The following is a 72,089-nucleotide window of genomic DNA, read 5'->3' as shown; positions in this document are numbered from 1 at the left end:
CTTATATCTTTAAAAATGTCAATAGTTAAGAAATGACATTGTATCTTGTAAACCATTGACATTTTTAAAGATATAAGCTCACCATGACATTACACTCATCGAGACCTTTCATTTGAGTACCCACATGAATTTTTTATATATTTATATATGTCTAATATAATCTAATATATAAAATTCTCGTGTCACAATGTTCGTTCCCATACTCCTCCGGCTACTATCTATTTTTCGGTACTATCGGCTACTATCTATTTTTCTAACCTCTAAGTGATAAGGGGTGTTCACCCTAAAAATTTTTTTTTTATTTTTTTGATAAAATTTTTTTTTTTTTTTATTTTTTTATTATGTGGCATCAAAAAATACATACAACTCTAAATTTGCACTTTTTTATCACCAACCCTTGCTTTTTAATAGTCATTTTCATAATTTTATCATTTTCTATCCCGCTCGATAACATCAATTATTATCACTTGGTAAGTTATCCCCTCCATGTGTCTACCGGTGTCACTTCTCACCCTGTAAACAGCACGGAGTAGGGATGTTACCTCTACAGTTTTCGGCTATTATTAGTGTTTATGCTTAAAGCGTAGTAGTTAAACATTTTTACTATCTCAGTGTAACTCTCATATCAAATATATTATCGAGTAACTTTATTATTTATTTATTAATAACTAATATTATTGAATATAATTAATTATTAATAACTAATAAAATTATTAATTTTGAGTGTTAATCGCACGATCAGTTAATTAAGTGACTTACATAACCTCTAAAATACTCAACACGTGTCACGAGTTCCCGCAAACAACGGCTATTGAGTTGTAAGTATAAATTATTTTTTACGTTTATTATAAAATCAAAAATTATTCTTTCTTATTTATAACGAAAATATTGTTGGGAATGGTGAAAAACGAATTCGGTGAAAGTTAGATTTTTATTACAATTGGGAAATTTTTTTTTGTGTTTACTTATAAGAGCTCTAACTTCGACAGAATTTTTTTTTTTTCACTATTTCTAACAATATGTATTTTCGATATAATTAAGAAACATAAAATTTTTCGCTTTCGTGAAACTATCTAATTTTTACATGTATATTTAATGTAATCAAAGATAAAATAAATGATTAATATAATAATTAAATAATTCAATCAGTTCTATTCATGTGTGTTTTGTATTGTACAGTGAACAATGCCAACAAAACGCAAAGGGGCCAATTTGAGCCGTGATACAAATAAATCTAGAAGCATTCGAAATAGAAGAGCCCAAAGAATCGAAGAACAAGTTCAGGAAGAAAATACTGGAGCGCGTGTGAGAATGGCGCAATTGCGTCAAGAACAATCAGACAATACACGAGCTGAACGCAATGAAGTCATGACATTAGAACAACGACAATCACACCGTTTTACTGTCAATAGACGCAGAGCGAATGACCAACAACGCCAACAGGCACATCGAGCATTTGTAGCTACATCATTTCTGCGTCTAGCATTCCAGTATGAGCTCGATATTGAATATTATGCTCATTCAAAAGTAGTAATTGGTGCTATGGACAAAGAATGCCCGTATTGTCATGCTTTGAAATTCAAAAATGAACCAGCCGGGATGTGTTGCGCGTCAGGGAAGGTACAACTACCTGTAATTGAAACACCACCGGAACCATTGAACGGTTTGCTTATCGGCACAGATCCAGATTCTAACGTGTTCCTGAAGTCCATTCGAACATTCAACTCATGCTTTCAAATGACATCGTTCGGAGCAACAGAAATAGTTCAAAATACTAAAGCAAATGGTCAACAATACAATTCTACATTTAAAATCAGAGGCCAAGTTTATCATAAAATGTCTGTTTGTGGCTTAGATTTGAGCACACCATGTTTTTCACACGGACAATTATACGTTGCATGCTCTCGAGTGGGTAAACCATCAAGTTTGTTTGTATTAGCTAAAGACGGGCTAACAAAAAATATTGTTCGCGCTGCAGCATTAAGAGATTAATATTATGTAATTAATCTATATATATATAATAAAAATGGTCTTCGTTTGAGGCTCAATCACGCCTAAACCACTGATCGTATCGACATGAAACTACGACCATTCGATGCGAAATTTTTTCTAGATGGTTTATAGCTATTTATTTTTCGAATTTCAACGTTCCTTCATTTTGTTATTGCTGTTTTACTTTTATGAACATTTATCCCGCTAATAAAAACAAAAGACAAGCATTTTCTCTTGATTCTTTTGTTTTCATGGATTTCAACGGAGTTAATTAAACGGATTATGTTTTTTACATTCAGATAATAATCTACTCACACACTCCCACGCACTCACCCGTTCACTCCCACTTAAACCCAATAGAATAACTGATGAAAAAGAAATTTTCTTATGAATTTTTTTAATTAATTTTATTTTAATTTAATTGAGAACGGCTAGGCCGATTGGGCTATTTTTTTGTTGTCTTCAGAATTGTCAGGAGAAAGTTTTGTATGTAAGAAAATTTTAAAAAAGTCCACTAAAGAGTTAAAAATTTCGATGATAATCGAAGGATTCCCATCTATATAGTCACTCATCACGAAATCTCGGGAACCATATGACTTAGAAACGTGAAACTTGGTATGAATATTACTTTTGCTACATAGAGGTCAGCTAAGAACGGATTTTAAGAAATTCATCCCTCAAAGGGGATTGCGGGGGCGTTAACAATGATTAATTTCCGTTTTTATATAGCTTCTACATGCTTCAAATTTGGTAGGAATCTTCTGTAAGAGATGTATAAATAGTCTATGAACGAATTTTACGATAGCTCACCCCACAGGGAGTTGCGGGGGTGGGTATTAACAATTAAAATTTTTTATTTTCCAGCTATAGCTCTTACAGGCTCCAAATTTTGTAGGAATTTTCTATAAGTGATGAAAAAATGATTTATGAACTAATTTTACGATATCCCGCCCAAAGAAGATTTCGGGGGCATTAACAATAAAAATTTTCAATTTTAAAGCTATAGCTTCTATAGACTCCAAATTTTGTGAGAGTCTTCTATATGTAATATAAAAATGATCTAAGAGCGGATTTTCCAACCTGTAACTTCTACAGACTCCAAATTTGGTGGGGATCTTCGTGTGTGAGGGAATATTCGTGTATTTCCTTACAACAATCGTCTATTTGGCAGCAGAGAAAAAGTCATTGAGAGGTTTTCAAAACTTAACTTTACATGTAACTATCCAATCAACGGACTAAGAATTTTACATTCATTTTACTTTTGCAGATCACATGAATTCTTTTATTTCGGGATCGCGGAAATGTAACAGATTAAAATGAATGCATTTTCCAAGCACTTGAGATGTAGAAAGGAAATTTGGTTACTTATTTCAATAGAATTCATAAAAAACTTGAACAATTAATTTTCTATAAAAAAATTGATGTCACGGAGAAAATTTTAGTTAACAGAAAATTCGTCGCACTTGAACTTAGACAGATTTCAACTTCACATATGAGACTTGCAATGACTTTAAGTAAAACTTTCAATACTCATTTAAAATTTTTTTCTTCGTGTCAATTATTATTAATTTTTGGAAGAAAGCCACGGAAATGTTATAATGATTGCACATTGAAAGTTACAATGAATATTAGTTAGAAAAATCAAATGGATGAAAGATACAAGCAAATTCGATGGAATTTGGAATTCGTGAAAGTCTAAACAATATCGATGCTTACAGTTCTATCCGCGGAGCATATTTATGTTCATACAAAAATAAAAAAAAAAGGAGAATAATGAAAATATGGAAAAAAAAAAATAAATAAAAATGAAACATAAAATTTAATTTATTTCCTTTTTCAATTCGCCCAGCAAAGCGGGCGGGAAACGGCTAGTTAATTATATAAATAATTATTACTTTTAATAAATTAAAACAATTAATGATTGGTGTTCTGTTATTTTTAAACAACATTCCCTTATCGTTCACAACGCTCCAGGCCTTTTTCACTTATATTCCACATCCTTATACACTTCCAATAAGTTAGTAATTTTTTTTCTACACTAGAAATTCTCTAGAAATTATTCACATAGCAAAACAACGTTTGCCGGGTCAGCTAGTATTATATATATATGGGTCATTCCACCAAATAAGAACATTTTTACGGGGCGACCCTCGCGGATTATGTTTAAAATTTATGGAGGTGTTCTCTATCATAAGACAAAAATTCCCTGAGAGTTTTAGCTCTTAATACGCAGCGGTCTTGAAGTTATGATTTTTTGAAATTTTGGAAAAAATTTTTTTTCAACTTTTTCGTCAATTTTTCTGATATGAAAAACATTTTTAAACAAAATCGACAAACATTGTATTTTGTCGCAAAAATTCTCAGCTTTTGAATGAAAATATTTATTTTTTCATAAACTCATCAGAAGACCCTTAAAAATCGAATTAAAGTGGAATTCTTCAAATTTGAATTTTTTTTCTGAAAGCTGAGAGTTTTTTACACAAAATATAGCGTTTTGCCGATGTGCATATTTTTTGTTTCGTCACAATTAAATTAAATGTTAGATTCACTATGCAGTAATATAATTCAGAATAGTAATATAATTTTCTCTTTAATACTAAAATTATAGTACTCAGAAATTTTGAACCACCTGCTTAAAAGATGAGTCTATACTTCGTCACTTATCATGCAGATGGCGCTCACAACTCCCTCTATTTACTTTCATTTTGTGATTCTTTCTTGAGCGATTTCTTTTCGGATCGTTTGTTCTTTACAAAAATATAATTGCTCAAGTTTTTAAGTAATAATTATTGCGTTACTTTGATATTTCATCGCCATGAGTAAACGTATACGGTCAGTAAATTGTTGTAATCCATTCAATGAGTCACGTAAGTAACTAATACAGTGCACTTGACCTCTTATGTATAACCTCTACGTAGAACCAATTAAATTAATGGCCTTGTGTTTAATATTGACTTTTGACATCTAATTAAACGAAACTTTTAGATAAAAAAGGAGTTAAAGATTTAAGAAAATTTCCCGACGAAGATCGTTGGAAATTTCCTGACTTAGATGACACTTCAATGTTATGTGTGCGTTGTCGATTCCGTGTCAAAGAATATATTCCGCCGGCATCAGAGGAAGAGGAAATTATTTCAAGTCAAATTAGTGTTGAAAGTCTGAGTATATTAGCTGAAATTTGTACTCAAGGAAGCAGTTTAGGAAGCGATTTTTGAAAATTTCTCTTATTGAAAAAGACAGGTAAAAATTTTCTATTGATTAAGTTTTTCATTTACTGAGTGAAAACTTACTTAATTATTTTTCTATGCGTTTAATTTAAGGTTATATTCTGAAAAAAATTATGGAGTAAAAAAACTTGATGAGAGCTATGTTGCCCTAGAGAATAAGTTCCAATCAAAATTTGGAATAGTACCTGAATCTACCTACAGAAAGATTAATCAAGATCATTGTTCCATGATAGCTAAAGTGAAGAAATTATATAACGCTGAAAGTGACAAGTAAATTTTTTTAACAATCGATCATTTTAAAATATCTTCATTTTTTCATATTAATACGATCGATCGTTTGCTTTACAGATCAATAAAAAAGAAGCTGCTTTCAATTTTACCCGACAGTTGGGAAGTCAGTCGTATAGCATCTGAATTTAACTGTTCTCGAAAAATGGTACTGAATCTTAAAAATGATATCAGTGAATCTGAGAATGTTGATTTAGACTCTGGTGAAATGACTACTAATACTTTGAATCCCACAAAAGTTCCATGAAGCTGAAGCTAGCGCCTAAAATTAGGGGCTTCAGATAAGCGGCGCCAGGGACGAAGTTGAGTTGGGCCCTGAGGGGGTCAAAAATTTATCTTCTAGCTTGAAAAATTTTTCAACATTAGAATTTTTTTTTTTTTTTATAAAGTATTTGTTGTAATACTGATATATTGAAAAAAATAGGCAAACTGTTCGCAGATAAATTGCAAACACGTGAATAGCAAATTCCGACTGAGAATTTAACCGCATTTCATTTTGTTTAGCAAAATAATTGTTAGGTAAAATTTTTCTAAAGCATCAGGTTGATACTATCGGGCGTGAAGAATGAAAAATTTGAAACATTCGCAAATTCAAAGCAAATCCTGAGAGTGCGAATGCTGATTAAGACTTAGACCGTGTATAATTTCAGTCTGCAAAATACTTTTGCAGTAAAATTTTTTTGAGGCCTTCTTTTTAATATTGTTAAGCGAAAAAATTGAAAACCTAAGCCGTTCGCGAATTTATTGCGAATCCTGGGCCTTCGAGTGCCAATAAAAATTTAAACTGCGTATAATTTCGGTCTGCAAAATGATTTTGCAGTGAAATTGTTTTTGAGGCCTTCTTTTTAATATTGTTAAGCGAAAAAATTGAAAACCTAAGCCGTTCGCGAATTTCTTGCGAATCCTGAGACTTCAAGTGCTACCAATAACTATAAATGCGTATAATTTCAGTCTGCAAAATGATTTTGCAGTGAAATTTTTTTTGAGGCCTTTTTTTTAATATTGTTAAGCGAAAAAATTGAAAACCTAAGCCGTTCGCGAATTTCTTGCGAATCTTAAGACTCCAAGTGCTACCAATAACTATAAACGCGTATAATTTCGGTCTGCAAAATTATTTTGCCGTGAAATTTTTTTGAGGGCTATTGTTTCATCTTATCGGCACCGAAAAATTCAAATCCACGTGTTTCGCCAACTTATAGCAAATTTATGATCTATCTTTTCTTCCTCTCGGCTATACGCATATTCATGAATCGAAACTTTTGTTTTGCAAAATTTTTCGATAACGTAGTTTATTCACAGGTTTTCATTATCATTCCTTTTTTTATTTTGCACTAATAAAATTTTAGGTTGATGAAATTGATTTCTCCTTTCTTGATAAATTATCTGATTGTCTAAACCTACCTTTCTTATGCATCCTTAAATCATGTCTTATTTTCTACGTTAATATCTTTAGTTGAAAAATTTCCGGACTCAAAATTTTTTCTTATACAATCTTAGACGTTTTTTAGACGACAGTAACCATATGCGTCTTCTTGAAAATTTCACGCCAATGTAGGTAGTTATAAAGGGGATTTAAAGAAGTCAATTTTTATCTTAACTTAAATTTTTTTGTAAATTTTTTCAATAATCAACAGTCACGCTAAGATACATATTTCCTTTTTATATTCTGTTTTACTACTATACGTTAAATTTGAATTTCTTTCTTAGTTATTACCAACTTTATACTTATCCTGTAATAATATTATTATCAAATAAAATTTTTAAAAAATAAAAGCGAATCTACATCAAAAGCACTTTTCCTAAATATGCAATCGTTGTATCCCAACCCTGTGGCCGTGTGATGAATATCTGTACTGCTTCGTCATTTCTATATTTGTTTTGTTGTACAATTTTCAGTTTCTCTTGATCTTTTTCTACTACTTCTTCCTCATCAAAAAACGATTTCAGATCATCACAATCAGTATTATGGTTTTCTATTAATGTCCGTTTAATTGCGTGTCGAGCAGCCGTCATATCTCCATTACTAAACATGATTGGAGCCGTATGGCATATTACATATGCCCATAAACAAACATGAACCCCGCAATTATAACCATCATTTTGTTGGATTATATCTGGGGGAGCGTACACTTTCCAAGTCATGGAAGATTTATTTTTACTATCTAAACCATAAATGTCTGCGAATTCTAAGATTTTTTCGATGACATGGTGTTTTTTGAATCTTGAAAGACGTAAACAATTTTTATTTCCCCGCCATTGTGAATTAGAATTAATAAATACAACAACTTTTTTAACATGGTCTATAAAAAATAAAACCCAGTGGTTGTTATCCATTAACACGGGAAGCAACCAAAATTTAAAAATGTCTACTTTATTTTTGATTAATCCATTGTGTAACCCGTTAGTCAATGAATTTTCATTTATTAATTGATAAGTTATTATTGAATCTATTGGTATAATGCTATGACCATTTTTCCTGGCTTCCTTACTTACAATAGAAATGAACGCCATTATTACGTAATCTGTCAGCCAAAAGTCGTCAGTTCTACTGCAGTCAGGAGGCGGAATTTTCAAACTACTCAATTCTTTTTCAGAAACGGAATATTTATGTACATGTAATTCTTTCCTTGATTCTACGTTGTCACCAACATCCAATTTCAAAAAATTTTGTTTGGTTTCGTTGGCATGTTGTATTTCCTCGGCCTTATATCTTTATAAATGTCAATAGTTAAGAAAGTAAAGTACACTTTAACGAAAATCATTATACAATTAAGCAAAATTTTATTTATTATAGTTCGCAATTCTTGGCAGTAACATAGGGACTGCAGGTTGCTAGTTTTGATAATTTGTGCATTGAATTTCTTCAACAGAATGCATAACTTGAACAGGTCAATGAGTTTATTTCATCTACTAGCTTTAAGAATATCATTTAATTCAATGCAGAAGAAAAATTACATGTAGTCAAGCTGATTCGGTGCATTTCAAAATACGATACCATCAGCTGGAGCAAAGAGTATGCTCTCTTTAATTGCAATTGTTAAAGGGAAAAATTTAATTTAAATAATTAGATAATTATGATTAATAATTAGTTTAAAGCTTCATTGTATTCAAAATTTTTTTTTGAAAATTTTAGATTTTTTGAAAATTATGTTTTTTAAAAATTTTTTGTAAGATTAAAATTTTTTTTTTGAAATTTGAATTTTATTGAAAATTTTGATTTCTTTGGCAATTTCAAATTTTTTTTGAAAAATTTGGCGTTGAAACTTTTGTTAGACAAACAAAAATTTAAATATACATTCAATTCAAATTTAATCCCGATTTTTTGTGTTCTACACTGCGCTACAACTGCTTTTAGTTCATTCAGAAATGCATTCACGCTAACGTAAATTTTTAATTTTTTTAATATTTTTTACTAGCTTAGATAGTAGCTATTATTATTACTCATGGTAACTGTAACCATCAGGTTATATTAGGAATTACGATTTTGATAATAGTAGTAACTAGTTAAAATAATAATAGCTATATTATTACTGATTACCATCATAATAGTAGTAGTTACCATCAGGATAGTAACTACTACAATTCAGATGGTTTACATAGTTATTTAAATAATATTTACTACTATCGAATTCAGTTAATAGATTTTATCATAACTAGATAGTAAACTCTACTATAAAATTTTCTCCGTGTACGTATGTTTGCGTGAGAACTGGCAACTGTATTCACGATATTTCATATAAATATATATTTTTAACTTCCCGCTAAGAAAATTGAAAATTTTTAATACCGGGAAGTTATTGATTTCGGTCCGATTTTTAAAAGTCGAGTTTTCACCGGATGTCCACGTTTTAAGGTCTCAGGAAGTCCCAATCCTTTATTAAAAAGTTGATGTAACGTTTTCATTGTTGTCACTTTTCATTGCTATGGCAACCATTTTGGCAACGATTAACATGGCAACGGTTAGATAATAATAAATAAAAATTGTAAAAATAGTGATTAATTAAATTTTCGATGATAAAAATTTTGACAGAAGCGTACTCAAATGATAGGTCTCGATAAGCGTAAAATCAGGATGAGCTTATATCTTAAAAAATTTCAATAATTAGAAATTGACGTTGTATTTTGTCGACTGATGATATTTTTAACGATATAAACTTTTTAACTTTTTAAAAAAGGATTTTATATGTATGATATTACTCATATTAATGAAATATATAAAATATATAAAAAATTCATGTGAGTATTCAAATGAAAGATCTCGATAAGTGTAATACCAGAATGAGCTTTTATCGTTAAAAATATCATTAGTGGACAAAATACAACGTTATTTCTTAATTATTGACATTTTTCGAAATATTAATTCATCCTGATGTTACTCTCATTGAGATCTTTCATTTAGGTACGCAAACGATTCTTTTCATACGTTTCATATGTATGATATTTTTCATATTTGTGAAATATATAAAATATAAAAAAAAATTCGTGTGGGTATGCAAATGAAAGGTCTCGATGAGTGTAACATCGGGATGATCTTATATCTTAAAATATGTCAATAGTTCACAAGATACACGGTCATTACTTAATTAATGACGTTTGTGAAGATATAAGCTCATCCTAATGTTACACTCATCAAGAGCTTTCATTTGAGTACCTACATCAATTTTTCATATATTTATGTATATTTTATAAATGTATATATGAAAAATATATCAAAAATGCATGTGGGTACTCAAATGAAAGGTCTCGATAAGTGTAACACCAGGATGAGCTTATATCGTTAACAATATCATTAGTGGGCAAAATACAACGTCATTTCTTGATTATTGACATTTTTTTAAATATAAACTCATCCTGATGTTACTTTGATTGATACCTTTCGTTTGAGTACGCACACGATTTTTTTCATACATTTTATATATATGATATTTTTCATACTTGTAAAATATATAAAAAATTCGTGTGGGTATTCAAATGAAAGATCTCGATAAGTGTGACACCAGGACGAGCTTACATCATTAAAAATATCACCGGTAGACAAAATACAACGTCATTTCTTAGTTATAAATATTTTTTAAGATGTAAGCTCATCCTAATATTACTCTTATTGTGAATTTTCATTTAAGTACGCACACGAATTTTTTATATATTTCACAAATATGAAAAATATGGTATATATAAAATGTATGAAAAAAATCGTGTGACGACTCAAATGAAAGGTCTCGATAAGTGTAACACCAGGAGACCTTTCATTTGAGTACGCTTCTGTCAAAATGTTTATCATCGAAAATTTCATTAATCAATATTTTTATAAATTTTAATTAATAATATCTAACCGTTCCCATGATGGTAATCGTTACCAAAGTGGTTGCAATAGTAACAAAAAGTGACTACAATGAAAACGTTACATCAATTTATTAATAAAGGATTGTCTGCCACATGGAAACCATGTTCCTGTCACATGAAAATCATGTTGACACGTTATTTATACTTTAGTTATAGGCCCCAAAAACTATTTCTTCGGTAAATGTAAATCGGTAGAGGTTACCGATTTTTTTTTCGGTAGCAGCTACCGATTTTCAATCGGTAACCTCTACCGATTACCAATCGGTAGCCTCTACCGATTATTTTTTTCAGTGTACAAAAACAGAAATTTCCTGATATTTTAAAAAATTAGACAAAATTATATGAAATTTTATAAAACCTCATAAAATTTTGAACCTTGATATTATAAAATTGCATAAATTTCAATAACATTATGTAACTCTTTACACAATTGGAGAAGTCAAATCTTGGATTGGTGACAAGAATTTTGTAAATATTCATAGAATTACATGAAATTTGATAATTTTCCAGAAAATGAGTACTTGAGTTTTGCAAAATTGTATAAATTTTTATAACATTTTATGAAATGTAAAGAATCAAATCTCCGATACTTGACAATTATTGTATGAATTTTTATAAAATTTTGTAAAATGTAAGGAATCAAATCTTTGATTCGTGACAGGAGTTTTATAAGGTTTCGTGAAATTTGATGAATTTTCATAAAATTTTATAACATTTTTTAAAATTTGAGAAATCAAAATTTTGATCCACGACCAGAGATTTTATGAATTCTCATAAAATTACATAAAATTTTATAAAAATTTACAAAATATATAAATAAAATATCTATATTCTTCTTCAGAAGTTGCTATACGGAGAAAAAAGTATTGCTATTATAGCGATCCAGTGGATCGTGAACGAAGTATCGTGATTAGCTCAAAACAGTATTGTCATATTCACCATACGAATACAGTTATGCTCAAAACAGTGAATACTGAATACCACGTTCAACTGTATACCCGAGAAAAAATGATCAGATCTGATCAGATATGAACAGGCATGAGTCTTCAGGTCTGATCAGATATGAAAAATGACCGGGTCTGATCAGACCTGGCCAGGCATGTTCATGTCTGATCAGACCTGTTCATGTCTGACTCGATCAAGTCGATAAAAAAAAAAAAAAATTGGTGCCGACGGGGATTCGAACCATGTACGTTGCGCTCCAGACTGATACTTTACCTGTTGAACTAATGACTCATCTTATCTCTAATGTACCTTTCAAACTACTTTAAGTAATTTAAATTTTATACATGACTTATCCTTATAGTTAACGGAGTTCTATACTTAATTTATTAATTATTAATAATTAATTATACACAGTAAAAAATTTCGCGTCATTGCGTCAAAAAATTTCGTGATAAAAATTTTTATGTTGAATATTTAACACTTTTTTGTGTTAATTTAACAAAATAAATGTTAAATTTACACATAAAAGTGTTAAATATTTAACACAAAATTTTTTGACGCAATGACGCAAAATTTTTTACTGTGTATATTAGAGTGATTTATTTGGGACGGCTATGTATTTTTTTCGATCCATTAACATATGGTTCTCTGTAAAGTAAAAAAAAAAATTTCTTCAAGGTTTATTCCGCAATTATAATTTTATTGTTTTCTTTTAAAATTGAAGTTTTTTTTAATTAAAGCTTTTGACACTACTGCAATGGACCAAGGCGGTAGCTTAAAATAATAACAGACATCTTGAAAGGACTTATCGCCTATCGATATCAACTGATATATTTTGGTATTTTCACGCTATCAAACTCAAACTTTTAATAAATAATCTTATTTTTCGCGTATTCAATAGAACACAGTAAAAAATTTTATGTCACTGTGTCAAAATTCATCGTTAAAAATCATCGTTTTGGCATGGAAAATTAAAAAGTTCATGCTTATATAAGCCGAAATTTTAGATGAAAGTTGTACATTTAAAATTTATAAGGGGATAGAAACTGATACGTCATACGGAACAAATTAATTTTAAAAATAGAACTGCAGTCTATAGTTCGATAAAATTTTTCTTCCAGACTTAAAATATCATTTAAGAGGGCAAATCATGCATGAACAGTTCTTGTCAGCTGATATATGGAGTTTTAATCCTTATCTATTTCAGGCTAGATCAGAAATGATTAGACATGGACAGGTCTGATCAGGTCTGAGCGTATTTAACGCTTTAGACGCCCTGTGGAAACAATCTGTTAGAAAATGTTAAATTCCAATAAAAATCCGGATAGGTTTATCTGGAACCAAAAATGCCATTGCAGAAATCCTATCATAATTTATCTGTTAATTTCGAAATTTGAAATTTATTCGGATTATCCATATCATAATCAATGGGATTGTATCATGTTTATTTATTGATTGGATTTTATCTGGATAACCTAATGAAATTTTCAATATTTTAAATAGAGACATATCAAAACAGAAATCCTATAAGTAAGTACAGTTACGCGAAGTTATTTTTTTTCATCTGCAAATGCTTTTGAGCTGTACGAATTATATATATATATATATATATATATATATATATATATATATATATATATATATATATATATATATATATCCGGTTTTCCCGCTAATGATTATATCAGTATGAAAAAGAATGTTTTGCTTAATTTTTCCCCATAAAACTAATAGTAATTCCTTATCTAATTTTTTTTATCCCTATTGATAACAATAATGTATTTCCATCACAAAAATGTAATAATTTTATTAATTTTCATAAGCCCATACCGTTTCAAAAACACATTAAATTCCAATAGTTGAATCTGACATTTCTTCAAAATAATTGTAATTTTAACTATAAGCAATGGCAAGTTTTTTTTTATTGCCCAGAATGAGGAAATTATTGAAAAGTTTATAAGCTGTTATAAGGATTTGCTGCGTGGTTATTATTAACTTTTATCAGATTTCACCGCAATATTTTTTTAACTTTTTTTTTTATATTATAACTACTAATAAATCTTAACTCAATGTTTATTGAGTCAGAAGTTGTTATTCGGATTATCCATGTCATAATCAATAAGATTGTATCATGATTTTTAATTGATTGGATTTTATCTGGATAACCAAATAAAATTTTCATTCGCTTATCCAAATGTTCAAATATCAAACCAGAAATCTTATCAGTATGTACCGATACTTATAAGTATGTACCGATAGGCGGAGTTTTTCATCTGCAAATGCATTAAAACTGTACAAATTATATATATATATATATATATATATATATATATATATATATATATATATATATATATATATATATATATATCCGATTTTCCTACTAATGATTATATTATATCAGTATTAAAAAGAATGTTTTACTAAAATTTCTTCTACGAAACTAATAGTAATTCCTTATATTTTTTTCATCTCTTTATTGATAACAATAATATATTTCCATTACAAAACTTGTCATCAGTTAAAACAGTTACAAAAATGTAATCATTTAATCATTTTCATAAGGCCATACCTTTTTAAAAACACTTTTAATTCCAATAATTGCGGTTTTTTTTTTATTATTCAGAATAAAGAAATTATTATAAATAAAAGCTTATAAGCTTTTCTAAGACTGTATGGTCATTATTAATTTTTAATCAGATGGGAACGCAATACTTTAAAATTTTTTTTTTTTTTTTTATTATAAATCTTAAATTAAGTCAACGTTTGTTGAATCAAAAGTTGTGGTTGAAAAGACCGTATGGGTATTTACAGTTCTACCTATAAAATCCCATAAATTATAATAGAAAATTATTCAGCTTTGAATTTATTATGGCAGTGCAACATTCCATTGTTTATTTCTATAAAGTATGAGAATTATATGATTAGTGATTCTTTTTCAATGGTATTAACTTTTCAATTGAAGTTAACCCTTCGTTGGTCGCGCTATGAGCGAATCGCCGCCTAAAAACTATTCCACCTATAGAGACTCGCTATAGTGCGAGCGGGAAACTAAAAAACACGCGACCAACGAAGGGTTAAGGCGCCGGTGGAAGGGGTAAGGTATTTCTGAGAACAACACAAATCATAAGAGCTCCACGACACGTTGCCTGCAGTCACGTTGCATCAGTTGTTTCTTGACCGGTAATCCGTCAACATGTTCTATTAGTGTGCTTATTATTGCGTGTTTTATTAACCAGTGTATTATTTCAAGTTTTTCTACATTTTGATAAGCATAAAAATTTTACAAAGATTTTTTCTAAAATATAGAAAACTAAATTCTACCGAAGAAATTTAAATAACAGTAAAAAACTGTTGTAAAAAGTAAGTATTAATTGTATTTAACAGGCGAGACCATCTTTTTCTCGCTTTGCTCTCACGGAGTTCAACGAAACTATCTCTGTCGCACTCCCAACAGCAGATCAATTGCAGTTTCGATTGGTTTCACGAAACGAATGAAATTTTTGAAAAAAACGCTTTGTGGTGAAATAGTTTATTAAATTATCTATTATCTCTAAAAACGTTTTTTCAAAATTTCCATTCGTTTCGCTAAACCGATTGAAACTGCAATCACTGGTCTCGCCTGTTAAGAAAATCCTAATTTCATTTAATTTGTTTTCTATTATAATTTTTGAAACATGCAATTAGATATTGATCATTTGTTTTTATGAATAATCTTAAAAAAACTATTGTACTATTTTTTGATATTGAGTAATAATGGTGAAAAAATGAAGAAACATCGCGATAGAAAAACATAAAATTTATCTTAACGAGCTTACTCTTAAAAACCAATACGATACATTAAAAAATTGTGTTTTATATATCTGACAGTTCCAGCATAACATTTTTTTATAATTAAAAAATCTTCAATTATTGTTCAAGTTTGTCAGTGTATAGGCTGTTAAAATTCATTTTAGACATTGTAGAAAAATTTTTCAATCCAGATTGTGTAGTAAAAAATTTAAACATTTTGAACATCCATTAATAACTGAATAAATTTTTATGTATATTATTTGCTTACAGTTAAACTAATAATTTTATTGTTGATTAGTATTGAAGTTTAAAAGAAAATTTTTATTTGTGATTTTGTACTTATTCGAACTACTTTTGTGATCGATTGGATCGTATCGGAATTTTCAGTTTGACTAGTAGAATCTAGTAGTTCCTATTAGATAATTATTGGCTGTATGTATAAGTTTTTTTTTTCATGATTTTAGATGATGTTTAAATTAGTAATTACTGATAAAAGTTCAAATATTCAATAAAAATGAGCTATAAAATTATTAAAAATTTGATTTTATTTGTCGATACAAAAATACTAAACATATATATATATATATATATATATATATATATATATATATATTAGGGTGTGCCAAAAAAAGACGATATTTTTTTTTTTCACTCTTAGCCCAAAATATGATAGGATATGTCTAAACAAAAATTCTGTCAAAAGGCCAGCTCTTAATTTCAATTTTAAGAGCTCCTTCATCGAACTTTAAGTTTTCCCATATAAATAACATGGAAAGTACGGTTTTAAACAGTATTTTACCCTGCAAGCTGTGAAGAAAATTTTTTTTGATAAAATGAATGATTGGACCTTTTTAAGCATTAAATTTCTGAGAAAAAATTTCATTGAGTCATAAATCAATCGTCATTATTTAAGTTTTTACGGATCTTTGAAATTTGAATTTTTTGAAAATTTTACGTTTTTTGCATTTAACAGCCAAACTATTGGAGATAGAAAAAAAAAATTAAATAGCAATTTTGTAGTTCGTTTGATGCTCTATAACAAAGTTCTTAACAATTTTTTTGCATAATCAATAACAAAAAAGCTACAGACCTACAAAGTTTTGTTTTTATTATTTTTCACTTTTTTCAATTGAACTATCGATGATATAGAACAAAAAATTTAGTATAAATTTTTTAGTATATCAAATTTGCAACAAAATTGTATAGGTGAGATTTTTCGTATTATTGATGGTTAAAAGTTACAGGCTCAACAAATTCTATTTTTATGATTTTTCATCTATATCATGTAGTATATCAATAATATATATAAAAAATTAATAAGAAATATAAAGTACATTCAATTTTTTACAAATTTATGCTTGGTAAACTTTATATACTGTCTGCAGTTCCTAGATCAAAAATTGTTTACTAAAATCCAGTAAGAATCAGAAGAACTACAATAAGAATTTGTGAAATAGAACCCTCCTTCAAGTTGTTTACTATGACTAGATTATTATAATTATGGTTTATGATGAAATATACACGATTAGATTAAATAATGATGATAATAAATTTATAATTACTTTGCAAATAAAACAGATAAAAAAGTTTTTTATAGTTTTGATTATATATTTAGACTCTAAAGAAATATGTTTCCTTTTCAATATCAATTAATCGCAATTTAACCTCTCCGTTTAAAAACTCAACATTTCAAAATACTATTTTTTGTCTCTCGTTCAAGCAGTTATTGATGAAAGTACCGCCTTTCAAATATCACTAAAAAATTAAAAAAATTCATTTGCTCCTTTAGACTTTTGACTAGTAGTCGAATTTAACTAATACTGAACACTGACATGAGATTTAATACTAGATCATAGTGGTTTTTTCAGATAACAAATGACTATTCGTTGTAATGTATAATTTGATCGTAATTTTTGAAATAATTTTCTAAAACTTAATGAACATTTTTATATTCCAGAAAAAGCATGACAGAGATGATTATAAAGAGCTTTTGGAATTAGTGTTAATATTCTTAGGTGGTACTCCGAAAAACGGGATCAAATTTAGAGCTCCAGGACCAAATCATCATGCAAGATGGATGGCTAAGGCTCTATATGTTTTAAAAATCTTCATTTTTAAAAAACAGTTTAAAGTCAATGCAACTGAAGTAAATGGACTGAGATATGTCTGCTTATTTCTAGTTAATTTCTACACGGTTTCATGGTTTAATGCACCTTCTGCGATAAAGTCATCCTATCAAGATTTGAATCTGATCAAAAATCTTTATGAATTCCGTTCTGTCCATAAAAAAATGTCTGAAGCAGCAACGGTGACATTTTCAAGACACTTATGGTACTTGTCAGAAGAGTTGGTCGGGTTAGCTTTGTTTGATGACAGAGTTTCCTTACATGCTAAGAGACAAACCGTAACTGCAATAAAAACGCGAGAAAGTAATGCTTCGAATTCAAAAAAATTTATCCTCAAAGACGTAAGCTTATTATTATCGAAAAACATCGAAGATTTTGCTAGTAAGCAATCTCTATTTTTGTTTGAGCAGTATCAATTACCGTATCAATTTATGGACAAGGATCCAGAGCTCTGGGCATTTGATCAAGATTATCTACATTGCAAATCTGTGTTTTCAGACTTAAAAGTTGTCAACGATCTCGCTGAAAGAGGTGTTGCATTAATCCAGGACTACAACAACTGCTTAACGAGAAATGAAGAACAAAAACAATATTTATTGCAAGTTGTCGAAGAACACAGAAAAAAATTTCCTTACGTTACCAAAAATAAAATTGTAGCTACTTATTCAAAGAAATAAAAAAAAAATTTAACTACACGATTGAAACTATGATAATCGTTTTTGTCTGTTATTTTTATTAAGTGATTATAAATTTATTATCATCATTATTTAATCTAATCGTGTAAATTTTATCATGAACCAAAATTATAATAATCTAGTCATAGTAATCAACTTGAAGGAGGGTTCTATTTCACAAATTCTTATTGTAGTTTTTCTGATTCTTACTGGAATTTAGTAAACAATTTTTGATCTAGGAATCTCAATCTTGCTGATTAAAAAATTAACCATTTGTCTCGATAATCACTCAATTTGTATTCATTGAATATTTCTTTAACGCAAAACATTACTGAAGTAACAATAATATTGTAACGATATTGAACTGCAGACAGTATATAAAGTTTACCAAGCATAAATTTGTAAAAAATTGAATGTACTTTATATTTCTTATTAATTTTTTATATATATTATTGATATACTACATGATATAGATGAAAAATCATAAAAATAGAATTTGTTGAGCCTGTAACTTTTAACCATCAATAATACGAAAAATCTCACCTATACAATTTTGTTGCAAATTTGATATACTAAAAAATTTATACTAAATTTTTTGTTCTATATCATCGATAGTTCAATTGAAAAAGTGAAAAATAATAAAAACAAAACTTTGTAGGTCTGTAGCTTTTTTGTTATTGATTATACAAAAAAATTGTTAAGAACTTTGTTATAGAGCATCAAACGAACTACAAAATTGCTATTTAATTTTTTTTTCTATCTCCAATAGTTTGGCTGTTAAATGCAAAAAACGTAAAATTTTCAAAAAATTCAAATTTCAAAGATCCGTAAAAACTTAAATAATGACGATTGATTTATGACTCAATGAAATTTTTTCTCAGAAATTTAATGCTTAAAAAGGTCCAATCATTCATTTTATCAAAAAAAATTTTCTTCACAGCTTGCAGGGTAAAATACTGTTTAAGACCGTACTTTCCATGTTATTTATGTGGGAAAACTTAAAGTTCGATGAAGGAGCTCTTAAAATTGGAATTAAGAGATGGCCTTTTGACAGAATTTTTGTTTAGACATATCCTATCATATTTTGGGCTAAGAGTGAAAAAAAAAAAAAAAATATCGTCTTTTGGCACACCCTAATATATATATATATATATATATATATATATGTATATATTTTTTTCATAGGAAAAATATGAAATTAATTCGTTATATTCACATTAAAATTTTAGATATTTTCAAATTTTTTCCAATAATCAAGGTTTACTATTATATTCTAGTTGATAAAGGACGAGAGACGAGATGTTTGCCTACATAAAATTGATAGCTGAAAATAAATTTGATACGATTCCGTTCACCTTGATACACAACTATGACAAAATTCCGTTGCCACCGAATAAAAACAAGCAATATTTTGTTCATTATAAGAATGAGGAACCAAAATTAGCTGTGCTCATTTATGTTGAAGGTATTTATTCTTTTCTTAATTTATTGTGTACTATTCAAAGTCTCATTTAAGTATATTTATCATCTGCAGGCTTGTAAAACGTCATAATATTTATGTGTCAAATATTTCTTAAATGGATAAAACTTATTTCTATAATATTTATTACCCACGATAATTTCAATGTTTTTAATATACATTACACGTAATCAATTATCATTCTGAAATCTCGTTTTAATAAAAAACGATTTTCAAATAGATTTTGCAACTGATGAATCTATATCCTTTAAAGATATTTTTTATTTTCTGTTACTCATTACGGCATCTAATAATATCATTGATATAAGAATATTACTCGATAATTTTAAATGATTTAATTATGTACTATTTTCCGATTTTTGATATTATAATTTTGCTAATTTAATGTATGTCCATTATCGAATCAATTGACTGATGTATTCATGGTATTCATGCTCTTCTAGAAACAATTACGGAGTTAGAGAAGCTAATTGCAAGCAGAAGGACTATAGTTCCAACTCTTCGAAATCTGGAAACAGCTTCAGAGATGAGCGATAATAATGAAAGTAACTCAAAACCAAAAGTTACTTTAAACTTTAAAATAAATCCAGCTGTCAACCAGCAATTAGAGCAGTTAAGGACTAAGTTAGCGGTAAGTTTTTTAAAAGAATCATTATTTTGAAATTAATACTACAATTTTCATAAGCATACTGTGAAAATAATTAAATGAATCAAAAAATTGGGATTGTTTACCTTTAAAAAAATTAAAATATCAATTTTATTAATTTCATTTGCGTAATTATATATTTAAAATTAAAGAAAAAATGATAAAAATCAAAAGGTTTATTATGAGTTTACACAACTTGGTCAAATTAATCAGTCATGTGTGGTTTTATTTTTCCGTAGAAATTAGAGTAATGAAAAGTATGTTGAAGAATATTTATTATTTTGTTACTGCTAATGTAAAATCTGTCTAAATGCACTTACCAAATCTCGAAAGTTACGTGTAGTTTGTTTTATAAATTACAGTAGAGAATCCTTTAAAAAATTTTAAATATTCAAACATCAAGAATTAGTTTGATTATTATTCTTTGACATAACTATGAATCGAAGTTGATCGATACAATTTTTCAAATATAATGCTAATTAATAATCTAAATTTTTGTAGATTCACTGTGGGCAAAATGTTTGGATTACAGTCCAAAATTATAACAATGCGAAAGCTGCAGCTGGAACTGATGCTATATTTGTTAAAAATATAGCTGTTGATATATTTACTCGAGAAGTATTGAAAAGTAGCAGCGTAACCGGAAAAATGAGCAATAGAACTAAAGCTCCTGCAAAACCGAAACTAGATCCGCTTAAAATGCTTGCTGTGCGAGGTGAGTAAATTTTATATAAACATTAAAAGCGAATTTCCTCCAAGTTTATAAAATGTTCTTACAGATATTTACAGATATTATTTGAAAGAACATAGACAATTATCGGAAGATGAAATAAATGCTAGGATTGACGATTATACAGATTATATACGGGTTAAAATTTCTGATTTAGAGAGACCAAAAAAATCAACACGCAGTGGTAAGAATTAATAAATTTTTTTTCATGATATTGATATATTAGTGTAGTAGTTTGTTAGATGAATACGAGGTCCAAACATTTTTGTGGCATAAAATTTTAGTCCTTTCAAGTTTTAAAATCATTATCCCAATATTTTCATTTTTCAAAGAGTCTGACTTTTGGATTTTCTATCATCTGTTACAGAAGGAAGTGATAAAAAAGAAGATGAAAAAAATAAAACTAGAAATAATGCACCTGCCTTAAAGAAAAAAACAGATGAAAGCTCCAGTGAGGGTACGTCTTTTAGTGAGAGCAGTACCGATTCGGAAGAAGAAAGTGCGGATTCAGAGAGTAAAAGTAGTGGCGATGAACGTACATTAAATTGAAATTTTTTTATCTGTTTAAAACTTTTGAAATAACTTAATCTATACTTGTTCTTAAATAAATATTAATAATATCACAGCTTACCATTGTAACTAATAAATGTTAGTAAAAAAAAATTTCATGCTAAGCACACATATCATTAAAGATAAATTTTAATAAATAAATAAATTTTAATACCTTAAAAAGTGACTGTATTTTTAAAGATAAGAATATTAAGTATAAAAAAAATAGGGAAAGAAATAGATTTTCTTGGAATCACTATTTCTAAAAATTTATTTTTTTTCGGATCTATTTTCAGATTATCTGACAGAATTTGGCATACTGTCAAGATGGACAATGTATCTATAACTTATAAATTCTTATAAGCATTCTATTTCCAAATTACATTAAAAATTTATTAAAATATTACTAATTTGTGCTAATAGATTCGTATAAGCAATATTAGTTTTTTTCTAGTGAACTTCGCATAAAAAACTATAAAAACAACGAACAGAACTAATTGTAATTACTGTTTGCGAACAATACGCGAATGGAAAAAAAAATATATTAGGATCAACCTCATACAATCTAATCGTTTTTGAATTCGTATTGTCTAATTAAATTTGACATACTCTGTCAAGATGGACAATGTATCTTTAACTTATAAATTCTTATAGGCATTATATTTCCAAATTACATTAAAAATTTATTAAAATATTACTAATTTGTGCTAATAGATTCGTATAAGCAATATTAGTTTTTTTCTAGTGAACTTCGCATAAAAAACTATAAAAACAACGAACCGAACTAATTGTAATTACTGTTTGCGAACAATACGCGAATGAAAAAAAAATATATTAGGATCAACCTCATACAATCTAATCGTTTTCGGATTCGGATTATCTGTTTGAATTCGGCATACCGTCAAGATGGACAATGTATCTTTAACTGATAAATTCTCATAGACATCATTATGTCTGTACCAGTTATTACTTGATGAAAACAATACATTGGAACTTTTCCAGACAATCTTTTGTTATATTTTTTTATTAGTTTTCCCGATGTGAAAAACTGAACAATTTACTGATTTAATCTTATTAAATTTATCCGTAAATTCTAGTATTAAAATTTGAACTAATAATCAAAGAAAAATGCTGATACAATCCAATTTATTGAATATGAACCAGATAAAATCCAATGAAATCATAGTTTTCCTGTCAATCTGTATGTATTCGAAATTGCTGTTTCAAAAACACAATAGTTTATGATTACATCCCATCGAATATCGTTTTTTTATTTGAATCTATCAGACTTTTTCCACAGGGACATGAACAGGCATGGACAGGTCTGATCAGGTCTGAGCATATTTAATACTTCAGACATGAACAGGCTTGATCAGATCTGATCAGGTCTGAGCGTATTTAATGCTTCAGACATGAACAGGGATGAACAGGCTTGAGCAGGCATGAACAGGCTTGATCAGGTCTGATCAGGTCTGAGCGTATTCAACACTCCAGACATGAACAGGCATGGACAGGTCTGATCAGATCTGATCAGGTCTGAGCATATTTAACGGTTCAGACATGAACAGTAGGGTGTTTCAAAAAAAGACGAATTTTTTTTTTTTCTTTTGGTGTCTAAAAATTGATAGTATACCTAAAAACAAAAATTTTGGCGCCCATGTGAGCTCTTAATATCAATAGTAAGATTTGCCTGTATCCATTTCTTTATTTTCCATTTAAATAACACGGGAAAAATTTTTTTAATTTTTTAATTTTTATTACTTTGGAACGGTTCATCGTAACAACAATCTGAAAAATGATATTAGTAGGAAATTTTACGCTCTACAAAAAACGTTTGAAGACCAAAGTTCCTCAGATTAACGGCTTCAAAGATATCCGCGGTCAAAGATAACACTAATAAAAAATTTCAAATATTTTCCAATAAAATTACAAAAAAAATATCACATGCTATATTTTTATTATTTTTTATGTTAAATTACTTTAATTCCGTTAACCTGAGACTGTAAACTTTTGTTTTTACTAATTAATTCAATACTTAACTCACGAAATGCACTAATATATAAATATAAACGTTAAAAATGTCACATAAATGATTTTTTGGTCTTTCTTATAACAAATTTATTTTATATTTTATAAAATTTATAAATTTTTGTAAGAGGAAAATGTAAAGTTCCTTATTACACAAACTCACCAAACACTCATCATTGCATATTATTCAAAATAATATGAAAATTCTGTAAATACGTTAAATCAATTAAATCTACTATAAAACTTGATCAAATGTTTTTTATTTTAAAAATATCAACAGAGCTTTATTTAGCTCTGTCGGTACAGAGTATTATACTCATTTAATTTGAGTGTTGTAGCTGATAAGCTCTGTGTTGGTAAGCCTGGTTGTTCGGTACTAACTTCATTTAGTTGCTTTGCTCTCAACGCTCTCAACAGAAATGGTGCGTGTGTATTAGTAGAAAAGGCTCTTAGTAGAAAACTGTTGTACTTGCCATGCCGACACCATATTTTTGAAATTGTTCTTCGAAGTGCATTTGAAGTATACTGGCCTGCTTCGTCTGGCCCAAACGTTCCAATTTATCAGAGATTTAAAAAGAAGTGGGATGAAATTGACCAATCAAACTTTACGGCTGGTATTTGTGACAAAAAAGTTTTGGAAGTAATAACACCAATCAAAGATGAGATTTTGAAATTCGTTAATAATCAAATAGAAGTAAAATTTTTTAATCCAGCGCTGAAGAATTATTAACTGATGTTAAAGTGGAAAAGAAAAATGTATAAAGTTCAGTATAATTGAGGAGCTGATTTTCAAAAGGGTATCTTTTCATATTTTAAAATACCAGTTTTCTGAACTTTTAAATACTAATTACTTTTGAGAATTATGAACATTTATAAATGAAAATCGAATTGCAGCTTCATAACCGATTGCACTTTATAGCTAAATTAAAAAGTTCAATACAAATATTTATAATTGAAGATAACTAGTTTTTGTCTCGATTAATCAAAAATCAAAAGATACCCTTTTTGAAAATAAGCTCCTCAATTATCAATTTTACTCTGATTAATTAACTTGCCGTCGTGATTAAAAATATTGAAAATCAGTTTCACATGACTGTTATACTTTTTAATCATCTTTAACGATTAAAATTGCGTTTGTAAAATATTTTACAACTTTTACCTCACATCAGTTAATAATAATTAGTCTTCTCAACTTTGAAATTGCGATATAATCAATTTCATTTTGACTTATAACTTTTTTTGTAGATGGATCATTGTCAAGACGATTACCGTGAACTTCTGGAATTATCATTAATATTTTTGGGTACTACTACCACAAATATTACATTTAAGCATCCTGGAGCGGTCCATCATGCAAGGTGGATGGCTAAAGCAATATATAGTTTAAAAATTTTTTTATTCAGAAATGAATTTCATCTTACTAAATCGGAAATAGATGGATTACGAGAACTTTGTTTATTTATCATAATATTCTATTTAAAAGCTTGGTTCACTGCGCCGTGTGCTATAACAGCACCTAATAATGATTTAACTTTGATAAAAGAATTAATTTCATATGAAAGATTTAATAATAGTCTTTCACAGACATGCTCACAAAAATTAGCCGATCACTTGTGGTATTTAAACAACGAGCTGTCTGTTTTATCTCTCTTTGATAAAAATGTTTCAGTTGGAACAAAAAAAAGAATAGTTCATGCTCTTAAAACTGTAAAGCCAATGAAACTACAACAAATCGCTTTTATAATAGATAAGAAAAATTTAGAGTCATTATTAAATAAAGATCTTAGTCAATTTATGTCTATGAGATCGATTAATATATTTGAATCGTTTGATTTGTCGTATGAGTTCATTGATGAGGATGTTACTTTGTGGCCTCAGAATCCGAATTTCTTAGAAAACTTGGAGTATTTCGGGAAACTTCAAGTTGTGAATGATGTAGCAGAACGCGGCGTGGCATTGATAGAGCAGTATAATCGATGCTTAACGAAAGATGAAGAACAGCTTCAATATTTGTTGCAAGTAGTGACAGAACATAGAAAACAATATCCTAATTGCAATAAAAGTAATTTTATAAAACTGTAATATTTTCAAGTTGAAAAATTGTTGTAACAAGTTGTAAATATAGTTTTTTGTTATAAAGAATTAATTGTTCAATTAAATTTCTTAATATTTAGTAAAAGAAATAAATTTGTTATAAAAGAGACCAAAAAATCATTTATAAGATATTTTTAACGTTTATATTTATATATTAGTGCATTTCGTGAGTTAAGTATTGAATTAATTAGTAAAAAAAAGTTTACAGTCTCAGGTTAACGGAATTGAAGTAATTTAACATAAAAATAATAAAAATATAGCATATGATATTTTTTTTGTAGTTTTATTGGAAAATATTATAAATTTTTTATTAGTGTTATCTTTGACCGCGGATATCTTTGAAGCCGTTAATCTGAGGAACTTTGGTCTTCAGACGTTTTTTGTAGAGCGTAAAATTTCCTATAAATATCATTTTTCAGATTGTTGTTACGATGAACCGTTCCAAAGTAATAAAAATTAAAAAATTAAAAAAAATTTTTCCCGTGTTATTTAAATGGAAAATAAAGAAATGGATACAGGCAAATCTTACTATTGATATTAAGAGCTCACATGGGCGCCAAAATTTTTGTTTTTAGGTATACTATCAATTTTTAGACACCAAAAGAAAAAAAAAAAAATTCGTCTTTTTTTGAAACACCCTAATGAACAGGCACGGACAGGTCTGATCAGGCCTGATCATACATGAACAGGCCTGATCAGGTCGGATTTCAGGCCTGATCAGATATGAACAGGTCTGATTAGTCCTGATCATTTTTTCCCGGGTAGTGAATATCTCAAAACGTTTTCTTACTACAGCGAAACGGATCGTGATTATCACTATCCACGACGCGTTCAGCGCCACCACACATAACCAAGTCTGAAATTTACGAGTTTATTTATTTACAATTTTGGTGATGAAATAGCGATAATTGCACCAATTTATATTAACAGCGATATGGACAATTGGGTTGTTGATAAATTACTCGAGTGGAATCTTGAAAAATTCGTGTCGTTTTTTGAAGGTCTAGTAAAGAAATAAATCTTCTTATGTTAACTGTGTTAATGCTGTGTCCGTGGTTATTGTATATAATTCTACTGCGTTGATAAAGAAAAACAATGAACATTATATATAGTATTAAATAAATAACATTTGTGTTTTCATAAAAGGTTTTTTTAGCATAAATAATTTGATCCCATACTACTTTACGCAAAAATATGTTATTTTTTCTATAAAGTACATGGAGTAATAAAGAAGTAAAAATTCCATTAAAAAATATTTTTCTTATGATAAGAATAATTGCGTATTTTTAATGAATATATCAATAATACAAATTTCTAGGCTAATATTTTTTAAAATAAAAAAAAAAGTCACATAAAATAAATTCCAACTGCTGTCAGTCATTATTTAAACATTTTTAAACCTAACCTAATTCTTGACTGTCATATAAACTACACAAAAATTTTAAACTAATCAAGCTATTCAAGGAATTCGTATTTATGTTTATAACAATAATATACGAAAAAACTAAAAAAAAAATAATCTGCAATAACATATAATTAACATTTAATCAAAAACAACTAATAATCATCTATAAACCATAGCAATATAGACATTCGATATCCGAATCCATGCCCTCGCGACCCTATGGTCACTCTGGAATCACTCTGGAACCAGCGTCAGAGTGGAAACAGTTTGAAAATATATTGGTTCCAGTATGTTTCCAGAATGGGTTTGTGCGCTGTTTTCAGAGAGGTTTCAAAGTAAACCCAGAATGTTTGCAATGTTTTTCCAAGATAGAAATTAAATGGTTCCGAAATGGATTTTAAATGGAATCAAAGTGTTTTCAGAGTGTAACAAGAAAAATTTCGCAGCGGATCCAAAATTGTTTTAAAGTGGTTCAACTATTGATTTCAAGTAAATCACATTGGATGCAGTAGTGGGTCCACAATAGAACTAGAGTTTCTATAATGAATATATATTCAGCAATAAAATTTTGGTTTTAGTTATTATTCAGGAAGTTTATAAGTTGATAAAATATTATTTAATTATTATAATTGTATTTTGAATTTTATCTAAGCATATGTCATGATTTATTTACCATTCTTATAACGAATAATGGCAAAGAATACGTTTGAATCAATCGGAAATAAATCGGAATTAAGTCTAATATAATTAATGATCGGTTATGAAATCATTAGTTATCGCTATTTTTGTCGTTATATTTACAACAACCGATCCGTATAATTGCAACAGATTGGAAATTTTGTATTATTCTAAAAAATTACGATGTAAAGAAATTACTATAAATGTGACAAATAGATATATTTATTGTTATGAGATCATCTAACTCCAAAAAATTCAACTAGCATGAACGCTTCATGCATTGTAGTAGTAAATTAATTACCGGAATTTTTTAAATTTGCCTAACAAAAAAACGTTTGCGCGGCAAATTGATGAAAAATTCAATTTCAAAGTAAAAGATTTTTTGATAACATTTTTCTTAAGAAACGATACTTGAAATAAAGCCCTAAAAGTAATAAAAGATGTAGTAAAAAAAATTAGGAAAACGGTTGACCCTGAAGGCCATCCCTGCAACTTTCCGCTACTTTGGTAATAAAGCGCTCATAATTGCACTTATTACGTTTTTGAGCTCTTCGAGCTCAAAAATATAATTTTCGTGTAGTTTTTTAATTAGATATGACCATACCTGGCTGTTGTAACTCCATTTATTATCATATATAAGTTATATATAATCAGATCTGATAATATATAGGTCTATATATAATTCCAAAATTCTCAAATAATTTTAATAATACATGAATAAAGAACTAAAAATTACATTCCATGATAAATTAATAAAGCATACACAAAAGACTTTTTCATTTGTCATAATATTGCATGAAGAAGAATAATAATATCAATTCCATATTGTATTTAAAAAATTAAAAAAAAAAATTTCTTTTTGTAAATTTTAAGCCGGATAAAACACGGTAACCGATTGGTTACGACAACAGTAATTTTTTTTTTTCAAGTTTCTTAAAAATGTAGAGTAATTCGAAAAATATGTAAAATTTATTTATTTTCATTTAATTAATAAAAAAATTGATTTTTTAAATAAAAAATTCTAAAATAATAATTTCTCAATTAAAAAAAATTTTGTGAGAAATTGAAAAGTACACAATTAATTGAAGAGTTTTAGAGCAACTTAGATTTTTTTTAAAATTCATACATTTTACCATTTTTATAATTTATACCGTAAATCTGTCTTTAAATATATTAAATAAAAAAAATTAAAAATGTCGCGTTACAGATACCATAACCCTGATAAAAAAAAAGTATTGAAACAAAGAAAAAAGTGTTGAAAAGTATTGGTTTTCTAGTCAATCCAATAGTTTTCAATACTTTTTTCTTTGTCTCAATACTTTTTTTTATTCAGGGAAGGGAGTATAATAAAAATTTTTTTTTGGGAATCAATTTATTTTTACCTGAAACGTCGAGAAATGCAAAAAAAAATTTTTTTTCCAAACTAAAAATTTTATTGGACAGAAAAAAAATTGAATTTTTATTATACGTCCTTATGGTTCCTGGTGTGTGTCTAATTTCATTTAGATCTGTTAAGAACTGTAGACAAAATCCTGGCAATATACCGCGTTATATTACATATACATAAATTATAGTGATAAATGAATTTTTCATATGTCACATGGATATTTCTATCATGTTAATAAAAAAAAAATTCCCATGTTACCATTGGGAAAATTCCTATGTTAACATTGGAAAAATTCCTATGTTAGCATTGGAAAAATTCCTATGTTAACATTGGAAAAATCCTAATGTCATCCTAATTGTCCTATGCAAAAATAGGAAAATCCCTATGTTTTTTTCTCCGTGTAGTATTTTTTGCTGTATAATTACTGAATTGTATCATTCGAATAATAAATATCACAAATTGATTATTAAAATCATGATTTTACTTTTGAAATAGTATTTACTATACACGGGAAAAAATTTCTGGGAAAATTTACGATACAATTATTGTAAAGCTGGACTATACTTTTATTACTATTAATTGTCAAATATTTTAGGAGAAAAAATACTATTTATTCATGAAAAAATACGATATTACTATTGTAAAAAGTAAGAGATGAAAATTTCCAGTGCTGCCTCTGTATCTTTCCAATAGAACTATAGCAAATTTTACAATAGTTGAATTGGAATGCAGTTTTTGAAGCTCTATAAAGAATCTTCAAGTTTAAATCGATCGAGCCAGGAATTTCGAAGTAATTCCGAAAAAACACTTTTTTCGGTTTTTTTTTCGACAACGATAACTCACGAACGAATCAACCGATTTTGACCGAGCTTGCGGTGATCGACGTGGTTTTTTTATCTTAAGAGCTGATTAGATTTTGGAATTGATCGGTAGAGCCATTTAAAAGTAGTTTCAAAATTTTTTTTTGTAGTTTTCTTGAGATTTCTCAAAATCTACTGGTTCGAATCGGTCCAATTGGTATTCAAAATCTAAGTTTAGTCAAGCCCTTTCGAATGGCGCCAACCGCGATGAAATCGGTCGAGCCGTTCAAAAGTTATGAGAGGTTTACATACGGCCACACACACACACACACACACACACACACACACACACACACACACACACACACACACACACACACACACACACACACACACACACACACACACACACACACACACACACACACACACACACACACACACACACACACACACACATACATACATTCAGACATACGGACATCATCGCGAAATCATTCAGGGAAGCTTCCTAGGACCTCAAAACGTCAAGATCTGATGAGAACTTGATTTTCAAAAAAACGGGGTAAAACCAATAACTTCCCGATTTTTGATAATTTTCAATTTTCTTAGCGGGAAGTTAAAAATATTATTCGATGATTATTCTGTCAAGTAAGCCAAAAACTTTTTTTTTATCACTTAGGATCAAAAAGGTACATTTTTTTATCACTTAAGATCAAAAAGGTACTTTTTTTTTATTACTTTGGATCAAAAGGGTACTTGTTTTTATCACTTCGGATCAAAACAGTACTATTTTATAAATTCGGATCAAAAGGGCACTTTTTCTAAATTCAACTAATAAAAATTATATTACGCCTTTATCACCACGAGCAATATGCATGAGAATAAAAAAAAATTGATAAAAAAATTTATAGTTTAAATCAAACAGTTTTTTACTTGTATTGAAACAAACTAAAAAATAAGAAGATACCCTTTTGAAAATTAGCTCCTCAATTAGATAATTTGAAAATTTATCAAATATAAATATAGACATTGGATAAAATAAAATGAACTGAATCCAGACAAGTCAGTAAAAAGACATTTGAATATTTATATTTATAAAAATATTGACAGTTATGAATATGCGAATTCTCAAACAATAGACATCTATAAATATAGACAAGCAAATTTAGAAATCCGTAATTTTAGACATCTGTAAATTTGGATTTATATAAATTCATAAATTAAAACAAAAATACAATTAAATATATAATTGCTTGCAATTCATGAGTTAATAAAAAATTAAAACAAAACTTCTATAATGCTCGAGAGCCCTCGACCACAACCCTTGGATGTTTACGGAGTCAGTTCTCCAGAAGGTTGCGGATCAGGCAGCGGCGAGATTCCCCACGCTCCAAAAAAAATCCTAGACAACTTTTAAATACTGAGTGTCGTATTTATCAGAGTTAGCTACTCATGGAGGTTTACGGAGTCGGTTCTCTAGGAGGTCTCGGATTAGACAACGGCGAGATTCCCTGCGCTTCAAAAAATAACCTAGGCAATTTTTAAATAGTGAATGTCGTGTTTATCAGAGTTAACTACTCATGGAGGTTTCTCGTCCTCCAGGAAGTTGCGGATCAGGCAGCGGATGAATTTTTTGTACTGCAAAAAATAACCTACATATTTTTTAATTAAATATAAAAATTTATTTACAGTTTTGAATCTTCATACACACGTCAATTTCTCAAATGGTTATTTTATTTTTCTGTTTCTGCTTTATTTTATAAAATTCTTTGTTGGCAGTCAAAAACAAGCGTCTACGACGTAAGAAAAAATTGTAATCAAATATTAAAAAAAAATAATATTAAAAATAAAATTATAACAGAATGCAAAATTTTAGGGAACATATTCAACGCCAGTCTGAAGAAATAAATACGCTATTTTAAAAATGTCTAGGTTATTTTTTGGATCGCGGGGAATTCCGCTGCTGCTTAATCCGCAACCTCCTAGAAAAACCGACTCCGTAAACCTCCATGAGTAGCTAACTCTGATAAACCCGACACTCGCTATTAAAAAATTGTCTAGATTATTTTTTGAAGCGTGGGGAATTCCGCCGCTGCCTGATCCGTGATCTCCTGGAGAACCGGCTCCGTAAACATCCAAGGGTTGTGATCTAGTGCTCCCGAGCATCATAAAAGTTTTATTTTAATTTTTTATTAGCTCGTAAATTGCAAGTAATTATATATTTAATTGTATTTTTATCTTAATTAATAAATTTATGTAAATCAAAATTTACAGATGTCTAAAATTACGGGTTTCTAAATTCGCTAGTCTATATTTATAGATGTCTATTGTTTAAGAATTCGTATATTAATAACTGAGCAAGATCACGTCAACTGGACCCCCTATTTTCCACTTGATCATGAAAATTAAGTTCATGTATCTTTTTTATAAGTACATACCAAGATAAAATGATCCCCGAAACGATTTTTAAAAATTTCGATTTTAACAATAATTTTTTTTACAGTGAAAATTTTAGGTACTTTTAATTAAAAAATGGATTGTAAATCAACCGTTAAAGTCAAATTAATGTGACTTGAAGGATTTGTTTTTAAAATGTTTGTATTTTAATAAAATATTAATAACTAAAAATTATTTGTTTATTATCATATTGTTAATTAACTTTTAAGTTATTAATCTTTATATATATATATTTTCTCTGTGCGTGTGTTTGTCACTGAACTTTTTCTAAACGGCTGGACCAATTTTAATGAAACTTTTTGTGTGTCTTTAGGTGGATTCGAAAATGGTTTAGAATCACAATTCAGTCCACGGAAAAATGTTTATTTAATTAAATTTTTATTTATAAATTGTTCTTGATCTTGGAATGTTTTACATTGGATCTGACAAACAGTATCGAATATTCATTTGAGAAAAAAAATTATAATCGAAATTCAAAAAAATTTTGTGTAATTGTGTTAAAATCAATCAGTTGCTAATTGAAATATGTCATTATAATAACGTTTTAATAATAATTTTCATCAAAACGGTCCAAACTGTAACAGCTCATTCAAATAAACTTGAAATTTTTTAATTTAAGACGTGTGTACAAGAAAACGTCTGTCTGGTCCGCTAGTAATAATAAAGTAATATATTACTATATTATTAATAATAATATAATAATGTTTCGGAAGATAAAAAAGTTTTTATTAACCAAGTTTAAAAAAAAAAAATAAAATAAAGTTAACAAATGTCTACAAAATTTAATATTTAATACTAATTCATTTTTTCTATTTTTCTTTAATAATAGAGAATTTACTTATTTTATTAGTCATAATATTGATCATAATAATAATAAAATTTGTTTGATAATTATATTCTTAATTGTTATTTTTAATTATAATTAATCGAAGCTGTAACATAGTCTGACGTTCGACGGCGCGGTACCCGAGTCGAAATTCGAGTTCCGTTTTAACCGTAATTTTTTCCCATCTCAATTTTACGGTCAAAATAGACTTGGCGCTGTATTGATAGCTCATTTAAACTGAGCCTGGTTTCACCGTAACTAGTGGAGTTTTGTCCCATTGTACCACGATTACGGTCAAACCAGGCTTGAAATAATAATAATAATAAATAATAAATTAAATTTTTAAATACTTAGGGGTACGGGTTCAAATCCAACTGAAATCCCATTTATTTATTTTTTTTTGTTTTAATCACTGCAATAATAATAATTATTATTATGAATAATAATAATAATTATTATTATGAATAATAATAATAATTATTATTATGAATAATAATAATAATTATTATTATGAATAATAATTATTATTGTTATAAAAAATAAGTAGTAGTAATTAATAATAACTGTCATTAACATAAAAATTTGTAACTAACAATTATTACAATTACTACTATCAAAATCGTTTATGAGCACAAAAATATATAAATTAATTTTGTAATAAAAACAAAAATGAATGATTTCCTAAATTTGGGAGAGTTTTTTATGAACAGGGGTTATTTATTGTCCAGTTTGTACAGATTAAGGAGTAAGGAGATAGGAGGAAAGGATTACTTATGATAATTTAACCTAATACGCTTTGTAAATAAAGAAATAAATAAAAATCGCTTTGCCCTAATCGAGAACCGAACTCGGAACCTATCGCTCGCCAAGACTTACGCGCTACCCGCATCGCTACACGTCCGATTGGTAAAAAGCGAATCTCAGTAGTCTCATAAACTTTTTAAATGATGCGTCTTGAAATGACTAAGTTCTGAGTGGAATCTGAAAAAGAACTTTACGGGGAAATTAATTAAATGAATAATAATAATTTTATTATTATTTTTATTTTTTATTATTATTATTATTATTTATAGACATTCAAAATTGAAATTTAGTTTCCCATTCTCAATTATTTATCTTATACTTCTAATTTCAATTGTAAGATTCGGTAATTGCTTATTTTCACGGGGTGTGAAATCAACATGATTAGATTATTTTCTATTTAATAGATATTTTTTTTTTTTAGAGTAAATCTAAAATAGAAAAATTTTTTTCAAAAATGTTTTCAAAAACAAATTATGAAAAATTTCAAATTTTGGGTTAAAAAAAAGTTTTAGCAAAATATCGAAAAATTGATAATTTAAAAAATTTTTTTTTTCTACTTGTAAAATATTTTTTTTTATCAGAGTAAATCTAAAATAGAAAAATTTTTTTTAATTTTTTGAAAAATTTCAATTTTAGAATAAAAAAAAATATGAAAAACGTCAATTGTTGGATTAAAAAAAAACTATGAAAAAATATCAAAAAATTAATTACTTTTAAAAAACGTGAAATTAAACAATTACCTGCGATTTATATATATTTTAAAATATTTTGCAGTGAAAATATGTGAACTAAGCTGAATTTAGAAAGAATGATATTTTTTTTCCAAAATTCAAATTTTTGAAAAAAAACCCTTCTCTGAGATTATTATTATTATTATTATTATTATTTCATTTTTAATTTTTAAATGTCAACTTTTCATGTTTTTTATTAATTTGAATTTTCGCGCCTAAGAACTACAAGATGGCAAGAGAAATAATAATAATCAACAAGATGACAAATATAGTAATAATATTAATAATGATAATATTATACTCCTGGAAATTTTTACGGTCAAAACAGACGTGCGTACGCCTGTTTTAACCGTATTTATTCTCCGATACCGTCTTGTACGGTCAAAACAGACTCGATTTTCAGCGGCATATTAGACTTTAAAGAGTTGGCACATTTTACGGTCAAAACGGGACTCGAATTTTGACTCGGGATATTCTAACAGCGCCTGGCGCTCGGCGCGCTGTGATAAATAAATTTATATTGTTTAAACAAATCGCGAGCAGTGAAATTTTTTTCTGAAATCTTAAACTTTAATAAATAACGCATGTAACCGATAAAAAAAACTTCATTTTTTCACCGAGAAGTCAGTGAAATTTTCATTTGTTAACTTAAAAGTTAATTAACAATATGATAATAAACAAATAATTTTTAGTTATTAATATTTTATTAAAATACAAACATTTTAAAAACAAATCCTTCAAGTCCCATTAATTTGACTTTAACGGTTGATTTACAATCCATTTTTTAATTAAAAGTACCTAAAATTTTCATTGTAAAAAAAATTATTGTTAAAATCGAAATTTTTAAAAATCGTATCGGGGATCATTTTATCTTGGTATATACTTATAAAAAAATACATGAATTTAATTTTCATAATCAAGTGGAAAATAGGGGGTCCAGTTGACGTGATCTTGCTCAACTGTCAATATTTTTATAAATATAAATATTCAAATGTTTTTTTACGGACTTCTATGAATTCAGTTCATTTTATTTTATTCAATGTTTATGTTTATGTTTGATAAATTTTTAAATTATTCAATTTTATTGTTGTCTGTTTTTTTCAATATTATAAATTTACTATTATTTATTTTGTAAAGTGTGTAATTATTTTAATTACTAATATTTTTAATTTCTATTTTAATTGTGATTGATATTTTGAGTTATTTATTTTCAGAGCATTATTTTTTCAATTTTGTTTAAATTGATGCTTATAAAGATTTTCCTTTTATTGATTTCTTTATTTACAGATGTCGAAATTTTGATTTTTCTATTTTGCCATAAAATTTTTAACCGGTATGAATCAATGACGCTCACTGTATATTAATTGATTATTATTTATTATAGTTTATGTAGCTTCCGCGGTCTTCAAAACGTCGATATCTCACGAGAACTCGATTTTCAAACATCGGGTTGAATCCAGTAACCTTCCAATTTATGAAAATGATTGATTTTCATGGTAGGAAGTTAAAAAAAAAAAAAAAAAAAAAATTTTGAAATTAGAATTCTCTAAACTCACATTACTGATTTAGTTCGAATTTTCCCGAAATCATTGAGGTTGTCCGTTCTTAGATAATAGTAATGTATGTCTGTTTTTTTTCTTATTTTCTTAGAAGTGACTCATTTTAAAAATATTGCACTGGTTTCAAAATCTAATCAGCTCTATTCCTCGAAAACCAGTGTCACATGCCACAATTTTCGTTCAAATCGGTTGACTCGTTTTCAAGATATTGATGATATAGATGTTTCTGATGATGCATTTTTTTATTATCTCATAAAAAATTTCGAAACGAAATGACTGTGAAAATTAACACCAAAATTTATTTCAAGATTTATTTATTCCAACTGTAAAAAGCCGAAAACTTGATTTTCAGGTCAAAGTTAGAGTTTTTGTTTTCGTACGTTTCAATAGTAAGAAGTTTCAGACATAGTTTGTAATAAGGTAAACTGTTATGCAGAAATACTTAAAAATTGAAGACAGTATACAGTTTAATTTTTGTTACAAAAAATGTTTTGTATAATTATTTGAATAAGCACTAATAGAGAGTTGCAGATTTGAATTTATAAAACTTTTGAATTCATTATTACAATCGAGTCTCGTCATGAGTTCTATTAGTGTCTCTCTTATATTAATGCGAGTCTAGTTAAAGAAAAAAAAAGAAAACAAATAGGACTCATAACGAGACTCGACTGCACGGAGCTTAGATAGATCTAAGCTCCGTGCTCGACTGTATTGAAGTAATAAATTGCATAAATATACCAATAGCCTTAGGATGCCTTGAATCAGCTTATTTATTCATTTGCTTCGGTGTATTGGTACTTACGCCATCTATTGGAAAATTATTAAAATTACCTTGAGTACGTTATGTGTTATTCGAGTTACAGCCGTTGACGATATTTGAGTTGTCTTTATCTCGATATGATAACGAGATCATTTTTGACGTACGATGATATCAAAAACTTATAAAAAAATTCACGTTAAATTTGAGCTTTACCTTTTAGATTTTGTAAGTTTTATTAATAACAATAACCTTAATTTAATATCAAATAGGGCTGTAATTTCATCTCAACTTAAGAGCGGTTGATAGTTGATTTTCAAACGAGTTTTGCTCATAAATAAGATATTCGGGTATAGTCGGGATAGCAAAAGAATGTACTTCGGTATTTTCCGTGATCGCGTTCTCTCGCTCAGTGTTAAGTAGTCAATAGTAAAACGTTCGGATCCGATGCTAATGTTTTTGGGATCTCTTACGTATGAGTATACATATTTATTTAAGTTTATTATAGATATATAGATATATTTACTGACGAACTATACAACCCAACCAAGTTGTATTGGTTAATTCAGTTGTCGATCTATACAACTAAAAAAAAATAGTTGTCAAAATGATTATCTTATTTTTTATAAAATTATAATCGATAACAATTTATAGTGCACAATTACTTAATGTGTTCAATTAATTATGGATCAGTATTACGACACTAATAAGCAATAATAAATCCAACTTTTTGTTTTCCATCGAAAGAAAAGTGCCAAAATAGCAATAACTGAGGATCTTACAAAACAGTCAGGCAAGTAATCGTTTTTAATAACCTAATGACAATTTCAATCCTTTAATTATTTCAATTAAACATATGAAAGTTTCGCCAAAGCTAAATAGAATTTTTTTTTATTTTATAAATTTTATAATAATTACAAATATTATTAATTTGTTAAATGTTTTCAAGTTCTAATTAGAATATTTTTTATATAAACTAATTAATTTATTATTTTTTTCCCTACAGGATTGAATAAAAAAGGAGTTGGTGTTAATTACAAGTAACCTGACCACAGTGGAAACAAAAACAATAAGACCGACTTGCTCGGTCTTGGTGAATGGTGTTGCAGATTGACTCAGTGTGGGGTTGGGCGTCACCCCCGTTGCGCCTACAACTAGCTGGAGGTAGCCGAGGGGCCTCGGGAAACGTGGCTGCCCAAGCATCCTCTCAGAGGATGGGTGAAATGGTCGTTGAACGAGCTCCATCGCCGGCACGCCTCAGTCATACTTCCGAGAAGCATCCTCGTGCTACCTTAACAGAATTGAATGTATTGAGACGGCATCGAGAACTCTGCGATGTTGTACTGAATGTTGGTACCAGGAAGATATTTGCTCATCGAGTTATTTTATCAGCATGTAGTCCTTATTTTAGGTAATAATAATATTTTTTTTTGTATTATATACTACTCTGAAAAAACAAAAGTATTAAAAATGATTTATCATATTCTGAATGAGTTAGTATTAGAAAATAAGAGACAGTATCAGAAAAGATTTAAAAAATTAGGAATCAAATTCTTTTAAATCGACGGTCTAATTAGCAATTTGTCTAACTCCTTATTTTTTAGAGGGTAATTTTTTAACATTTTGATGTACCAATAGTCCAATTATAAATTATTTGAATGATTCAAACTAAAATATTATACCTCTATTAGATATTAATGATATTAAATAGTTTTTTAAAGTGATAATAAATTTTGAACTGATTGCTTTTTTCGTATAAATAGAAGATTCTCTAAAATGGAGTTAGACAATTTGCTAATTAGTACGTCGAAATATTTTTTGAAGCTTTTGTTTAATCAAGTTTAAGAAAGGGTCCAATCTTTTTCTCTCCTTACATTCATCGAGAGAAACCGTACTATTTGTCACACTCGCAAAGCTATTACAGATTAATGAATTTTTTTTAAACAAGTGAAAATTTCGTAAAAAAATGCTTTGATAGAAAATAGATAATTAAATAATCTATTGAGTAGTAGGGTTTTTTTATACAATTTTTCTTTGTTTAGAAGAAACTCACGAAGCTGCAACAGCTGGGACCAGCTCCTAAGCTTAACTAAATAATGTTATTAATTAATCAACTGAACAGTTTGAATGTTATAATCAATAACGTTATAGTCAACATTCTTTCGGTAGCAAATTTGAGCTCAGAAATGTTTATTTATTTATTTAACTAACTTGTCGGCCTTTGAATAGGCGTCTCTTGAGGGATGTCGTTGAAAAATAATACATTCAGAGTATATAAAATGAAAATTACAAGATAATATAATTTTTAAGTTATCCTGGAAATTAATCATAAAATTCAAAATAAATATTAACTCTCTGAACTTGAATGTTTTTTTTCAAAAAATAAATCATATCACAAAGAGTTAAATTCTGCCAAAGTCCTGAGTATAACAGTATCATACGGCCGCTGATTCTAGATTCTCATAGCAGTTAATAAGAATGAAGTCTAAGTTGAATGAGAATACATTTCTAAAAAATGTTGTTTAAGACGTTATTGCTAAAAACTGTGCTATTACCATCACTATTATTAGAAATACGTAGTTAAGAATTTTTTTTTTTAATATAAATTTTCTTTCAATAAACTTTTTCTAGAGCAATGTTTACTGGAGAATTGGCAGAGTCACGGCAAACAGAAGTCACGATAAGAGACATTGATGAAGTTGCTATGGAGCTTCTGATTGATTTTTGTTATACATCTCACATAATTGTTGAAGAAGCTAACGTTCAAACACTGCTTCCAGCTGCTTGTCTTCTACAACTCGCTGAAATTCAAGATATTTGTTGTGAATTTTTAAAGCGACAGCTGGATCCATCAAATTGTTTAGGAATCCGAGCATTCGCTGATACTCATTCATGTCGCGAATTATTGAGGATCGCTGATAAATTTACTCAACATAATTTTCAAGAAGTTATGGAGAGTGAAGAATTTCTTCTTTTACCAGTTAGTCAGTTGGTAGATATCGTATCCTCTGATGAATTAAATGTAAGGACAGAAGAACAAGTTTTTAGCGCTGTGATGAATTGGGTTAAGTACAATGTAACTGAAAGACGGCAGCACTTAGCTCAAGTACTTCAACACGTAAGATTACCGCTACTAAGCCCGAAATTCTTAGTGGGTACTGTAGGATCTGACTTGCTCGTCCGGTCTGATGATGCGTGTCGAGATCTTGTGGATGAGGCTAAAAACTATCTTTTACTTCCTCAAGAGCGACCATTAATGCAGGGTCCAAGAACACGTCCTCGGAAACCAACAAGGAGAGGTGAAGTTTTATTTGCTGTAGGTGGTTGGTGCTCTGGTGATGCAATAGCTTCAGTTGAGCGTTTTGATCCAAATACTGCTGATTGGAAAATGGTAGCACCGATGAGTAAAAGAAGATGCGGTGTTGGTGTTGCTGTTTTAAATGATTTACTTTATGCGGTTGGTGGACATGACGGTCAAAGTTATTTAAACAGTATAGAAAGATATGATCCTCAAACGAATCAATGGTCGTGTGACGTTGCACCAACAACCTCATGTAGAACTAGTGTTGGTGTAGCAGTTCTTGATGGGTTTCTTTATGCCGTTGGGGGTCAAGATGGTGTACAATGCTTGAATCATGTTGAAAGGTATGATCCCAAGGAAAATAAATGGTTCAAAGTATCACCTATGACAACCCGTCGACTTGGAGTGGCTGTTGCTGTACTTGGTGGATATCTATATGCTATTGGCGGATCAGACGGACAATCACCATTAAATACTGTGGAAAGGTATGACCCAAGACAAAACAAATGGTCGCAAGTTTCACCAATGTCCACTAGACGAAAACACTTAGGTTGTGCTGTATTTAACAATCTTATTTATGCTGTGGGAGGAAGAGATGATTGCATGGAATTATCAAGTGCTGAACGATATAATCCACATACTAATTCTTGGAGTCCAATCGTTGCTATGACATCTAGAAGAAGTGGAGTAAGATTATCATTCTTAAATATTTTTTCTAAGAAATATTATAGTAATTATATTATATTAATTATTGTTTTTTTTAAAGGTTGGTTTAGCCGTTGTTAATGGTCAACTCTATGCTGTTGGAGGCTTTGATGGTACTGCTTATCTGAAAACTATAGAAGTTTATGATCCTGAACAAAATCAATGGAGATTGTGTGGTTGTATGAATTATAGAAGACTCGGAGGTGGTGTAGGCGTAATGAGGGCACCACAGACTGAAAATTATATTTGGTAGCTCAGGCCCCCCTCTTCGGCCCTGACGGCTGAAACACCTTTAACTCCTGTGACTCCTTCAACACCATTAACACCGCTTTCAGGACCAGTTATTTCAACTAATAGCAGAAAACGCTATCGACGCTCCATGAGCATCATTTAAACATATATCTATTTTTTTTTCGCTACGGCTATAATTTATAATTTGTATTTAATATCTTAACAAAAAATTATACATACGTCATTTTTTTTTAATATTTCATAGGGAAGTATTTTTTATTGTTTAATCGATTTGTATCGATATTGTTATTTCATTTTAAATTTATTTATGTCATTCATCCGATTTTAAATCTCAATTCTTTCTTTGAGTTGTTTTTATTTCTTTTCATTTTTAAATATTTCCTTTAAATTATCATAAATCATTGCTATTTGTATATTTCAAAAAATTTAATACACACTGACGTAACTGTGTGTGTCAAATTGATCAATCAGGGCTAAGACTGAAAATGCCTAAATCAAATTTTTTTTCTATCTATTTATTTATTTATATTTCGCATCAACTATATATCTTTTTACTTTATTAAAAAAACCATACTATTTTTATTTTTGCGCCAAATAACGTCCTCATTATCGAGATATTTCCTACGGTAAGATAATATTTACTTTAGAAGATTTATTCTATAACTTAAATTTTGTTGATTTCAATAAAAAAAAAATTAAAATAGTTAACTGAATGTAACTTGTTAAATTTTTTTATGTTTTGATTTAAACCTAAAATCAATTTTAGGTTCGTTTATTTTGTTAACATATCGTTTTATGTTGAATACTTCTAAATAGATAAGAAATGTTTTAAATCATGAAGTTACACGGACAAAAAATTTAAAGTTCAAAAAGGTGTATAAAAGTTATAGTGGAAAGAAACTTATTCTGTTTTTATAATTGATAAATGATATATGCCTGCAGTTATGGTTATATTGACATATTATATTAGGATAATCATTGACAAATGATTAATTAAATAATAAATTACTTTTCACAAAATTTACATGTGTTCATTTTCGTAACATATATAAATTGAATTAATTTTTACTGTATAATATCAATATTCTGGTTTTTTAGTTGTTAATAATTTCCATAAAACTAATTTAGTTAAATTCATAAGAATTGGTCTGTTGACTTAAGAAAAATCATAATCATTAGCATCGATAGTAGCTTACACAGTTTTTAGTTCTATGAAAGTATAATTTTTAGTAAATTGCTTAAAAAAAAAAAACGTCATTCAAGATGATTTTATCGAAAAACAAAGCTAAATTACGAAAAAGAGATTTTTTAAGTAAAAAATAAATCTGATTAAATTCTTTTAAGGGTGAACATCACTGTGACGATCGAAAAAAAGAGGTGATTTTCGGGAATTTTTTTGACGGAAAATACAGGAATTTAGAGATCGGATTTTTTTATTTTATTAAGGGTACATTAAAGATTATTACCCTAATTTTTATTAAAAAATATATAATTATTAAAAAGTTATTAACAATCTCGTAGAGCACTAGAAAAAATTTCCCCCTCCATGGTCGGTTTGATAACTCAAAAACGGATCATCTGAAAATAAAAACCCAAATTGTTTTTTAATCAGTATGGATGTCGTTATCGTCGCACGTACGGAATTTTGAAAATTTTAATTTTTTTTTAAAATGGCAACTGATTGAAAATTTTCTCACTATTCTTACTGTTTTTTTTTTGTTTTAACCCGGTTAAAAAAATCTATAAAATAAAAATTTTTCTAATTCCGTGCGTGCGACGATAACTACATCCTTACTGATTAAAAACCAATTTGGGTTTTTATTTTCAGATGATCCGTTTTTGAGTTATGGAACCGACCATGGAGGGGGAAATTTTTTTTAGTGCTCTACGAGATTGTTAATAACTTTGTAATAATTAAATATTTTTTAATAAAAATTAGGGTAATAATCTTTAATGTACCCTTAATAAAATAAAAAAATCGGATCCCCAAATTCCTGTATTTTCCCTGTCAAAAAAAGTCCCGAATATCACCTCTTTTTTCGATCGTCACAGTGGTGTTTCCCCTTAAAAAAAAATTTCATTTTATATTAAAGATAATTTTAAGAAATACTGTTTTTTTTTTCTTGTAAAGTATGTTTGTAAAAAAAGATTTTTTAAGCTGATGACGTTTCATTTTGTCAATTTTGCCAAAAATAATGAGTAATTAGAACTGAAATTTTATTATCAAAGAACTGTTTGGTAGAACCTCAAATTTGTATCCTATACCATTCCGAAATAATGAAGAAAATGATCCTATTTCCATTAATAAAAAAATTAATTTTTTCTCAGTGTAAAATAATTGTCGAAATAAGTTAAAAAGGAATAATAAAAAGTACTGGATGATGTTTTATTGAATTACCAAAATTAGCTTTGCCAGAATTAAAGAATATCAAACATTTTGATTCTAATAAATGAATTTTTTTGAGTAAATATCTATAAGCAATTATTCCAGAAGATATTTGGAGGAATAAAAAAAATTTATTTAAAAACTTTGTTCGGTTTTTTTGCTATTTATTTTAGTGAAGGTATTTGAATTTTAAATTAACTAAAATAAACTGTATGTGATTAAATCGTGATATTATGCTAATACATAAAAGTTTTTAACAAATGATGGGAGTTATTGACCGTCATGGTTTGAATAATAATTATTTTATGCTACGTTTCAATAACCGTAGCAATTATAAATGCGAGTTCGTTCAAACATTTGATTTACACACGCTCGTAAAATATTCTTTTTACTTAATTTTCCTATGCAACTGTACATTATATGAGTATAGAAGATGCTACAATGAATTTACATAATAAATTTATTCTTTTGTAAAAATATATCAAAATCAGGCATTTATAAGGGCTTTTAAGCGATAACCTTTTAAGCGATAACCACGAATACAAAAAACACCATTCGGCCACACCCGAAATGGAAGGTAGATTTCACTGTATGAAATTCTTGATAAAATGACGTACATAAGTCGGTTGTACTACACATTGCCTAAAAATGGTTCAATTGCACTCTTAAATTTGAAAAAATAACTAAAAATGGTCAAAATGTCAATGTTATAAACGTCAAATTGAAGGCAATTTTATGAGCTTTCACATGAATTTATCAAAAATTAGTAATCTCTTTTCAATCGAAAGTTATACAACAATGAAGTCACCGAAAACGTGATTTTCACTATTTTGATAATTTTGAGGTGCTACCATTTCTAAACTTATTGACGAATTCCGCTCATTTTAGGGCTCATGCAAGCTAAAGTGTCCAAGAGATCTATATACTAAATTTCGTTAGGATCTCTTAAAAATTCTCGATAGAATAACATTCATAAGTCAGTTGTACTACACATTGCCTGAAAATGGTTCAGTTGCACTCTTAACTTTGATAAAATAACTAAAAATGGTCAAAATGTCAATGTTATATGCGTCAAATTAAAGGTAATTTTATGAGCTATCACATGCATTTTTCAAAAATTAGCTATCTCTGTTCAATCAGAAGTTATACATCAATGAAGTGTCCAAAAACGTGATTTTCACTATTTTGAAAATTTTAAAAGGCCGCCATTTCTAAACTAATTAATCGATTGTGCTCGTCTTCGAACTTGTTTAAGGTAATTACTCAAAGAATATGTGTACCGAGTTTCATCTAAATCCGTTAAGAATTGTAGACGCTATCGTGTCCACAAGCCACGTTATGGTACATATATATATCTTATATCTATCTATCTTCTATATATATATAAGAGATTTCCACCTATATAGTCACTCATCACGATATCTCTGGAACCATTAGAGCTAAAGACTTGAAATTTGGTAGGAATATTCTTTTCACCGAGTAGAGGTCAGCTAAGAACGGATTTTACGAAATTCCACCCCCAAGAGGGGTTGCGGGGGTGTTAATTGAAAAAAATTCACATTTGAAAAATACAGCTCTTATAGGTATTAAACTTAGTCAGGATATTCTTTTTGGCATGTTTGAATTTACTAAGAACTAATTTTATGATATTCCACCCCCAGAAGGGAATGCGGGGGCGTTGAAAATTAAAAAAAAATTTTTATCTTCCAATCTATAGCTTTTAGAACTCTGAAACTTGACCAAAAAATTTTTTTTAGCATCTTTGAGTTTACTAACAACTAATTTTATGATATTTCACCCCTAGAGGGAGTGCGGGGGCGTTAAAAATTAAAAAAATTGTTTTTTCCAATCTATAGCTTTTGAAACTCTGGAACTTGGCCAGAATATTTCTTTTGGCATGTTTGAATTTACTAAGAACTAATTTTATGATATTAAACCCTAAGGGGGTTGTGCGGGGGCGTTAAAAATATTAAAAATTTGTATCTTCCAATCTATTGCTTTAAGAACTTTTAAAACTTGGCCAAAATATTTTTGGCATGTTTGAGTTTATCAAGAATTAATTTTATGATATTCAACTCCAAAAGGGTTGTGCGGGGGCGTTAAAATTAAAAAAATGTGTATTCCAATCTATAGCTTTTAGAACTCTGAAACTAGGCTGGAATAGAGTTCGGGAATAATGCCCTTAGAAAAATGCATGGTGTAAAATAAAAATAAAAAAGTCAAAATATTTAATTAATAGCTGCAATAGATCAAAACTTGAAACGATTTTTTATTTCGTCCTGTTAAACAACCAAGAATAAATACTTATAAATTTATACGTTAGTGTTTTTTTTTTTTTTTAATAAAAAGGTAAATTTTAATTTTGACTTTAAAATAATATGACTAATTAATTTTTTACAATATTTTTATTATTCCATTCGGCTTTTAACTGTTGCTGCTTGACCATTCTTTGCACCTTTTCATTACTCAGCTTCTCCATTATCTTCATAAATTCCCAAAAAAACGTAAAGGCGTCATACAAGGCTCGATGGAAAGATTTCTGTCATAAAATAAAAAAAAAAAGATTAAGTTATTAAAATGAATTATAAATAATACTGTAAATAATAATGTAAAAAATACATGTAAATAATATTGTAAATAATTACATTTTTGATTCGCTACGAGATTCTTTGAATGACATAGCTTCATGAGTCCGCCCATCTCTCAAGAAAACCTTTACAACGGTTGTACAACCAACAATGTATGTTCCATTGACTTCTTCAACGTAGTCTGTGATAAAACAAAAAATTATTTAATATAATTTTCAATTTTTGATTTTTTAAAGCAATTTCTTTTTTAATTTAACTAAGAACTTTTTTCTTATTCAAATTTTTTTAATTAAAAATTATCTGAGAAGTGTATACATTTTAATTTTGACTTACCAATTATCTGCTTCTTGAGTTCGTGCGACCAATTATCATTCGTAAAAGCCATGTCTCCATGTATAATTAATGTTTCTAAATTTAAATTATCAAGATTCATTATTTTTTATAATTTTTATCGTTGTGTAATGATTTATAGATTAAATATTTATTTTTATTGATTTTGTTGATTTAATATTTATTTTTGATATATATTTATGTTTTTATTTTTATTTCTATTTTATTTATTTATTTTTGAAATAGCCTTGAAGTTATCTCCAAAACAAATGAATTATTTAACTTCATTAATATTTTTTTAATGTGTCAAAGTTTTAAAGAGAAAACAGATAGCTGTCAAACGAATTATTTTCTAAAAGTGATTTAATTGATAGTTAAAGTGAAATTAATTAATATTATCATGTGAAATGATCATTTACTAAAATTGATTAAAATTGTTCAGTGAAATTATCATCACGAATAATTTAGTGACTTTAATCAACATCTGGACTATCGATACATCATGTGAAATGATCATCGAATGATAAGTTTTTCATTAATTAATATTTTCTTGAATATTTAAATATTTTCATTGCTGCTTGGGATTTTCCAGAAATTAATTTATTATCATAAATAAAAAAAAAAAAATTTATTAGTTGATATAGCGTTCATCCAATTTTTATTTGAATATAATAATTAGATAATACTAAACTCATTGATCAAAGGTCATTTCTTGAAAGGTTTTTTTAATATTTAGTAAGTTATTATTTGATTTGATTAATATTATTTTATTTATGATGATATTTTAATTTGAATGAATTATTCTGTTATAATCGTTTAAAATTTTCCAGTTGCATGAATTTTCTTTCGGTATTTAATCGATTATTAATTCATTGATTGATATTATTTTGTTTATTATAATACTTTATTTTGAATTAATTATTCTGTTATCATTCAATTCTTACTAATTGTATTACATTATTTACTTTTCACAATCTCTTCATCATATTTAATAGGTTATTATTGATTGATTGATATTATTTGGATAATGATCATAATTTAGTTTAAATTAATTATTCTATTAATATTTTATACTTACCGGTTACATATCATAATTTACTTTTCACAATTTCTTTTACCCATACAAATTTTTACTGCACACTAATGGAATCGAGCATTTCTTTCGAAATTATTGAAATTCCCGGCGACGGCGCGTGTCTTTTTTCTTCATTATCGTTTTTATTGTATAACACAGTGTCCTTTAGTGATCAAATAAGAAGTGAAATTGTGCTTTACGTGTTTAAAAACTGGCAGAGATTCCAATGCTTTACCAATCAGTTAAATGGAGAACCTTATAGTAATAAACATTCGTACTTTGATGACATGTCGAGGCCCAACACGTATGGAACTCTTTGTGAAATCAAAGCGGCGGCAGAATTATTTACATATGAGTTTCAAGTGTACCAAAATGGTCATCTAATAGTTGCATTTGGAGAAGCAACAAATGGAATTAAAAGATTAAGTTTTACTGGGAATTTTAATAAAGGTCACTTTGACGTTTTACTTCCATTGATTGAACCCATCAATAACGGTGTTTCTCAATCGGAAAGTATTGATAACGTTCAAGCATCTTTCACTCAACCATCACTTTCATCAAGGAGAGGACAAAAACGGCGAAAAAGATTTTCAGGTACAATTAGGTCTAAACAACTTAGAAAAGCTGCTTCAAAATATGCGGTGAATCCATGAAAAAATTGGTATCGCACTCTGGATGAAGCTTGCATCTCTGATTCGCCCTACAAGATCCGTGAGCTGTTTGCCATTATGTTAGATTTTGTCATGTTGACGACCCATCGAAATTATGGGAGAAATATCGAGATTATTTTTCAGAAGATATTAAGAGAGAGGTAGAACGAGACGGTGGAAATGTTGAGCTGTTACTTGACGTTATTTACAACAAATGTCTCATACTACTTGAAGATATTGTTATATCAATGTCTGGAAAAACACTTCTTCAGTTCGGCCTCCACTCTCCAACCCGAGATGAAAGGTTTATTGTCACTAATCGTCAATATTTGCGTGAATTGGCTTACGACACCGTCTATTTAACTAAAGTTGTAGCTGAAAATGTTCCTAAATTAAATCTAGAGCAGAGAAAAGTTTACAATGAAATTTTAAATTCGATTATATCTGATTCTGGGCAGTTGTATTTTCTTGATGCTCCAGGTGGTACTGGAAAAACGTTTTTAATCAATTTACTGCTTGCGAAAATCAGGAGTGAAAAAAACATCGCTATAGCCGTTGCTTCTTCAGGAATTGCTGCGACTTTGATAGACGGAGGTAAAACAGCTCACTCTGCCTTTAAATTACCTCTCAATTTAGGTTATTCTGAGTCTCCACTTTGTAACATCTCTAAACAGAGTGATATGGCTCATGTGCTGCGAGAAACAAAAATTATTATCTGGGACGAATGCACTATGGCTCACAAAAATGGTATTGAAGCTCTAAACAGATTGCTCAAAGATATTAGAGGTTGCGACCGAATTATGGGAGGAGTAATTGTTCTCTTGGCCGGTGATTTTAGACAAACTTTGCCTGTTGTGCCACGAGGAACACGTGCAGATGAAGTTAAAGCCTGTATTAAGTCATCAATTTTATAGCCTTCGGTCAAAGTTTTATCTTTGACTATCAATATGCGTGTTCATCTTCAGCCAAATTCGAAAGCAGAAGAGTTTTCAAAAATACTGATTGATATAGGTGATGGCCAAATTCCGGAAGAAGACGGAAGAATAAACGTGTCCTATATTAATTGTGAAACTGTCCCAGATTTAATCACCTTGACTGACAAAATATACCCGAATATTGACAAAGCTGGCGATAATTGTAGTTCATGGTTAAAGGAGAGAGCCATCCTCACACCAACCAATGAACAAGTCAATTGTATTAACAACTTTTTGCTGGAGAAACTGCCAACTGAGCAAGTAAGATATGAATCGGTGGACAAAGTACTGGAGGATGAAGAAGCTGTCCACTATCCTGCTGAATTCTTACACACACTCAATCCACCAGGGATACCACCTCATGTTCTTCAACTCAAGATTGGCACTCCAATAATGTTGCTCCGCAATTTAAATCCGCCAAAATTATGTAATGGTACCAGGCTTCAAGTCAAGGTCTTACACAAAAATGTCATTGAAGCCATGATTTTCACCGGAAAATATGAAGGAGAAACTGTATTCATTCCAAGAATCCCTCTGATTCCATCAGATTACCACTTCGAATTTAAACGTCTGCAATTTCCTGTCAAAGTTTGTTATGCCATGACGATTAACAAGGCACAAGGGCAGAGTTTAAAGATGACTGGTATTGATTTAAGAAATGACTGTTTCTCTCATGGCCAACTATACGTGGCATGCTCAAGAGTAAGTTCACCTGACAGCTTGGTCATTCTTCAACCAATAGGAAAAACGAAGAATGTTGTATATAAAGAAGTTTTAAGTATTTAATTTTCTATTTTTGACTATATTAATAATTTCTTTAAATTAGATCGATAGAATCAGAAAATAAACAGTAATCCAATCAATAAATATTAAAATTTAAAAAAATTTTTGGATCTACCGCTAGAATGGTTTTTAATTCAATTATTTTAAATATTTTATCTATATAATAATTTCTTTTTACTGTTACAAAAGAAATGTTTATCAAGCTTTCAATTTTGTTTAGTGTTAATTGATTGGATACATTTATAGATTGAAAACGAATAGATATAATAAATAGTATATTTTAATAGTTTTCAGGTTTATTGTAAAGCTAAAACTATGAACAATGTGTTTTTTGGATTTTAATTTACGTTTCTAATATACAAAATTAGTGATCAAAAAAATTTTAAAACTATGAAAATAATAACAGTATAAAAATAAGAACAATGATAAAATAGAAAATGATAGCAATATGGTAAAAAGTTCATAGTTTTAAATTTATAACCAATGTTCATTTAGAATTAGTTAATAAAAAAGATATAAGTTAAATTACTGTCTTTTTATTTAGCACGACAGAGTATTGATGCCTAGGTTTAAGTTGTTTATATCCAATCTATATTTATATAGATTTGATATGTGTAACAAATTCTAAACTTGATGGCATTGACACTCACGTCGATCCATGGTGTAGGCCTACTGGGGATCCCGCCATGTAAAATAATGGGAAAGCATCGTACGACACAGTACCTCCATGGTGATGTGGAAAGCTGTGTTATTTATTATTTTAACTCATATAAATCGATAAGACCCTCAGTAGTTAAGGGTGTCTTAATTTCGTAAAATCTGTTCATGATAAATAATTAGGCAGCTAGATAACATAATTTAATATTTCTTTCACTTGGCATGTATTTTATGCCACGCGAAGCGGGCGGGTAACGGCTAGTATATATATATATACCCACATAAATATATAAACTTTTGAACCAATGCTAATATTGAGCTTTACTCGACTACATAAGAGATAAAATGACAAAATTCCGTGTGAATTCCGACACAAGGACCAATGCAATAGATAGATTTCTACGAAATCTACCTAAAAAGACCATTCGAGACCCTGTGGCTGATATGATAGATTTCAATGCTATATTATAATGAGAAATATTTCACACTATAAACGCTCCTCGAAATCTCTGAGAAACTAGTCAAAATAATATCAAAATGAAAACTGAAAAAAGATAGTTTTTTTAAAAAATGAACGTCTTTTTGTTATTTCAGAAGTTATTTGAGAATCCAGTCACAGGATTGGAGTTTTTGCTCTCGCTTGAAGCAAAAAGTTTTTTCTTTATACCTCGGTCGAAAGTACGCATCTTTTGCACCTATTTCGATGCAGAAAGTTAAAGATTCGTGCATTGGTAAAGCTACACATTTGCTCTCTATAACAGCAGGAGCATAAAATGCTTTCGTTACTGCGACTGATATTAAGGTAAAAGCTCCATTATTGACAGGGGTCTAAATATTGACACCCTAAATTATTTTTAAATATATTAAATTATTGGTAATAAGAATAACGATCAAATAAATTTATATTAAATTCTAATTAATTAAAAAATTGAAAAAAATCACTTTCAGTTCAAAATATTAAATATTAATTATTAAAAAAAATTAGGAAAACGGTTGACCCGGAACCCAGATAGCAAAATGACGTATTAAGTTATTCCGAATGAGCTCAGATTTATGATTTGGACGTCAGAGTCTACGTCTAAAAGACGTCTTTAAGACCTTCTGAAGAGGTCGAATGCGCCGCTTATTGTAGACTTTAAGAACTCATAAAAACGAGCTCTTAAAGAGCTCTTTTTTCTGAACTCGCACAAATGAATGATTTTTGATCTCTATACGCTATTATAATGATAACAATAATAAGAACACAACAAAAATAATATTAATAATAATAACAATAATAACAATAAAAGTAAATTATGAAAAATAATTCAGAGTTTCATGAAGCACCGATGCTGATTTCGAATGTTTATTATTTTAGTTAGACCTAATATTGTCGGTTTAAAGAGAGAAAGTGAAAATCGCAATTGCCGTAACTAAGATTCGAACCCGAGTCGCGCGCGTGCTAGATCGATACCTAACCCCCTACGCTGTTCAAACGATATGTCGTTACACATCTCATTATTCTTATAAGCTAAGTTTATATAGTGATGAAATGTTGCGATCATTGTCTATATTATTTATTCTATTTGATACTGTGTATCGATAGAGAAAAAGTAACTTTTACGAATATTTATATACTAAAAAATATTCAAAAGTCTACCTGTAATATTTTTTTAAATAGTCTATATAAATTTTGTTTACTTTTCACAATATAAAATCTAATAGATAAATTAATGAATATTAAAAATTCAACAATAAATAATAAGTATATAGTTATAAGATATCGTTAAATTCGAATAAAATGTTTAAAATTGATACATGCAAAGTACTCCTTAAATGTAGAAAGTTCACATAATTTTTTCAGATTAGAATCCAATTTTATTATTTTATCTAAATTAGTTTGATTACGAACCAGATTTTAACATTATTGCCTATTACTTCATAATATAATTTAAAATTTTTGAAAAATTTAATTAACCTGGATTAAGAGAAATGAGTTAACCTATGCCAAGTGTATATCTATATATTAATCTATTCAAATTGTCTTAAATTATTTAATTCGAATTATTTTATCATTTTCAATTTAATTTCTCAATCAGGAAAGTAATAAATGAAAAATGAATAAGATTTTGACAGCTTTATATTAAAAAGAAATTTGTGTTTTTGTTTATAATGTCTATAAGCTCATTATACGCAACTCAAAAAGAAGTCCAGAAAAGGGACTCAGTTAGATGTCAGAAAATTGACTCCAAACTTATGAGTTCATTAAGAGCTCTTAGTTCTGACCTCGTAAAAAAGAGCTCCTTAAGACGTCACATTAGGACTTCTACAAGAAGTTTTTTAAAAGACTTCATACTGAAATCTTTCTGACTTGGATGCTGACTGGGAAGGCCATCTCTGCAACTTCCCGCTAATTCCATACCTGGGCGCTTAAAATTGCATTTACGACGTTTTTGAGCTCTTCGAGCTCAAAAATACAATTTATATGTTGTTTTAAGCTCTCCGAGCTCAAAAAGACAACTTTTATACGCTTTTGAGCTCTTCAAGCTCAAAAGTTTGATAGAAGGTTGATAAAACACTATTTTTTGAGTTTTTAAACCGCAATAACTTTTGAATGAATGAACTGATTTTTACGCGGTTGGCAGTATTCGACGCAGTTTTTTAACCCTTATGAAAAATCTCTAAGTTTGAATTGATCAAACTAGAAATTTCGGAGTAATTCCGAAAAAACACTTTTAGGTTTTCTTTCCTGCACGATATCTCTTGAACGAATTAACCGATTTTTACCGGATTAGCGGCGATCGACGTGGTTTTTCAAGTTTAAGAGCTGATTAGTTTTTGGAGTTGATCGATAAAGCCGTTCGAAAGTTATTCCAGAAAAACCACTTTTGAAAAATTTTTTCTTACAGTTTTTTTTAGATTTTTCGAAATCTATTAGTCCGAATCGATCCAAATTGTATCTCAAATCTAAGTTTGGACAAGCCCTTTCGAACGGCGTCAACCGCGATCGAATCGGTTGAGCCATTCAAAAGTTATGAGAGGTTTACATACATACACACACACACACACATACACACACACACACCTCGGGGCAGAAGAGATACTGCTACCGGGCGCGTCTCCCCGAGCGGATGGGAGAACGCTCGCTGTCCTTGGATGACACTTAATCTCTTAGTTGATGAGGTACAGCGGGTAGGAGCCAAGCAAAATAACCAAACAAAATAAGCTCTCGTGGACAAAACTCCCCTTTAATGGGTTGCTCACACTAACTGACCTAGCAAGACGATTGGTTCCTGCTGTAACTCACTGGGAGTGTCCGGAACCTGTATCGTAGTTTCCGACGATGCAGGCCACGGCTGATGTGAGCTTGCTCTGCCGAGGTGAAAGTTGCAGCAGTGGATCAGGAGCCAGCCACTTCGGGTCTTGATCAGGAAGTACGCAGTGAGTGTTAGAGATCGGAATCTTCACCGCACCGAGCGAGTCTAGTCCGTCCGGGTATTCCGGGACTGGCTAAGTGTCGGCTAGGCCTCAGGGAACTGGGGTAGGAGTACTATCTCCGAGGGTACACCCGTTCCTAGTTATGGCAACCCGCTCCACTTCGTACGATGCGCTGGTAAATCAAAAAAGTATGAGTAACCCACAGGAAACAAACAAGAGTGGAAACGGGCTACATGCCCAACAAGCAGCGATTGAAACGAGCGCTGAAATGAAGCGGTCACAAGCGTTGGAACGCCTAGAGAAACTGACCAGCGAGTTAAATGTTTTCGTTCAGTCAAAGGTCAACATCCACAAGGAGATAAAAAACAAGACGACTAGTGTAGCGAACGCACTTCAACATTTCAAAAAACTGGCCGAAGAATGGCGCTCATCATTACACCGCACCCCTTGTGCTACATCGGAGAGAAACAGTCAAGTGGTTGTTGAAGAAGCGATGGACACTGGAGCCGAAGGTGACGGAGAATCAGTCACTGAAGAAGAAAGTGAAACTATCACAACGGCAGAGACTGAATCCTTTGACCAAGACAGCCGCAACCTGAGGAAGTTGAAAAGAAAAATTCGTTTTCCCGAAGGCGGAGCTTTTCATACTCCCAAGAAGCTGAAAGACCTTGGACCTGGTCATCCCATCAAGAAGCAGGAAGTGGTTAAGGATCTTCCACAAAACTCTGGTGAACAGAACAAGAAGCCAGGCTGGGAAAAGGTGCAGTCCAGAAAGGACAAGAAGAAGGAGCGCAGGAAACTGCCCCCAGAAAAACCTCTGGTGCCTTCACCGAAGCCGAACCAGAAGCCAAGAAGAACAGTAACGAGACCGGAGGAACTTGTTATCCGTCCAGCGAACAAAGATAAGTATTCTGAAATACTTACACGGATCAAGGCGGACGTTCGCCCGGATCAAGTCCGCAACACAGTCGAGAAGATACGCAGGACCGCGACAGGGAACATTCTCATCACGCTGTCGAAAGGCAGTAGTGATAGAGGTAAAGACCTGCAGAAGACTATCGCGGGAATACTTAAGGAGGACGCAAATGTCATTAGTACAGGACTTGAAGAAGACCTGGAAATTCGTGATATTGACGATACTATAACTAAAGATGACATTCTAACAGCTTTACAAGAGGCAGCTGGAAACGATTGTGGTATAACAGTAGAGGCCATTAAAATTCGTAAGGTCTTACGTAGCAGAACACAAATTGCGTCGGTGACTCTGGCAGCAACAGTAGCGCAGAAAGTGGTAGGAGAACACGGCAAGATTAGGATCGGCTGGACCAATTGTCGTATTAGAACAGTACTAAGACCAGTCCGATGTTATAAATGCTGGCATTTTGGACACCGTGCGGTTCAGTGCACAAGTGAAGTCGACCGCTCCAAACTTTGCATTAAATGTGGAGAAGAGGGACACAAAATCGCCGAATGTAATAAGCCTGCTAAATGCGCACTGTGTGCGGATCAACCCGGTACAGAGAATAACGCTCATCATGCCGGTACAAACAGATGCCCAGTATACCAAGAGGCACTCAAGAAGATAACTGATAAACGAAAATGAGAATACTGCAGCTAAACATCAACCACTGTGAGGCGGCACATGATTTGCTCATGCAGACAGTACGTGAACAGAAGCTTGACCTTGTGCTTATATCGGAACCGTATAAACACCTCGGCGGCCAACCATAGGAAACTGACTGCACCAGAAAAGCTGTCATATGGTCCTGTCGCAAGCTCCCCTTCCAGAGTGTCGTTAACAATGGCAGCGCCGGCTTTGTAGCCGCATCGGTAGATGGCATCCGCTTTTACAGCTGCTACGCACCACCTAGCCTCACTACTGTTGAATTCATGGACTTTCTAGATCGACTGACGGAGGACGCGAAGCAGTACTACCCAGTGGCAATAGCTGGAGACTTCAACGCCTGGGCAGTGGAATGGGGCAGCAAACACACCAACGCTCGAGGTAAAGAACTACTGGAAGCTTTTTCTACGTTAGATGTAGTATTGTTAAACAGCGGCGATGCGCCGACGTACACTAAAGGAGACGCAAGTTCTATTGTGGATCTTACTTTTGTCAGCAGCAGCCTCATCAGAGGAAACTACTACTGGAAGGTGATGGAGATCTACACGGCCAGCGATCACAATGCGATTCTCTGGGAAGTATCAAAGGACCAGAATCCTAGAAGACCGGCTAAGAAACTTGACATCGTTGGGTGGAAGGTGAAATCCTTTGACCCAGGTGCTCTAGCAGCTGCTCTAAATAGTGAACCGCTTACTACTGGATCTGCAGAAGAAATGACCAAGGACTTGATGAAGAGAGTGACTCAGGCTTGCGACACCTGCATGCCCCGTAAACGGGGCATGAACCAAAGACCTTCGGTGCACTGGTGGAACGAACACATCAGCTTCCTACGGAAAGAGTGTCTCAAGAAAAGAAGAATATCTCAGCGTGGTTATCGGCGGCCTGACTCAGCGGAACTAGTCGCAGAATACAAGAAAGCTCGTCGACATTTAAACAAAGCCATCAAGGATAGCAAGAAGAACTGCTGGAAAGAGCTAATCAACGAGGTGGACAAAGACTTGTGGGGTAGAACTTACAAGGTAGTCATGGCACACCTGAAATATCAGCCAATGCCGTCTCCTACGTGTCCTCAACTCTTACAGAAGATCGTAACTGCGCTGTTTCCACGACAGCGCGTTTTCAACTATCTGTTGGCACAGGACGAACTGAATGATATTCCACCTGTCACGAAAGAAGAACTGATGGAAGCTTGTAACCGCGTCGGGAATAATAAAGCACCGGGATTGGACGGAATCCCTAATATTGCCTTGAAAACATCTATTAAAGCAGCGCCAGCGTTATTCCTCGACGTCTACAACATCTGCTTTAAGGAAGGGATTTTTCCTTGGAAGTGGAAACAACAATGGCTGGTACTACTTCCTAAAGGGAAAAAGCCACCGGAAGAACCGTCTTCTTATCGTCCACTCTGCATGCTGGATACAGCCGGTAAGATACTAGAACGTATAATCCACAAAAGGATAGAAGCAGTTGTCGATCCACTCTTAGCAGACAATCAGTACGGATTTCGGAAAGGACGATCAACCCTGGACGCGATCAACCTGGTTGTCGCTATAGCCAAAGACGCAATCGCCGGTACCAGATGGAAGGGGGGAACGAAGAAATATTGCCTGGTGGCAACTTTAGACATAAAAAATGCCTTCAACTCCGCCAACTAGGATTGCATCATGCAAGCCCTTCAAGAGATGAACGTACCAGGATACCTACGAAGGATAGTCGCTAGCTACTTCACAGATAGAGTCCTGAGATATGAGACGAAGAATGGTCCAAAGGAGTATGATGTTACTGGAGGTGTACCGCAGGGTTCTGTTCTCGGTCCACTTCTCTGGAATGTCATGTACAACGGATTGCTGAGACTGAAACTACCAAGAAATGTCAAACTGGTAGCGTACGCGGACGACGTAGCCGTAGTAATCGTCGCCAAGCATCTTGATGAGATAAAACATATGTTCACTATCACCTTTGAGCGAATTAACCAGTGGATGGACACAGTAAACCTTCAACTGGCTAAACAGAAGACCGAGGCTGTACTTATCACTAGCAGAAAAGTAGTGGAAACGATCAATCTAAACGCCGGAGACCAAGAAATCACATCCCAACCATTCATTCGATATCTGGGAGCGATGCTCGATGCCCGACTTAACTTCAAACAACAAGTTGAACACGTGACCGCCAAAGCATCAGCAGTAGTAGCTAACCTAGTACGATTGATGCCCAACATCGGTGGCCCGAAGCAGACAAGGAGGACATTGCTATCATCAGTAGTAACATCGGTCCTCACATATGGTATATCCATTTGGGCCGACGCACTTGAGATCCAAGAATCATGGAGGAAAGCATGTTCAGTTTACTGACTGAGCGCGCTAAGAGTAGCCAGCGCCTTTCGAACAATATCAGAGGAAGCAGTGTGTGTCATTTCCGGAACTTTGCCGCTCAGAGTCCTAGCTGAGGAAAGACGGAACCTTTACCAACGAAAGAGGACAACCACACTAAGTGCCGAGGAACTCAGAGCTAAAGAACGTCAGAACAGCATCGCACGATGGCAATCGCAGTGGGACGCCGCGACAACAGGGAGATGGACATACCGTCTCATACCGAAGATCGACGTTTGGCTAGACCGAAGTTATGGCGAGGTCAATTACTATCTGACGCAGTTGTTGTCAGGACATGGATGTTTTCGGACGTATCTTCACCGCTTCAAGCATGATGATTCACCGGAGTCCCCGTCCTGCCCAGGAATCAATGAAGACGCGGAGCACGTTTTCTTTGAGTGCCCACGATTTTACCCACAGTGAGATGAGCTGGAGATGATCCTAAAGAAGAAAATCCAATCAGAGACAATAGTAGAAGCAATGTTGTCATCAAGAGCCTCCTGGAACGCCATCAGCACATTTGCAACAGAAGTCCTCATAGACTTGCGTTCCATCGAAAGAAGAAGAGTAAATGACAACAACGAGAAGAAAGGTAAAATAACACCTTAGCTACCAGAAGAAAGAGCAGTAGCTAGATCCTCCCCTCACGAAGTAATGCCTAACGGCGGTTTCCATGAGGGATTAGGGGAAAGAGGAAAAGGGGTTTAGGGTTTGGTGGGTAGGGGCGCTAGCGTCGAGTTTAGTATGACACTGCGTCGAGTCGCCACATATCCAGGCCAAACAACTATGCCTAGAATCCGTAAAAAGGATTTCCCCCCCCCCCTTAAAACAAAAAAAAAATAAAAAAAAAACACACACACACAGGGCAGAAGAGATACTGCTACCGGGCGCGTCTCCCCGAGCGGATGGGAGAACGCTCGCTGTCCTTGGATGACACGGAGTCTCTTAGTTGACAAGGTACAGAGGGTAGGAGCTAAATAAAATACGCTCCCATGGACAAAACTCCCCTTAATGGGTTGGTCACACTAACTTACCTAGCAAGAAGAAGATCGTTCTCTGTTGTAACGCACTGGGAGTGTCCGGAACCTGTGTCGTAGTTTCCGACGACGCAGGCCACGGCTGATGTGAGCTTGCTCTGCCGAGGTGTAAGTTATAGCAGTAGATCAGGAGCCAGCCATCTCGGGCCTTGATCAGGGAGTACGCAGTGAGTGCTAGAGATCGAAATCTTCACCGCTCCGAGCGAGTCTAGTCCGTCCGTGTATTCCGGGACTGGCTAAGTGTCGACTAGGCCTCAGGGAACTGGGGTAGGAGTACTATCTCCGAGGGTACACCTGTTCCTAGTTATGACAACCCGCTCCACTCCGTACGATGCGCTGGTAAATCAAAAAAGTATGAGTAATTTACAGGAAACAAACAAGAGTGGAAACGGGCTACATGCTCAACAAGCAGCGATGGATGCAAGCGCTGAAATGAAGCGTTCGCAAGCACTCAAACGCCTTGAAAAGCTGATCAGTGAGTTGAATGATTTCGTCCAACCAAAGGTCAACATTCACAAAGAGATAAAGGCCAAGACTACTGGTGTAGCTAACGCCCTTCAAAGGTTTGAGAAGCTGGACGAGAAGTGGCGCTCATCATTGCAGCGCATTTCCCATGCTACACCGGAGAAAGCCTGTCAGGCTGTCGTCGTGACTGACGAAGCAATGGACACCGGAGCCGAAGGTGACGGTGAATCAGTCGCGGAAGACAAAAGTAAAGCCAGCAGCAAGTCAGGTAAGAGAAAAGATCGACCTTCTCCTGACCCAACAATCAGTCAAGTCGTGAAGAAAAAGGATTTGAAGAAAAGCCCTCCGCAAGGAGCGGCAGTACGAAGCGACGAACAGGAAAAAGCGTCGGTTTGGCAAAAAGTTCAGTCCAAGAAAGAGCTAAAGCGACAGAAGAAAGAGGTGCTCTTAAAACAGATGACAAAGGAGCACCGATCTGAACCCAAGCAAAAGAAACCGCGGAAATGGATCAGACCGGATGCCCTCATCATCCGGCTGACAGAGAAAGCAAAGTATGCCGAGATCCTGCGCCGAATAAAACAGGACGTCCCTGATGATCAGGTCCGCAGTACGGTAGAGAAGATCCATAAGACCAATGCTGGAGATATGCTGATAACTCTTTCGAGGAAGAACACCGACAAAGGCCAAACATTGAGAAAGACCATTGCAGACATACTGAAAGAAGACGCAAGAGTAACCTGCAAAGGACCACCGGAGGTAATTGAGATCCGAGACGTCGATGATGACACAACGAAGGACGACATCCAGGGTGCCCTACAAAAGGAAGCTGGAGATGGCTGTGAGATACCACTAGAGGCAATCAAGATCCGTAAGGCCTATAGACGTACTCAAATTGTCACAGTAATTCTACCAGCAGCAACAGCACAGAAACTACTGGATGGAAGTAGCAAAATCCGGATTGGTTGGGTTAATTGCCGAATAAGGGCAACGAAGAGAACTATTCAATGCTTTAAATGCTGGCATTTTGGACATCATGGATCCCAGTGCAGAAGCAAGGTGGACCGGTCGAAGCTTTACATCAGGTGCGGACAAGGAGGGCACAAGATTGCTGATTGTAAAAATCCAGCCAAATGTGCATTATGTGCTGAGATTGAAAGTGCAGAAAATGTTGCCCACCATGCCGGTACTTATAAGTGCCCGTTATTTCAGGAGGCACTCCAGAAGTTGACGAACAAACAAACATGAGGATACTGCAGCTCAATCTCAACCATTGTGAGGCAGCGCATGACCTGCTCATGCAATCCGTGCGAGAACTAGAGCTTGACTTGGTACTGATAGCAGAGCCATATAAACACCTGAGTACCCAACCCTGGGAATCTGACAGCACATCCAAAGCTATCATCTGGTCATGTGGCAAGCTCCCTTTCCAAAATTCAGTCGACAACAGCAATGCCGGCTTTGTAGCAGTATCAGTAGAGGCTATCCGCTTCTATAGCTGTTACGCACCACCTAGCCTCTCTACTGTCGAATTCACCGCATTTCTAGATCGACTTACCGAGGACGCGAAGCAGTATCACCCAGTGGCAATAGCCGGGGACTTCAACGCCTGGGCAGTAGACTGGGGCAGCAAGCATACAAACGCGCGAGGAAAGGAACTACTAGAAGCCTTTTCTACATTAGATGTAGTACTGCTCAACAGTGGTGATACACCAACCTACACCAAAGGAGACGCAAGTTCTATTGTAGATCTCACTTTCGTCAGTACCAGCCTCACCAGAGGTAATATCAACTGGAAGGTGATGGATATCTACACAGCCAGCGACCACAACGCGATTCTCTGGGAAATATCAAACGTCCAGAGCCCAAGAAGACCTAAAAAGCAACTTAACACCATTGGTTGGAAGGTAAAAACTCTTGACCCAAGTGCATTGTTAGTAGCTCTCAATAGTGACCAGATTATCGCGGGCTGCGCAGAAGAAAAGACCAAGGACCTGATGAAAAGAGTGACCCAGGCTTGTGACGCCAGTATGACTCGTAGACGTGGCATGAACACAAGACCTTCCGTTCACTGGTGGAACGACCACATCAGCGCCCTTCGTAAAGAGTGTCATCAGAAGAGAAGAATATCTCAGCATGGCTACCGACGACCTAACTCTGTGGAGCTGGTCGCAGAGTACAAAAAAGCCCGTCGATCCCTGAACAAAGCTATCAAAGATAGCAAAAGAAAATGCTGGAAGGAGCTCATCAACGAGGTGGACAGAGATCTGTGGGGTAGGCCGTATAAGGTGGTCATGACCCATCTTAAAAACCAGCTAATGCCATCACCCACGTGTCCTCAACTCCTACAGAAGATCGTAAACGCGTTGTTCCCTGAACAAAGCGAGTTTAACTACCTATTAGCGTAGAATGAAATGGATGACATTCCATCTGTTACGGAGGAAGAACTGATGGAGGCTTGTAATCGTGTAGGGAACAATAAAGCGCTGGGATTGGACGGGGTTCCCAATATTGCTTTAAAAACAACTATGAAAGCAGTGCCATCATTGTTCCTGGACGTCTACAACACATGCTTCAAGAAAGGGATTTTCCCTCGGAAGTGGAAGCAGCAACGACTAGTACTACTTCCAAAAGGGAAAAAGCCACCAGAAGAACCGTCATCTTATCGACCACTTTGTATGTTAGACATGGCAGGTAAGATATTTGAGCATATAATCCACCAAAGAATAGAAGCAGTTGTCGATCCACTCCTGGCAGACAACCAGTATGGTTTTCGGAAAGGATGATCAACCCTGGATGCAATCAACCTGGTTGTTGCAACGGCCAAGGAGGCAATCGAAGGGATCAGATGGAAGGGTGGAGCAAAGAAGTACTGCCTGGTGGCCACTTTGGACATCAAAAATGCCTTCAACTCCGCCAACTGGGACTGCATTATGCAAGCCCTGGAAGAGAAAAACGTACCAGGATACCTTCATAGGATAGTGGCTAGCTACTTCACGGACAGAATCCTGAGATACGACACGAAGAATGGTCCAAAAGAGTATGATATTACCGGAGGTGTACCCCAGGGTTCCGTTCTGGGTCCACTTCTGTGGAATGTCATGTATGATGGCCTGCTGAGACTGACTCTTCCAAGAAGTGTCAAGCTTGTTGCATATGCAGATGATGTAGCTGTCGTAATCGTTGCTAAACACCTAGATGAGATAAATCACATGTTCGGTATCACCTTTGAGAAAGTTAACCGGTGGATGGACTCAATGAATCTACAACTGGCTAAACAGAAGACCGAGGATGTGCTTATTACCAGCAGAAAAGTGATAGAGACTATAAAGCTAAATGTCGGAGAACAAGAAATCACATCACAACCATATATCCGATATCTGGGAGTGATGCTTGATGCCCGACTCAACTTTAAGCAGCAAGTCGAACACGTGAGTGCAAAAGCATCAGCAGTGGTAGCTAGCTTAGCACGACTGATGCCAAACGTCGGAGGCCCAAAGCAGAGCAGAAGACTACTGCTATCATCTGGAGTAACATCAATGCTCAGTTACGGAATATCTATCTGGGCGGACGCACTAGAGAAGCAAGAATCATGGAGAAAGGCTGGACCAGTCTACCGTCTGAGTGCTTTAAGAGTAGCAAGCGCCTTCCGCACAATATCTATGGAAGCAGTGTGTGTCATTTCCGGAACTTTGCCTCTCAGAGTCTTAGCTGAGGAAAGACGGATCTTTTACCAACGAAAGAAGTCAACCACACTAAGCGCTGAGGAGCTTAGAACAGAATAACGGCAGAAGAGCATAAGTCGATGGCAACTACAGTGGGATGCCACAGTGAAGGGTAGGTGGACGCATCGTCTCATATCAAGGATCAACGTTTGGCTAAACCGGAGTCACGGTGAGGTCAACTATTATCTTACGCATATGTTATCAGGACACGGCTGTTTCCGGGCGTATCTCCACCGCTTTAAGCATGATAATTCCCCAGAGTGCCCGTCCTGCCCAGGAGTCAATGAAGATGCAGAGCACGTCTTCTTTGAGTGCCCACGTTTTTATCCATAGCGAGATGAGCTGGAGAATATGCTGAAGAGGAAAATCCAACCAGAGACAATAGTAGAAGCAATGCTGTCATCAAAGGCTGTCTGGAACGCCACAAACACGTTTGTCACGGGAGTCCTCTCAGACCTGCGGTCCATAGAAAGAAGAAGAGTGAATGACGCCAATTAGAAGGAGGAAAGAATAACACCTTAGCCACCAGAAGAAAGAGCAGTAGCTAGATCCTCCCCTCACGAAGTAATGCCTGACGGCGGTTTCCATGAGGGATTAGGGGAAAGAGGAAAAGGGGTTTAGGGTTTAGTGGGTAGGGGCGCTAGCGTCGAGTTTTAGTATGACACTGCGTCGAGTCGCCACATATCCAGGCCAAACAGCTATGTCTAGAATCCGTAAAAAGGATCCCCCCCCCCTTAAAACATACACACACACACACACACACACACACACATACATTCAGACATACGGACATCATCGCGAAATCATTCAGGAAAGCTTCCTAGGACCTCAAAACGTCAAGATCTGATGAGAACTCGATTTTCAAAAAAACGGGGTAAAACCAATAACTTCCCGATTTTTGAAAATTTTCAATTTTCTTAGCGGGAAGTTAAAAATATTATTCGATGATTATTCTGTCAAGTAAGCCAAAAACATCTTTTTTATCACTTAGGATCAAAAAGATACATTTTTTTATCACTTAGGATCAAAAAGGTACTTTTTTTTTTATCACTTTGGATCAAAAGGGTACTTGTTTTTATCACTTCGGTTCAAAACAGTACTTTTTTATAAATTCGGATCAAAAGGGCACTTTTTCTAAATTCAACTAATAAAAATTATATTACGCCTTTATCACCACGAGTAATATGCATGAGAATAAAAAAAAATTGATAGGAAAATTTATAGTTTAAATCAAACAGTTTTTTACTTGTATTGAAACAAACTAAAAAATAAGAAGATACCCTTTTGAAAATCAGCTCCTCAATTAGATAATTTGAAAATTCATCAAATATAAATATAGACATTGGATAAAATAAAATGAACTGAATTCAGACAAGTCAGTAAAAAGACATTTGAATATTTATATTTATAAAAATATTGACAGTTATGAATATGCGAATTCTCAAACAATAGACATCTATAAATATAGACAAGCAAATTTAGAAACCCGTAATTTTAGACATCTGTAATTTTGGATTTATATAAATTCATAAATTAAAACAAAAATACAATTAAATATATAATTGCTTGCAATTCATGAGTTAATAAAAAATTAAAACAAAACTTCTAGAATGCTCGAGAGCCCTCGACCACAACCTTTGGATGTTTACGGAGTCAGTTCTCCAGAAGGTTGCGGATCAGGCAGTGGCGAAATTCTCCGTGCTCCAAAAAATAACCTAGACAATTTTTAAATAGCGAGTGTCGTGTTGACCAGAGTTAGCTACTCATGGTGGTTTACGGAGACGGTTCTCCAGGAGGTCGCGGATCAGGCAGCGGCGAGATTCCCCACGCTCCAAAAAATAACCTAGGCAATTTCTAAATATTGAATGTCGTGTTTATCAGAGTTAACTACTCATGAAGGTTTCTCGTCCTCCAGGAAGTTGCGGATCAGGCAGCGGATGAATTCTTTGTACTGCAAAAAATAACCTACATATTTTTTAATTAAATATAAAAATTTATTTACAGTTTTGAATCTTCATACACATGTCAATTTCTCAAATGGTTATTTTATTTTTCTGTTTCTGCTTTATTTTATAAAATTCTTTGTTGACAGTCAAAAACAAGCGTCTACGACGTTAGAAAAAATTGTAATCAAATATTACAAAAAATAATATTAAAAATAAAATTATAACAGAATGCAAAATTTTAGGGAACATATACAACGTCAGTCTGAAAAAATAAATACGCTATTTTAAAAATGTCTAGGTTATTTTTTGGATCGCGGGGAATTCCGCTGCTGCTTAATCCCCAATCTCCTAGAAAAACTGACTCCGTAAACCTCCATGAGTAGCTAACTCTGATAAACCCGACACTCGCTATTAAAAAATTATCTAGATTATTTTTTGAAGCGTGGGGAATTCCGCCGCTGCCTGATTCGTGATCTCCTGGAGAACCGGCTCCGTAAACATTCAAGGGTTTTGGTCTAGTGCTCCCGAGCATCATAAAAGTTTTGTTTTAATTTTTTTATTACTTCGTAAATTGCAAGCAATTATATATTTAATTGTATTTTTATTTTAATTAATAAATTTATGTAAATCAAAATTTACAGATGTCTAAAATTACGGGTTTCTAAATTCTTTAGTCTATATTTATAGGTGTCTATTGTTTAAGAATTCGTATATTAATAACTGTCAATATTTTTATAAATATAAATATTCAAATGTTTTTTTACTGACTTCTCTGAATTCAGTTCATTTTATTTTATTCAATGTCTATGCTTATGTTTGATAAATTTTTAAATTATTCAATTTTATTGTTGTCTGTTTTTTTCAATATTATAAATTTACTATTATTTATTTTGTAAAGTGTGTAATTATTGTAACTACTAATATTTTCAATTTCTATTTTAATTGTGATTGATATTTTGGGTGATTTATTTTCAGTGCATTATTTTTTCAATTTTGGTTAAATTGATGCTTATAAATTTTATTGATTTCTTTATTTACAGATGTCGAAATTTTGATTTTTCTATTTTGCCATAAAATTTTCAATCGGTATGAATACAATGACGCGCACTGTATATTTATTTAAGTGTGTCTAAAATTGATTTTTTTGGTAGATAAAGTCAGCCCTGCTCAGAACTTAGTAAACCTGAACGCAGCCAATAATAATTGGGGCCTTTACCTTAGTCATTTGTTACTAACTATGTTTTGTTTACGCTGATCATTTACGATTGATGGTACAATACAACTTGGTTATATTTCTTTCTTTCTTCTACTTACATGAAATATTTTATGTATAAATGGAGATATAGATAAAAATATAACTGCCGTAAGAGTGAGTAGATCATCCGATGTAACTTATAACCAGGTTGTACTGTACTAAGATTCAGTTTGACAGTGACGTATATAAAATGGATCAACTTTATTTAATTAAAGAATTATTTAGAAAAATGTACGCAGTAACAACTATTTAATTTGATTTTTATTAATTATTGTTAATTTTCAGATAATATGCTCATTTTTTTTTTTTTTAATTTTTAACTGAGAATAATCTTTATTATGTTTGTTGAATTCAAGAAATTTCAGTTTTATTTAATCTAAAAATTTTTCAAAAAAAATGTTTGTTAATTATTTTTTATTTGATTTCACATTAATTTTTTTGTATTTGATGCCTGCCCCCCCCCCTCCCCCGACCAGCAGCACTCGCTTCGCTCGTGCCGCAAATGTCGGGGGCAGGCATCAATTTTTTTTCGATGCAGTACATTATAATATTTTTCTGCCCTCCAGGCGGAAAGTGGCAACTTTCGGCCCGCTGCGCTAAACGAAATTGCCGCTTTCCGCCTCTGTCGGACAGAAAAATAGTATACAAACCTATGGCAGGAAAATAATAAATATCTCAGATCACATATATGTCGACCTCGGCTTCGCCTCGGGCAACATATATGTGTTCTGAGACATTTCTCATTTTCTTGCCACAGGTGTGTAATATACTATTACGTACTTTCGACCGGCTATAAAATCATCGACACATAACTAGATAGATACATTCATAACAATCACAAGTAAGGTTAGGCTTATAAACATTAGTAATAGTGTGAGCGCGACTACCTACTTTCGGACTTTCTGCCGCCTCGTGTCTCGTTGTCAGTGCATGAATACATTATTTTGGCTCCCCGTCGTAGGGCGCATGCGCGACTTGATCACGGCATAAAACTGAGGCTTTCTACCGTGAAATCGCAGCGGGAACCCTGTACTTTCGACCGGCGTAGTAAGAAAAATAGTATACACTACACGGGCAGAAGTTCGAGAGCTCTGAACTGCGTGCCGTGATCATGGCGCGCAGTGCAGAAATATTACACTTTCTGCCATAATAGTGTAATATACTATTAATTTTATCTTTCAAATCGTATTTAATTTAATTATCTGAAATTTCTTATAAAAACGTATGATTACCAAAATGCTTTAACCTTTAAGAATCACAATCAATTGGCCTGACTATTATTTTATTCGCTTTGTTATATTAATACACCAAGTCTTTTTATCAAGTAAGGTAAAAGCCCCAATATATGATCATGTACCTATATTTGTGAATATAGATATACAAATACATGGAGTGATCATATACTGGTACATAATCATATATTGGGGCTTTTACCTTACTTATCAATAAGTATTTTATCACCATTTCTATTTTGCAAGCGCCATGTCTAGATTTTGAAAGTCTTATAAGTATAGTTAAAATACTCACAGCTTTAAGTATGAAGAATATTTTTGTAAAATTTCAATTTCATTAATGACATAAATTTTCTGAAAAATATATAATTTACATGTTTTTAATCGGTTCTAATGAAAAATTCACCAAATATCCATCGTACAACAATTTTTTTGATCTTTAAAGAATTTAAAATCTTAGAAAAGTCCCACTTATCTTTTTAAGAGTTTTTACTCATAGATAATAAGTAATCTTAGACGTTTGATTGTTACTCGTTGTAAGTCAAAAACCATACACAGATATTTATTTTGATATCTATAATTATACTATAACTATTATACATCACAAATCATTCTAAAAAACACCTATCAGTAATTTTCCCTACCTGTATAATGTTTGTAATGGAATCATTCGTATGAAGTGAACATTTTTTATACTTTGATAGTTAGATAAACAAGAAAAAAAAAACAGATTTTTAACGGAAATTAGTGCTACAAAAACCCTTACCTACCCTTATAATACGATATATAACGTATTTAACAAAGTAAGGTTCACATCTGCGTTGAAGATTCTCCTTTGAAATGCAATATAACGTATTGCCAAGAGCAGGTGCATGCAAAGAGTAGTGAGTTGAAAGAAAAATACTTTTAATTCGTTAACGTAAAAAAATCAATAGAAAATACAGCAAAAAAAGTCATGATGTTATTTTTTAGATTAAATTTATTACATGTTCTTGAATTATTTTATCAACTGATGTAAGTATGTAAAAAAATACTTGTCCCACAACATGAAAATTTGAAATATATCGATAATTGACTAGACAAGATTAAAAAAAAAACTTGTTTTAGTATACTAAAACTATGTATAATAAACACTAGGATATTTTGTGGTAAGGGATGAAATGAAATGGATTAAAATCACCTGCACTGAAATCATATTTCACCGCTCATGCAACATTATATTGTTGATTGATATCTGTCGGCATTTTTCAACAGACAACATAGTTATTTGAGATTTATTTTGAATCAATGCAATTCTAACAAGAAATTGAAAAGAAGTCAATTTTCTTGCAGTTTAAGAATTTGATGCAGGTGCAACTAGGCAGATTTTATAGTTCCTTTTTTCAGTATGCAACAGGGCAGTTATATTGCAATAACGATCGTTTTTCCATGTAGAATTTCTTCCAAGCCTGATAAAGTCATTTGAACTTGTCTTAGAGCTAAAATTACTTCTGTGGATGCTCGAGGATTTGGCTTGAGCTTAATTTCTTCTATAAGTTGGGCTCAGAGCTCACATATGTCTCCTTCAACCCAGGTAATTTAGAATTGTTCTTGTTGGTGAGGACCTAAATAATATTTTATGGAGTTATATACTTCTATCATTAGCACGTGTTCGCAATAGCTGGGAGTTATACCAGAGTCAAAATTCGAGTCCCGTTTTGACCGTAAAAATGTCCCAACTCTTTGAAGTCTAATATGCCGCTGAAAATCGAGTCTGTTTTGACTGTACAAGACGGTATCGGAGAATAAGTACGGTTAAAACAAGCGTACGCAGGTCTGTTTTGACCGTAAAAATTTCCAGGAGTATAATATTATCATTATAAATATTATTATTATATTTGTCATCTTGTTGATTATTATTATTTCTCTTGCCATCTTGTAGTTCTTAGGCGTGAAAATTTAAATTAATAAAAAACATGAAAAGTTGACATTTAAAAATTAAAAATTTAATAATAATAATAATAATCTCAGAGAAGGGTTTTTTTTTTCAAAAATTTGAATTTTGGAAAAAAAATATTATTCTTTTCTAAATTCAGCTTAGTTCACATATTTTCACTGCAAAAAGTTTTAAAATATATAAGAATCGCAGGTAATTGTTTAATTTCACGTTTTTGAAAAGTAATTAATTTTTTGATATTTTTTCATAGTTTTTTTTTTTAATCCAACAATTGACGTTTTTCATATTTTTTTTTTTATTCTAAAATTGAAATTTTTCAAAAAATTAAAAAAAATTTTTCTATTTTAGATTTACTCTGATAAAAAAAAATATTTTACAAGTAGAAAAAAAAAATTTTTTAAATTATCGATTTTTCGATATTTTGCTAAAACTTTTTTTTAACTCAAAATTTGAAATTTTTCATAATTTGTTTTTAGTTAAAAAATTGACCTGTTTCATAATTTTTCTTATCCCAAAATTAACATTTTTGAAAAATTTTTCTATTTTAGATTTATTCTAAAAAAAAAAAAAAAAAATATCTATTAAGTAGAAAATAATCTAATCATGTTGATTTCACACCCCGTGAAAATAAGCAATTACCGAATCTTACAATTGAAAATAGAAGTATAAGATTAATAATTGAGAATGGGTAACTAAATTTCAATTTTGAATGTCTATAAATATAATTATTACTATTAATTTAATTTCTCCGTAAAGTTCTTTTTCAGATTCCACTCAGAACTTAATCATTTCAAGACGCGTCATTTAAAAAGTTTATGAGACTACTGAGATTCGCCTTTTACCAATCGGCCGTGTAGTGATGCGGGTAGCGCGTAAGTCTTGGCGAGCGATAGGTTCCGAGTTCGGTTCTCGATTAGGGCAAAGCGATTTTTATTTATTTCTTTATTTACGAAGCGTATTAGGTTAAATTATTATAAGTAATCCTTTCCTCCTATCTCCTTACTCCTTAATATGTACAAACTGGACAATAAATAACCCCTGTTCGTAAAAAAAAGACTCTCTCAAATTTGGGAAATCATTCATTTTTGTTTTTTTTTATTACAAAATTAATTTATATATTTTTTTGTGCTCATAAAAGATTTTGATAGTAGTAATTGTAATAATTGTTAATTACAAATTTATATGTTAATGACAATTATTATTAATTACTATTACTTATTTCTTATAACAATAATAATTATTATTCATAATAATAATTACTATTGCAGTGATTAAAACAAAAAAAAAATAAATAAATGGGATTTCAGTTGGATTTGAACCTGGACCCCTAAGAATTTTAAAATTTAATTTATTTATTTATTTATTATTATTATTATTACTATTATTATTATTATTATTATTATTATTATTATTATTATTATCATCATCATTATTTCAAGCCTGGTTTGACCGTAATCGTGGTAGAATGGGACAAAACTCCACTAGTTACGGTGAAACCAGGCTCAGTTTAAATGAGCTATCAATACAGCGCCAAGTCTGTTTTGACCGTAAAATTGAGATGGGAAAAAATTACGGTTAAAACGGAACTCGAATTTCGACTCGGGTAACTGGGCACTTAAATTCAATTTGAGCTTAGTCTGACGATGTGATTTGCGGTGCATAAAAGAACTTCACAATACTTTTATATTTTATATATGTTATTTTTAATGCACACAGTGTGGAAAATCTACTGTGATTCAAGAGAAATAATCTTGATCTAAAAAACTTATTTTGTAGATAAGCGGTTGTCGGGCATCAATAAATTTCTTGATTTGAATCTTGTTATCTTAGCTTCAGAGACCAATATATTTGATCAATAACTATTGTTATTTAATATAATAATTATTTAATAATTTATTTTTTTTAGTTTTATATTCGTGGTTAAAAACTAGTTTCTTAATTCAAAACTGCACAAAAATGTTCTAAAAAAAAAAAAAACGAAATTTTGACATCAAAATATTCTGAAAAGTATTTGAAACTTTTCTTTGAAATAAAGAAAGTGGCAGAAGACCGAGAATTTTGAGT

General features: G+C 31.5%; 4 protein-coding genes and 1 long non-coding RNA gene across 5 annotated transcripts; 4 read left to right on the top strand and 1 right to left on the bottom strand.

The window, feature by feature from the left end:
• The first annotated feature begins 15,113 nt into the window (after positions 1 to 15,113).
• Positions 15,114 to 21,917, top strand: LOC123268730. The gene is made up of 6 exons (XM_044734072.1): positions 15,114 to 15,158; positions 19,665 to 19,852; positions 20,311 to 20,498; positions 21,015 to 21,228; positions 21,293 to 21,427; positions 21,611 to 21,917. Exons 2-6 carry the CDS (start codon positions 19,687 to 19,689, stop codon positions 21,790 to 21,792), a joined length of 885 nt encoding a protein of 294 aa, XP_044590007.1. The 5' UTR covers positions 15,114 to 15,158; positions 19,665 to 19,686; the 3' UTR covers positions 21,793 to 21,917.
• Positions 21,918 to 37,788: 15,871 nt separating this feature from the next.
• LOC123268906 (kelch-like protein diablo) lies at positions 37,789 to 42,603 on the top strand. Its single transcript, XM_044734353.1, has 4 exons — positions 37,789 to 38,114; positions 38,328 to 38,732; positions 39,953 to 41,309; positions 41,389 to 42,603. Exons 2-4 carry the CDS (start codon positions 38,419 to 38,421, stop codon positions 41,578 to 41,580), a joined length of 1,863 nt encoding a protein of 620 aa, XP_044590288.1. The 5' UTR covers positions 37,789 to 38,114; positions 38,328 to 38,418; the 3' UTR covers positions 41,581 to 42,603.
• A 4,018-nt stretch (positions 42,604 to 46,621) lies between these two features.
• LOC123269516 lies at positions 46,622 to 48,282 on the bottom strand. The gene is made up of 3 exons (XR_006510442.1): positions 47,962 to 48,282; positions 46,887 to 46,961; positions 46,622 to 46,734 (listed from the first exon to the last, which is right to left on the bottom strand). It is a non-coding gene; the product is annotated as an uncharacterized LOC123269516 (long non-coding RNA).
• Positions 48,283 to 48,856: 574 nt separating this feature from the next.
• Positions 48,857 to 49,522, top strand: LOC123269725 (ATP-dependent DNA helicase pif1-like). Its single transcript, XM_044735562.1, has one exon. It carries the CDS (start codon positions 48,857 to 48,859, stop codon positions 49,520 to 49,522), a length of 666 nt encoding a protein of 221 aa, XP_044591497.1.
• Positions 49,523 to 49,555: 33 nt separating this feature from the next.
• Positions 49,556 to 50,368, top strand: LOC123269724 (ATP-dependent DNA helicase pif1-like). The gene has a single exon (XM_044735561.1). The coding sequence runs from the start codon at positions 49,556 to 49,558 to the stop codon at positions 50,366 to 50,368; it is 813 nt and encodes a 270-aa protein (XP_044591496.1).
• Positions 50,369 to 72,089: the final 21,721 nt, after the last annotated feature.

Source organism: Cotesia glomerata, linkage group LG7, assembly GCF_020080835.1.
Source record: "Cotesia glomerata isolate CgM1 linkage group LG7, MPM_Cglom_v2.3, whole genome shotgun sequence".
NCBI classification, from domain to species: Eukaryota; Metazoa; Arthropoda; class Insecta; order Hymenoptera; family Braconidae; genus Cotesia; species Cotesia glomerata.
Note: the sequence above shows the minus strand (reverse complement) of the source record. Positions and strands in the feature narration are given on the sequence as shown.

Bases quoted from the DNA above. Each gene is read 5' to 3' on its own strand.
- LOC123268730 (XM_044734072.1), top strand. From the start codon at position 19,687: ATGTTTGCCTACATAAAATTGATAGCTGAAAATAAATTTGATACGATT. The intron at 19,853-20,310 runs GTATTTATTCTT...ATGCTCTTCTAG, and splicing joins TGTGCTCATTTATGTTGAAG to AAACAATTACGGAGTTAGAG. The intron at 21,229-21,292 runs GTGAGTAAATTT...ATGTTCTTACAG, and splicing joins TAAAATGCTTGCTGTGCGAG to ATATTTACAGATATTATTTG.
- LOC123268906 (XM_044734353.1), top strand. From the start codon at position 38,419: ATGGTGTTGCAGATTGACTCAGTGTGGGGTTGGGCGTCACCCCCGTTG. The intron at 38,733-39,952 runs GTAATAATAATA...AACTTTTTCTAG, and splicing joins GCATGTAGTCCTTATTTTAG to AGCAATGTTTACTGGAGAAT. The intron at 41,310-41,388 runs GTAAGATTATCA...TTTTTTTTAAAG, and splicing joins TGACATCTAGAAGAAGTGGA to GTTGGTTTAGCCGTTGTTAA.
- LOC123269725 (XM_044735562.1), top strand. From the start codon at position 48,857: ATGTCTGGAAAAACACTTCTTCAGTTCGGCCTCCACTCTCCAACCCGA.
- LOC123269724 (XM_044735561.1), top strand. From the start codon at position 49,556: ATGCGTGTTCATCTTCAGCCAAATTCGAAAGCAGAAGAGTTTTCAAAA.